The 54,771-nt window shown below is 43.5% G+C and overlaps 3 protein-coding genes across 12 annotated transcripts; 1 reads left to right on the forward strand and 2 right to left on the reverse strand.

The window, feature by feature from the left end:
* Positions 1–4,036: 4,036 nt before the first annotated feature.
* rab3ip (RAB3A interacting protein (rabin3)) lies at positions 4,037–15,285 on the reverse strand. Of its 6 annotated transcripts, none has more exons than XM_034673475.1 (14): positions 15,166–15,285; positions 10,478–10,594; positions 10,208–10,324; positions 9,936–10,102; positions 9,535–9,706; positions 9,060–9,155; positions 8,554–8,631; positions 7,638–7,844; positions 7,422–7,550; positions 7,189–7,301; positions 7,058–7,081; positions 6,624–6,723; positions 6,444–6,513; positions 4,037–5,980 (listed from the first exon to the last, which is right to left on the reverse strand). In XM_034673475.1, the coding sequence occupies exons 3-14, from the start codon at positions 10,295–10,297 to the stop codon at positions 5,898–5,900; spliced, it is 1,329 nt and encodes a 442-aa protein (XP_034529366.1). In that variant the 5' UTR covers positions 10,298–10,324; positions 10,478–10,594; positions 15,166–15,285; the 3' UTR covers positions 4,037–5,897. The 6 variants fall into 6 exon arrangements, with proteins under 6 accessions (XP_034529366.1, XP_034529367.1, XP_034529365.1 ...); XM_034673476.1 differs by having other exon boundaries at positions 10,478–10,589; positions 15,161–15,285; XM_034673474.1 differs by having other exon boundaries at positions 15,161–15,285.
* Positions 15,286–17,171: 1,886 nt separating this feature from the next.
* LOC117805200 (proline and serine-rich protein 2) lies at positions 17,172–25,151 on the forward strand. The gene is made up of 4 exons (XM_034673858.1): positions 17,172–17,293; positions 18,604–18,799; positions 22,617–22,920; positions 23,009–25,151. Exons 2-4 carry the CDS (start codon positions 18,722–18,724, stop codon positions 24,508–24,510), a joined length of 1,884 nt encoding a protein of 627 aa, XP_034529749.1. The 5' UTR covers positions 17,172–17,293; positions 18,604–18,721; the 3' UTR covers positions 24,511–25,151.
* Positions 25,152–28,707: 3,556 nt separating this feature from the next.
* On the reverse strand, positions 28,708–52,920 carry upf2 (UPF2 regulator of nonsense mediated mRNA decay). 5 transcript variants are annotated; one of them, XM_034673367.1, is made up of 22 exons: positions 52,827–52,920; positions 50,306–50,692; positions 49,374–50,153; positions 49,109–49,269; positions 48,830–49,021; positions 48,601–48,744; positions 48,384–48,487; positions 48,157–48,242; positions 47,910–48,018; positions 47,716–47,829; positions 47,523–47,639; positions 46,983–47,372; positions 45,053–45,328; positions 43,913–44,096; positions 40,877–41,031; positions 39,948–40,052; positions 39,765–39,863; positions 39,436–39,615; positions 38,332–38,473; positions 37,246–37,366; positions 37,020–37,106; positions 35,180–36,974 (listed from the first exon to the last, which is right to left on the reverse strand). In XM_034673367.1, exons 1-22 carry the CDS (start codon positions 52,856–52,858, stop codon positions 36,971–36,973), a joined length of 3,969 nt encoding a protein of 1,322 aa, XP_034529258.1. In that variant the 5' UTR covers positions 52,859–52,920; the 3' UTR covers positions 35,180–36,970. The 5 variants fall into 5 exon arrangements, 4 of the variants coding, with proteins under 4 accessions (XP_034529260.1, XP_034529259.1, XP_034529258.1 ...); XR_004629289.1 differs by lacking the exons at positions 35,180–36,974; positions 37,020–37,106 and adding an exon at positions 28,708–30,988 and having other exon boundaries at positions 37,191–37,366; XM_034673369.1 differs by lacking the exons at positions 35,180–36,974; positions 37,020–37,106 and adding an exon at positions 28,708–30,985.
* Positions 52,921–54,771: the final 1,851 nt, after the last annotated feature.

Genomic DNA, 54,771 nt, shown 5'->3' on the forward strand with positions numbered 1-54,771 from the left:
GTGATTAGGGTTAGGGTTAGGGTTAGGGTTAGGGTTAGGGTTGTGATTAGGGTTAGGGTTAGGGTTGTGATTAGGGTTAGGGTTGTGATTAGGGTTAGGGTTAGGGTTAGGGTTAGGGTTAGGGTTGTGATTAGGGTTAGGGTTAGGGTTGAGATTAGGGTTAGGGTTGTGATTAGGGTTAGGGTTGTGATTAGGGTTAGGGTTGAGATTAGGGTTAGGGTTAGGGTTGAGATTAGGGTTAGGGTTGTGATTAGGGTTAGGGTTGTGATTAGGGTTAGGGTTGTGATTAGGGTTAGGGTTGAGATTAGGGTTAGGGTTAGGGTTAGGGTTGAGATTAGGGTTAGGGTTAGGGTTGTGATTAGGGTTAGGGTTAGGGTTGTGATTAGGGTTGTGATTAGGGTTAGGGTTAGGGTTGTGATTAGGGTTAGGGTTAGGGTTGTGATTAGGGTTAGGGTTAGGGTTGTGATTAGGGTTAGGGTTGTGATTAGGGTTAGGGTTGTGATTAGGGTTAGGGTTAGGGTTGTGATTAGGGTTAGGGTTGTGATTAGGGTTAGGGTTGAGATTAGGGTTAGGGTTAGGGTTAGGGTTGTGATTAGGGTTAGGGTTGAGATTAGGGTTAGGGTTAGGGTTAGGGTTAGGGTTGAGATTAGGGTTAGGGTTGTGATTAGGGTTAGGGTTGTGATTAGGGTTAGGGTTAGGGTTAGGGTTAGGGTTGAGATTAGGGTTAGGGTTGTGATTAGGGTTAGGGTTGTGATTAGGGTTAGGGTTGAGATTAGGGTTAGGGTTAGGGTTAGGGTTGAGATTAGGGTTAGGGTTAGGGTTAGGGTTGAGATTAGGGTTAGGGTTAGGGTTAGGGTTGAGATTAGGGTTAGGGTTGAGATTAGGGTTAGGGTTATGGTTAGGGTTAGGGTTAGGGTTGAGATTAGGGTTAGGGTTGAGATTAGGGTTAGGGTTAGGGTTAGGGTTAGCGTTGTGATTAGGGTTAGGGTTGAGATTAGGGTTAGGGTTAGGGTTAGGGTTGTGATTAGGGTTAGGGTTGTGATTAGGGTTAGGGTTAGGGTTAGGGTTGAGATTAGGGTTAGGGTTGAGATTAGGGTTAGGGTTAGGGTTAGAGTTGTGATTAGGGTTAGGGTTAGGGTTAGGGTTAGCGTTGTGATTAGGGTTAGGGTTGAGATTAGGGTTAGGGTTAGGGTTAGGGTTGTGATTAGGGTTAGGGTTGAGATTAGGGTTAGGGTTAGGGTTAGGGTTGAGATTAGGGTTAGGGTTAGGGTTAGGGTTAGGGTTGAGATTAGGGTTAGGGTTAGGGTTAGGGTTGAGATTAGGGTTAGGGTTAGGGTTAGGGTTGAGATTAGGGTTAGGGTTAGGGTTAGGGTTAGGGTTGAGATTAGGGTTAGGGTTAGGGTTAGGGTTAGGGTTAGCGTTGTGATTAGGGTTAGGGTTGAGATTAGGGTTAGGGTTAGGGTTAGGGTTGAGATTAGGGTTAGGGTTAGGGTTAGGGTTGAGATTAGGGTTAGGGTTGAGATTAGGGTTAGGGTTAGGGTTAGGGTTGAGATTAGGGTTAGGGTTGAGATTAGGGTTAGGGTTAGGGTTAGGGTTGAGATTAGGGTTAGGGTTAGGGTTAGGGTTGAGATTAGGGTTAGGGTTGAGATTAGGGTTAGGGTTAGGGTTAGGGTTGAGATTAGGGTTAGGGTTGAGATTAGGGTTAGGGTTAGGATTAGGGTTGAGATTAGGGTTAGGGTTGAGATTAGGGTTAGGGTTGAGATTAGGGTTGAGATTAGGGTTAGGGTTGAGATTAGGGTTAGGGTTGAGATTAGGGTTAGGGTTGAGATTAGGGTTAGGGTTAGGGTTAGGGTTGTGATTAGGGTTAGGGTTAGGGTTAGGGTTGAGATTAGGGTTAGGGTTAGGGTTAGGGTTGAGATTAGGGTTAGGGTTAGGGTTAGGGTTAGGGTTGTGATTAGGGTTAGGGTTAGGGTTGTGATTAGGGTTAGGGTTAGGGTTGTGATTAGGGTTAGGGTTAGGGTTGTGATTAGGGTTAGGGTTGTGATTAGGGTTAGGGTTAGGGTTAGGGTTGTGATTAGGGTTAGGGTTGTGATTAGGGTTAGGGTTAGGGTTGTGATTAGGGTTAGGGTTGTGATTAGGGTTAGGGTTAGGGTTGTGATTAGGGTTAGGGTTGTGATAAGGGTTAGGGTTAGGGTTGTGATTAGGGTTAGGGTTAGGGTTGTGATTAGGGTTAGGGTTGTGATTAGGGTTAGGGTTAGGGTTAGGGTTGTGATTAGGGTTAGGGTTGTGATTAGGGTTAGGGTTAGGGTTGTGATTAGGGTTAGGGTTGTGATTAGGGTTAGGGTTGTGATTAGGGTTAGGGTTGTGATTAGGGTTAGGGTTAGGGTTGTGATTAGGGTTAGGTTTAGGGTTAGGGTTAGGGTTAGGGTTGTGATTAGGGTTAGGGTTGTGATTAGGGTTAGGGTTAGGGTTGTGATTAGGGTTAGGGTTGTGATTAGGGTTAGGGTTAGGGTTGTGATTAGGGTTAGGGTTGTGATTAGGGTTAGGGTTAGGGTTAGGGTTGTGATTAGGGTTAGGGTTAGGGTTAGGGTTGTGATTAGGGTTAGGTTTAGGGTTGTGATTAGGGTTAGGGTTGTGATTAAGGTTAGGGTTGTGATAACCCTAACCCTAATCACAACCCTAACCCTAACAGCTGCGGGATCGGGCCACCACCAGTGCAGAGCTTGCTCAGGAAAGGCAGCAGGCAGGAGTGAGTGCATCTGCACGCACAGTGAGGCGAAGACTTTTGGAGGAAGGCCTGGTGTCATTTTCTCTGATAAATCCCCTTTCCTATTGTTTGGGGCATCTGGAGGGAGGCCCTAAATGGATTGGCACCATCCTACTTGGCTGATCTTCTCCATGCTCACAACCCAACCCGAGCACTGAGTTCAACAAACCAGCTGCTCCTGGATGTGCCTAAAAGTCGCCTTAAAACCCGGGGAGACCGAGCCTTTGCAGCAGCGGCCCCCAAGCTCTGGAATGACTTGCCACTCCAATTAAGATCGGCCCCAACTGTTGAATGTTTTAAATCTTTGTTGAAGACCCATCTCTTCTCTTTGGCCTTCTACTCGTGAAGAGGACATTAATATCCTGTTATGTTGTGTTGTTTATTGTTGTCTTCATGTAATTTTTACCTTGTAAAGCACTTTGGCCAACACTGGTTGTTTTAAATGTGCTGTGGAAATAAAGTTGACTTGACTTGTTTGGAGAAGACGAGGTGAGCGCTACCATCAGTCCTGTCTCTTGCCAACAGTGAAGCATCCTGAGACCATTCATGTGTGGGGTTGCTTTTCGGTCAAGGGAGTGGGCTCTCTCACAACCTTGCCTAAAAACACAGCCATGAATAAAGAATGGTACCAGAACGTCCTCCGAGAGCAACTTCTCCCAACCATCCAAGGGCAGTTTGGTGATGAAGAATGCCTTTTCCAGCATGATGGAGCACCTTGCCATAAAGCAAAAGTCAGAACAAAATGGCTCGGGGAACAAAACATTAAGATTTTGGGCCCTTGGCCAGGAAACTCCCCAGATCTTAATCCCATTGAGAACTTGTGGTCAATCCTCAAGAGGCGGGTGGACAATCAAAAACCCACAAATTCTGACAAACTCCAAGCATTGATTATGCAAGAATGGACTGCCATCAGTCAGGATTTGGTCCAGAAGTTGATTGACAGCATGCCAGGGATAATTGCAGAGGTCTTGAAAAAGAAGGGTCAACACTGCAAATATTGACTTATTGCATGAATTCTGTGTAATTCTCAATAAAAGCTTTTGATACTTATGAAATGCTTCTAATTGTATTTCATTATACCATAGAAACATCTGACAATAACACCTAAAAACCCTGAAGCAGCAGACTTTGTGAAAATCTAATATTTGTGTCATTCTCAAAACTTTTGGCCATGACATACATACATACATGCATACATACATACATGAAAACATACATATATTCTTAATGTGATGGATGATTTGGTGAACAGACTCCACAGAGGCAGACTCAGAGGTATTCCTGTTTTTATTTCAGAGTGTCTGAGAAAAGGCACTAAACCAAACCGGGAGAGTGACATTGACTTTGAATGGGAGAGAGAGAGAGAGAGAGAGAGAGAGAGAGATTCAGAGGAGCAGAATCAGGTTTAAATTAACATATACAAAGTCTACACAACACCAGGCGCACACACACACACACACACACACACACTTAACATTCACACACACAGCTCACCATCTACACATCCTCTTTGATTAAATACAACAAGCAGGAGAAAACATTTGGAGCTGGTAAAGGACAATTCCCCATAATTTCTTTGCAAATAAAAAAAGCCAGAGTATCACGAAGTGTTCGACAGCAGAAATGTAAATGTAGTGTTCCTTTTGGAAGCTTATGAACATCTGGAATCACCTGACAACAAAACAGAATACAAACTGTGAAGGAAAGTGCACAAACAAACAAGCTTTTTAATCCTGTGATGACGTTTGTGAGCCCCGTTCAGACGGCGTTAGCCTCTGAGGAAACTAGCTTAACTCGTAAATTTTACCGCACAATCATGGGAGAAAATAACCCAGAGGTTGCCTGAGAGGTTTCATATTTAAAGTTGATTAAAGACGTGATATTTGTCTGTACAGCCTTAAATGAAACACTAAATTACTGTACTTTTAGGAGGAGTAGATCCTGTCTGAACGGGGCTTCAGGGGAAATACTCATGATCATCTGATTATCTTTGCATCTAAACTTCCCCAGACTGACTTCATCGTTTCCTACAAACTAAAATTAAATATGAGCTTATAAACATTTGAAGTAAACAGTAATTGATTGTTTGGTCTTCATTTTTGCCTGGTGGGCGTGTCTAATAACTAAAAACAGAGATACAGCACAGCTTCCATAACGAGTACACCATGATGACTTTTTACTGAAGGGTTTTAGCAGCAAGGTCACAGATCCCTGTGAAGTGAGTCACTGTGAGTCAGTTAAAGAGCCACTGTTGGGACAAAGAGAGGATTTAAAGTTTTTAAGAACAAAATTAATACTATGAAATATCAGGAGGGGAAACCCGATCTGTAGACCGTCCTATTTTATGTTTGAGAAAAAACGGATGTGTTCTGAGGTTGAGTCAAGGCGCTATGAGAAACCACTTCATTAAATACTTTTGATAAATTTGAGAAGAAATCACATCAAATTCAATTTCTTGTATTTGCAACTTCCTTGTAAAACTACAAATTCACTTTAAAATGTTACATTTTTGTATAAATGTTGTTTTTTTGTCACTTTTTGTCTTTTTTACGACACGAGACAGAAATGGATTTCCAGTATATGTTCCTGTAAAGCCTTCATAGTGTTCTGTTCCCTAACAGTGGCCCTTAAATCCACCGTCTGTCTGAGAGTTGATCTACCTAACGTTAAATAATCAGAGTTTGGGTGCAGAAAAAGCAAAAAGGTCAAAGCTCCTCAGGTCGGTTTAAATGCCAACATATTTTAAAATCTCCTTCATTTATCGCCCCGCCTGCCTTCATTCATCGGAGTGTTTTAAGTCTTCAGGAAAGTAAATCTCATACTTTGGATTCAAACTCTCAAACCGTCCAGATCTCCTGATCAGTAACGACACAGACGTCACTGCTCTTCAGTCCTTTATGATGATTGAAAACAACCACAGGTTCTCTCACACTCACAAAAACACACTCACACAGAGGAGGAGGAGGAGGAGGGAGGGAGGGGAGAGGGAGCAGAACCAGGAGGAGGACGAGGAGGAGGGATGGAGGGAGGGGAGAGGAGGAGGAGGGGGAGCAGAACCAGGAGGAAGAGGAGGGTGGAGCTTTAGGACAGAGCCTGCTGCGTTCAGAGGGAGGGGCTGTCCGTCAGTCGGTCACAGCTGGTCTTTGTAGAAGCCGAGCTTGGCGACGGACATTTCTCTGCGGAGCGTCATGACCTCCCAGAACATCTGCTCAGCTGGAATCAGAGCGGAGAGGAACACCACGGGTTACAGAGGATCCCACAGTTATCAGGTCGTTTAATTCAGAGTCATATCACGACACTACTTCAGGACTAGTTTGAATAACTCGACTGGAGAGTTTGTATTTTATACTCCATCAAATCTTGAATCCACTAACACTCAGAGAAATCTAGCAGGTTTTTTTCTTCACTTTCATTTACCTTAAAATATCCAGAAGCTGAATGCAGAGGTTCATTTTTATATTTGATTTCAAATTTAAAAAATATATAAAATACAAGAAGATATTAAAGGACACCAAAAAGGTTAGACGCTCAAAGGTTTCCATTAATCCACTGATCTCCTGTTTCTTTGAATGCTCATTATTTTTCTGTCTTTCATGGATTAAAATAAAAATGTTTAAAGCTCCTCATCTCTGGTTTCCTGTTATAAAGGTTAAAGGTGTGCTTGAGTGCGTCTCACCATCCTGCTGTTTGACCAGCCCTTGGTGGATGTAGCGTATGTAGGTGAAGAAGTTACACACTGCTGTGATCTGAGGAGAAGACACAGAAACAAACACAGTCAGGGTGATATCAGACATTTATAATGTGTGTGTGTGTGTGTGTGTGTGCGTGTGTGTGTGTGTGTGTGTGTGATACTCACTCTGTATCTGCAGTAAGGAGACACGTAGTAATAGTTGGACGAATCTCCAAACTTGATTCTGTGCTTACAGGTTTTGGTCTGACCACTCAGGGCACATTTTCTATCAGAGACACAGACAGAGAGGCGTTAACGGGCTTTCTGTTCGGCTGCAACATCAAGAGAAATATGAACAGAACACTGACTAAAGAGGACTAGAACTAGGGTTTAAGAGGGCAGGAAACAAGGGGAGGAGAGAGGGAGGACTGTTAGGCATCTATCAGGGGTGATCTCAGCAGGATCAGAGTTACACACCTGCACAGCGGGGAGGATTCATGATGGGGGGTTAGGGGTTAAAGCAAGGCGTTAGAGAAGGTCAGAGGAGGAGGGGAGATTAAAAGATGCTGATGAAAGCGAAAGAGAGAGAGAAAGAGAGAGAGAGAGAGAGTCAGACTTACGTGATGAGCTCAGCCCTTCGCCCACTAAAGCAGGAAAGTGAGGGAAGATAGAGAGATGATGATGAAAGAGTGAAAGCTGTGATGAAGAGGAGAAAGAGTGTGTGAGCATGTGTGTGTGTGTGTGTTCTCACTTTGGTCCTCCACACTCCACCGCCGAAGCTTTGACCACGGGCAGCGGCTGGAAACCGACCGGCTCCACACTCAGCGTGTTCTGCTCCACCGCTTCCAAGATGGCCGACCCGAGCTGAGGAACGAGAGAGGAGGAGGAGGAGGAGGAGGAGGAGGAGGAAGAGGTGTTTCTAAAAGTCTGGCCTGATCACTGAGCTGTAGATACAATGATTAACGAGCCCGGTGCAGGTCATACCTCGCTCTTGCTGAAGGTGAGGCAGGGGTAAATGTCCTCACGGTAGATTCTCTGCAGGAAGCTGCAGTCTCGCTCCAGCGTTGGCTCCTCCTTCCACGCCTTGAACTCAGTGAACAGCTGACTGTCCACCTGCACGTCCAGAAACACGGTCAGGGTCATATGAGAAGTGTTATCATTGTTACTGTGTATTTTAAATAAAGTTCTGCAGGCTCCTACCTCTCTGCACTCTCGTACGATGGGCTGCGTGGCCGACGGGTCGGGCTGCGTCCCCAGGATAGCCGAGGAGGTGCTCTTGTTCCTGCTGTGACCCTTCCTGAAGGGGGTCTTCACTCCTCCTCCTGAGGGGAGTTCACCTATGGGGGACGTGGGGGAGGAGAGCACGAGCGTTTTCAAAGCCTGGACCTCGGCCTGGAGGACGTCGATCTGGAGGGAAGGAGGATGAAGATAAAATCAGAATATATATTTTTAAATTTAATTTGAATTCTTTAAAAATTACATTTACATTCATATATAAATATATATGAATATTGAGGTGCAGGCTGGGCCTGGTGGTTGAGTTGCACGGCCATGTAGCGCGCAACTTAATGGGTTCGAGTCCCTCATGTCATGCCCCCGCTCTCTCCCAGTTTCCTACACGATCATTAAACTGGATCTATTAGCAGTTAGCCACATTAGCTTCTAGCAGATCCTAGAAACAGGTTCTGAAGTGTTTCAGCTTTCTAAGCAGATTTAAGGAGGTTCCTTTAATGCCATCAGTTAGTAACAGTGCTGAATCTAAAATGTGTCGTTCGTCTGACTGACTCCTGACAGCAGGGGGAGTGTGACTGTTGACTCAAATGCACCTGATGTGGTCTGTGTGTCTGCATGTCTCAGCTCTCTGCAGGTTCATCCTGTTAAAATGAAGCTTAATACTTCCATCAGCTGCACATGAGAAGCAATGACAACACAAGTCAGTCGCCCTCAGTGCCTTCATCCCTCTCTGTCCTAAAGTCAGAGCAGCAGCAGTCCTCGTACAGAGTCCTGCTCTCTCTGAGTGTTTTGACTGGGTGGGTTGAAGCGGAGGATAAAACGGAGTGTGAACCGTGACGGAGCATGAGGTCTGTGTCAGTGCGTCAGTGTGTGGTGTTGTCACCTTGCCAAGGGCTTCTTTCAGCTGCTTCTCAGCATTCGCCTGTTTCACGTTCGCTTCTCTGACCATCTTGTGGGCTTCCTGGAAAACACACACACACACACACACACACACACACACACACACACACACACACACACACACACACACACACACACACACACACACACACACACACACACACTGACTTTTAAGTACATTTTCTCCACTGATGTTATCTGTGTTTGGATTTGGTTTTCATTCTGGTAGTGGAGCAATCAAAGGGACAGTGTGCACATGTTAGGAGGTTTATACAAGTAGAGGATGAAGACACACAGAGTTAGAGCACCTCACGCAGGATGAAGAACAAACACAGAGGAGGAAGAAGAAGAGGAGAAGAACATCATCTGTCTGTCTGTCTGTCTGTCTGTCTGTCTGTCTGTCTGTCTGTCTGTCTGTGACCTCAGGAGGAAGAGAAATAGGAGCAGAGGAGGCGGATGGAGACACACTGAGGGGGGAGACGGACCGACCTGGAAGAGGCTGGCTGTGAGCTCCTCCAGCTCCTGGCCGAGCTGATCTCTGACTTTAGACAACCTCTCACACTCCTCATCCTTCAACAGCAGATCCTTACACACACACACACATATAAACACACACACACACACAAACAAACACAGAAAACAACACAACAGAAAAAAAAAATGGCGGATGAACTCATGGAAGTTAAATCATAGCATGACAACAAAAACAAACTTAAATTTATTTCTGATTTTGAACAATAACTTCAATCTTTCAAAAGAAAAAAATGAAAAATAATAAAATAATAATAATAAATAATATTTAAAATAAAGTGTGATGAGATGTAGTGAAGTCTTACACACCAACACACTCAAACTCTGACGCTACAGTCCTTCAGTTAAAGACCAGACACCCTGCACCTGTGTGTGTGTGTGTGTGTGTGTGTGTGTGTGTGTGTGTGTGTGTGTGTGTGTGTGTGTGTCCTACCCTCTGCGCCTTGGCGAGCTCCTCCTTCAGCCTCTCGTATCCTTTCTCTCTGACCTCCATCACTGACGGGCTGCGTAGCCGCGACAGGCTGTCGCTCAGCGCGCTGCATTCCTCCCCGTCGTCTACGGGCAGGAAGCTCCCGTCCACTGACTCCGCCTCCTGACCCGGGACGCTGAGAGAGGTAACCATAGAAACAAACGGCTCAGGTGTGGATGTGGCGCTCGATTCCTTTATTGGTTAATTTACTTTCTTGTCTAGAAAATTCCACAGACTTCTAAAAAACAACATTAAAGCTCCAGTCAGGAACTTTTGGTATGTGTTGATTTTGGCGCCCCCTGTGGACAAAGTGGTGAAACACAGCTCTCTGCATGATATCATAGTGTGTGTGTGGCGTTCTCTACCTTCCATTGTGGCTGTGCCGAGGCGTTGAGTACACCGGCTGTGTGGGGAGCTGGTCCGCCCGTAGTGAAGTGGGGAGACCAGAAGGGGGCGCTCCGAGAGAGTGTGTGCGATACAGAGAGGTGGGAGGGGTACTGTGACGGACGGGGGGTCGCTGCTCTGCTTGGTTCTGTAGGAAACACACACAGAGAGTGTCAGGGAGAGTTTTCAATAAGATTAGAGTTCATAAACATCCAGATTGAGTCCTCAGACGGGACGGGACGTGTGGACTCACCTGGAGGTCTGGGGTCGTGGGCGAGGCCAAGTTCACCTCATGGAACCCCTCCAGAGTCTCTGCATTGGTCTGACCGCTGCTGCAGGCCATAGCAGCTGCTCTCAGACATCATACACTCTGCAGAACACACACACACACACACACACGCACACGCACACACAAAAACATAAACACACACACGAAGGGAACAGAACGGTTAATGGTTCTAGTAATGTGTTTATTGTGTGTGTGTGTGTGTGTGTGTGTGTGTGTGTGTGTGTGTGTGTGTACCATAGTGCAGCAGTGGATGAAGTGTTTGTTGGTTGGTTGAGTCACAGACGGTCAGAGAGTCGTTGTTCTGAGGAGGGAGGGTCTGCAGGGGAACCAGGACAACAGGTAAACACTGATCTGAGAGAGAGAGAGAGAGAGAGAGAGAGAGAGAGAAAGAGAGAGAGAGAAGGGGAAGGGGAGTGACAGGGGGAGATAGGGAGGAGGTGAGAGAGAAAGGGAGAGGAAGAGATGGAGAGGGAGAGAGAGAGAGAGAAGGGGAATGACAGGGGAGAGAGGGAGGAAGTGAGAGAGGGAGAGGGAGAGAGAGAGAGAGGGAGAGAGGGAGAGACATTAATACGTTCCTTCACATCAGAGCTCCTCAGTCGAGTGTTTCTGATGTTTGAAATACTTGATTCTGATTGGCTGAATCCCCAAAACTACAGTTCTTAACTTTAAACTACAAAAGCATCATCAGAGACGTCCTGATGGATTCAGACGATTCAGACACACTGACTCATCTCTGGATTTAACTCATTCCTCTCCTCACACCTTCATCAAGAGCTTCAATCAGAGGCAGACTGGACTCTAGGTTCTGGGTCAGACTGAGACCGCCTCCTGTTTCTGTCCAGACAAACCCTGAGCATCAAGTTTATCTTCATTCCACAGATTCTTCCTCCATCATCATCATCATCATCATCATCATCATCATTAGATTCTGGTTTTGTTTCTCTCTCCTCGTCATACCTCACTTCTTGTTTTGCTCCGTCAGCTCAGCCGGGTGTGTGTGTGTGTGTGTGTGTGTGTGTGTGAAGTGGGTGTGTTCCCCTCTGACTGAGCATATATACAAAAGCTGAATTCAGCAGCTTCCCTCCTGAAGACAAATAAAGGTGGAGTGAGTCAGGAAACTTTGCGTCACAGCTTCAGGTTATTTAAAGACGCAGCTCAGAGAACGGATCGTTTAAAACGACGAGTCAGAGTTAAAAATGTCTGCAGACGAGTTTATGAAGAGTTTAGAACAATTAACAAAGATTACAAACGTCAGCATGTTCAGAAACAACCCTGAACATGGGAGCATGTGTGAGAGGATGACTCTGAGCTTTGTTTTGGTCTTTACAGGAGGATAGACTAACGGTGCATTCAGGGACAATCTGACATCTGAGGTCTGAGACTCAGTTTGATGATTTTAAGCACTCTGCTAGAGATTTTAATCCTGAAATGCACTGCAAGAATAAATCACAGCACTGCTGATATCTTTTGTAATCAACACTTCATTTATATCTTACTCAAATATTTTTTTTTATCAAAATTTAAGGACTTCCTACATGATGGATGCAGGTGGACACACACACACACACACACACACACACACACACACACACACACACACACACACACACACACACACACACTCACAGATGGCAGCATCACACCTGTCACTCAAACCCAGGTGAAACCCGCCTCGAAGCCAACCGGCCAATCCCTCCCCTCTCCCCTCTCCCCTCTCCCCTCTCCCCTCTCCCCTCTCCCCTCTCCCCTCTCCCCTCTCCTCTCTCCCCTGTCTCCATGGAGACCGGTTCTGGAGGTCCTGGTGTAACCCGACACCCCGGGGGATGCTGGGTAATGGATACGGTTACTCCAGCTGCCCGTTAAAGGCTCACCCCGTCTGTTTACGAGGATCAAACTTGATTTCACACGATCGGAAACACTGAGAGCGAGATACTGGACGTCAGCAGAAGAAGAAGATCAGAGATATTACATCAGCAGATATCAGACTGTCATAGATAAACAGACACTTCCACTGATCTAACACTCAGTCTGAAGTTTTATGAGCTGTCAAAACTTTATTTAACTTTTCTTGTTTCAGATGCATTTTATGAATATTTTGGGATTGTAAACTTGGAGCTACTTTAGCTGTTGCTTTAGTGAAGGCATCATATTCTGCTTTAGATTTTAGGAAGCATTGTTTCACAGTTTCACTGCTAAGCTTGGTCAATAATCATATTGCATATTTTACAACATTGAAGTTGGACTGATTTTGCTTTCTTTTTTTTTTTGAAATTTTCTTTTTATTTCTTTAGTCCACTTGAAATATTTTCATCGTATAATCACTACCTTCCCTGGGAAAGGTGATCGTATATAGTCAGACTGTTTTTTGTATATTTCGTCTTTCCAAGGTTTTTTGTTCTTAAGTCATTCTATTGCAGTAACATATATATATATACTGTGGACTCTTTCAGGTTCCTGGGATCCACTATTTCCCGGGACCTGAGGTGGACCTCCCACATAGACACAATCAGAAAAAAGGCCCAGCAGAGGATGTACTTCCTGCGTCAGCTCAGGAAGTTCAACCTGCCCCAGGAGCTGCTGATCATGTTCTACACCTCCATCATCCAGTCTGTTCTGTGTACCTCCATCACTGTCTGGTTTGGCTCTGCAACCAAACTAGACAAACACAGACTGCAGCGGACTATAAGGACTGCAGAAAAAATCATCGGTGTCGACCTGCCCCCCATCCAGGACTTGTACCGGTCCCGGGCCAGGAAACGGGCAGGGAGCATTACCGCTGACCCCTCACACCCTGGACACAAATTCTTCAAACTCCTCCCCTCCGGCAGGCGCTACAGATCACTGTGCGCCAAAACAACCCGCCATAAGAACAGCTTCTTCCCCAGGCTGTCACTCTGATGAACACTAAACCATAACAGTGTCAGACCTGTCAGATAAATACTCTCTGTAAATATACATGTAGATATACAATGCAACAATTCTCCAAGCAGAATTCCATATTTCTATTTTTTGTATTATTTAACTTCTATTTTATAATGTAAAAACTACCTCTGCAACTCACCACTGCACTTTATCATATTATTTTAGCCTGTACATATTAGTCAAGCCTATTTGTTGTTTCTTTGTATTTATAGCTAAGGTTATTGTTATTATATTTTCATTTTATTTTTTATTGTAGTTCTTATTCTTATTCCTATTCTTATGCCTTGTACAAAGAGAGCACAGTTTACTAAAGTCAAATTCCTTGTGTGTTCAAGCATACCTGGCGAATAAAGCTGATTCTGATTCTGATTCTGATTCTGATAAACAAAATGACTGATTTTGCTTTCTAATTTAAAATATTTCCATCACCCTGACATTTCAGTAAATTCTTTTTTATATTTATTTATTTTTATTCTTATTGCAGAAATAATATTTTAAACCTTCCATGTGGATTGTGGAGTCGGGTGTCTGGGTTCTTCTTATTATTTTTATTTTGTGTATTTTTTAATTTATTCTATTTTATTTATTTTCTTAAATTCACATTTTTATTTTTTTCAACTTTTTATTCATTCTGTTCTTTTTTTGATTCTATTTTGATCATTTTAAATGTTTTCTTTTTTGTGTTTTTAATGTATTCTTTTTGTATTTATTATGTACAGCACTTTGTGTTACACTATCATTGTGTGAAAAAGGCTTTACAAATAAAGACTGATTGATTTCAGCTGTTTGTATTCTGCTGCAGATTGTGTTGAGTTTAGAACAGCTGTAATCAATCAGGATGATTGACTCAAACTGCCAATCAGTTGAAAAATGCTCAGATTGGCTCTTATTCAACAGCTGAGAGTTGAGATTTTTACTCTGCTCATATCCCTACATCTGAAACATCTGTGTACATATCGTGATACTGATTCCTGAATGCATCCAGCCCTGCAGAGAGAGATGAAGCATAGTCTGTATAAATGAAGCTGTTTAGAGAAACTGAAGCTTTGCAGGAAAACTGCAGAGAAAGCAACAAACACACTAAGTGAGTTTACAGACAGACAGACTCTCTGTGTTCACATGATGACCTGCTGAGTGATGCTGTCTGCAGCTAACGAGTTAAAACCAACCTCCACATGATTCACTGACCTGATGAAACACACACAGGCTGCTTTAAACCTCCAAACACGGATCCACCTGTCCACCTGTTCACCTGTTCACCTGTCTCAGGTCTCAGTGACAGCCTGCTGCTGAGGAGAGCCGCTGCTAGCTTGAATGCACTGTAGCAAAGGTGCTAACATGCTAACTGCTGCTAACAGAGGGCAGCAGGCTGATGATCCTTGAGGTGTTATCTGACCCTGCACACATGAAAGCTTCATGAAGCTTCATGTTCTTCGTGTTCTGGTGTCAGATCAGGTTTCAGGTTTCATGTTTCTGTCACATCGAGCTAACACTGAGGATGCTTCAGGTTAGCATGTAGCATCAGGTTCATTCAAAGGAGAAGATATATCATCAGATGTGTTATTATGTATGTTTCTTACTGTATTAAATTATTATTAAATCACAGAAACTCTGAGTTTGTGTCTTAAATTAGAACATGTATCCGTTATTCTGGAGGATTAATGATGATGGGGAAACCCTGCTTCCATTATCGGCCACCGCACACAGCTCAACCACAGATTGCTGTTTTCACTGATTTAACACGATAGAAGGAGATTTATCAAACATTAATAAACCTATATATCTCACAGTGTGTTTGAACACACTCAGTCAGAGTGTGTGTTCAGTGGGTTTAAAGGAAAAGGAGACATAGTGCGACAGACGGCTCAGTGTCCGATAATGGACGCATGTAGCTGAATGCTAACAGCAGCTCGCTCTCTGAGTTTTGAGTTAAATCTCTAAAAATAAAAACATTTAGAATCATTTCTCTGTTTAACATCGAGCCTGAGGACTCACCGGACCTCTGTGCGGGTCTTCCTCCCGGTACTGAACCGACACGAACCGTTAAACCGACAAACGGACTCCCCGGAGCCGTTGATGACGCAGACCGGGACTACAACTGACGGAGAGGCGTTCAGGGACAGCTCGGAAACTAGCATGTTACCTTGTTTTGATGCGTGGCAGGTTTAATAACATGAAGGATTAAATTACTGACAAACAAATTCATTACACCTCACTGTACCACACTGTGTGAAATAAAGACATGTATGAAATGTTTCCTAAAGGCCCTGTGAGGAGTTTTCACTGCTTATAAAACACAATGAAATCATCAGTGATGAGACTTTATGGCTACAAAGATAAACAAGACCATAAACAACAAGACTGAATATGTCATTGTAATTTATAATGCCTGTAAATGCTGTGAGTGATATATTTCACTATCAAGAGACAGCATGATGTCAGAAAACACGACTTACTTTTGCACAGGACAACATCAGCAAAAATACAAGAGTTACTAATTTGTCCACAGGGGGCGCCAAAATCAACACAAACAGAAAATTCCTCACAGGAGCTTTAAAGTGTTTGAGTATAATCAGGAAAATCTACAATGCAGAAAAAACACTCCTTTGACTTCTACACCTTTACATTACTCATTTTAGATATATTCCCCTTCTTTTTTCATTTTAGTATTTGTAAAATAAATTTGAAATATGTTTTGTTTTTGTGTGGGAGCCATACATTTTATTTACTCTGTTGTCCCCTGATAACAAGTTCAGTTGCCATAACCTGTAGAGTCACAAAAGCACAAACACAGACATAGATATGGATGAACTTCCCTCATCAGTGTGGACAACAGCAGCCTGTTATTTTGATTTCATGTGAAACAAGCTTAATTATCCTGAGACAAGGAAATAAATTAATCTGAAATGTAAAAACTAGCATTGCTCTCTAGTGATGACAAGATAAGTCAAGATCTAAAGCTTGTAATCACAGGGAAACAGAGTAAATAAAATGCTCTGAGGCGTGTCCACTAAGGGCTTCTGTAGATATAAACAGGTGTGTCATATAAAATCATCTGATATGTTTTAAACTGAAATGTAAGTAAAAGATTTAGATATGTAAGAGTGTTGAGTTAAAATTACAAATAAATCTATTTTAAAAGGATATATAAGAACAATCGTGAGATTAAAGGTCCATATTTGTAGGACATAGATATCAAGAACACTCCCATGCAGATGAATGAAGAGATAGCATCCATTCATTCTGGATTATGTTTGTCTCCTGTCACTGCTGAGCTCTCTTATCTCAAAATAATAGATTATGTATTAGTTGTTACTCATGGAAGACAAAGGGTAATAACACTGACTATATCTAACGTCTAATAAAAGGACCTCTGGAAACTTTTAGCTGCTGCTGTTTTCAAGGTTAGAGTGGCATTTTATTCTACTTTTTATGCACTTTAAAGCAGATATTTTTACATGAATTAACATATTGTAGTTTTTATACAGTTATATATGAGTGAGTGCCAGGCTGCAGCCAGCAGGGGGCGCACACAGCAAACAAAACAACATAAAAAAAAAGTTAGAGTATCTGAGTAAAGTTTGTTGATTCTGTGCTGTAAAAAGTCTTTCTAAAAGTATATTCTTTAATCTATTAAGAGACCCTATGAATCAAAAACACAGATGTGTAAGTTGCACCTCTAAAATGACTATAATTACTGCATCAGGTTGATAGAAACTCTCATGTCTCTCCAGTCAAACAGGTTGAAGCTTGTGTGTCCCATTGTTCCTGAACTCATCCTAGTGAAACTGTGAGGTGGGTGTGTGAGTGGGATAACTTTCCTCTGTGTCACTCACTACAGACATACATCTCTACACACCTTCAATCACAACACACACACACACACACACACTGACACACACACACACACACACACACACCCCTGAGTGATGTGGGCGTGGCTTCCCCGTGGATTTAACTAGCGCGTAATGCGCCTCCGTGGAGTCATTACGCACAGGGAGTCCAGAGGCGCACGAGGAGAGGTTCTTTTGAAGCTTTTAATTCTCAGAGATAATTTAAATCTTGATCCTGGAGGAGAACCTGCTGAGATGTCTTTAATCCTGCCCTGACTGATGTGAGCAGCTAAAGGTAAGAGGAACACTCTGAGGAGGTTTGTTTGGCACGTTGTTTCCTGACGCACAGCCTGAAAAAAAGATGCTTTATGAAGATCTGAACGTTAAACATTTCTCAAACCTTACCAAAGCGAGTAACATGTTCATATTTTTTGATGTCTATCAGGATAAAACAGAGAATTTTATGAATTTACTAAAAGTTTTGTTGACCTTTCATCCCGGTTTATTAACGTGTGTCAGTACAACTAGACAAAGGAGAGATTAAAATTCAAATTTAGAAAACATGAACTGAAAAAACATCTTTATTCTGCTGCAAACTGCTTCAATTATTAACATAATTCTTCAATCTTTGTCTTCTATTCTTGAATGATTATTCAGAGGCACCAAGAGATCACACAATCAGTGTTTTACAGGAAAATGTAAAGGGTTAATTCAATTTAAAAAATCACAATATCAGTCCCTGAATGAACAGGTGTGTTCTGCAGATTGAATATGACATGTTTTAAAAATTGTAACGCAAACAATTAATTTTTTGGAGTTTTAGGATCAGATTTATTTTTCAAAATGCATCTTTTTTTGTTTTATTATCCTGAAATTAAAACGAAAATGCTTAAATTTGGTCAAATTAACTAAATATCTTTAAATAAATAAATAAAATCCAGCAGAAACAAAAAAAGATAAAAAAAATAAATTCATTTAAAAATCTAGCAAAGATAAAAAAAATTAAAACTCAAGGACCAGGTTGTCTAGTAATCTTGGTGCAATGCTTAAACCTACATTTAGCACTTCATAAAAATTCAGCACAGCTCATTTCTCTCTTGGCTTCAGACCTCAGTGTGGAGTTTAGTTCCCCCTCTCCTCTCTCTCTCTCTCTCTCTCTCTCTGTCTCTCTCTCTCTCTCTCTCTCTCTCTGTCTCTCTCTCTCTCTCTCTCTCTCTCTCTCTCTATGATCAGAGGAGCATTACACAGGAATGTATCTGAGTTAAAGATGGTTTCGGCTGCAGGATCCAGTTCTGCAGCTTCTTCTTCCAGGTGAACCTGTCTGTCAGGTGTCTCTCTCTCTGCAGGGATGCTGAGCTGTAGAGGAACTGAATACCTCTTCTCTCTCTGACAAATTAAAGACAGATTTTGTTTCTTTATCTCCTCTATTAACATAAATCAAGTCTTGATGAGGTTATAAATAAATATGTAAAGGAAAGTCTTCAGTTTAGGTTTTCAGACACGTTCCCTCCTCTACCTCCCGACCCGAGAGGTGTAACTCTGCTGTGATTTAAATAAAGCAAAGTGACCGTACCTGACCTTCTCTCTTCTTCTCTCTGTCCTCAGACTCTCTCTGAGAAGAAGATCCACTGACCCACCAGATCCAGAACGTTCCTGATGTGACTCTCATTTAGACCAAGTGCCGCCTCCATGAGAAGTCCACACGACCTCTGACCCTCGCAGCATGGACCTCCATCTACAGGGAAACCCTCAGCTCCACTACGGGGTCAACGGGGGCGCTGGCCGAAATCCCAGACCAGGAGTAAGTTTTTCAGAATCACAAAAGACTTGAAGTAGGATATTAGATTTTCTTAGATTATTTTAAATTATTATAAATTCCACAAAATACCTAAAGGGGTTAAAAATATAAAAATAATAGAGATACATTATTGGAGTGTTATTCTTTTTTTTATTTAAAATAATTTCAGCTCTTAAACTAGCTCACAAGTTTCAGAGTAATGAGTGGCTTTCCAATGCTTTGTTAAGTCCTGCATCCATTTCATGTTGAAGTGAAATACTATCTTTAAAAAGAGAATTAGCACAGCTGAAGTTTTCTGTTTTTATAGTTCATAACTATTCAAACATTGAGCCAAAATTTGGACGATGCAACATCAACTCAACTCTGCAGAGAAGAACAGGAAGAAGCATTTTCCAGCTCAGACAAACATGAAGTATCCTAACTGTTTCTCATCAAAGCTGACGTTACCATATTTGACATCGCACTGCTTGATCTTACACAGCTTGAATTTACACCAGACTACTTATATTTGAAGTTGCTTGACATTACGTGTCTCAATATCAAAATGAAGATAGATAGATAGATAGATAGATAGATAGATAGATAGATAGATAGATAGATAGATAGATAGATAGGAACTTTATTAATCCTTTAGGAAGGTTCCCTCAGGAAATTCAGATTGCAGCAGCAGGTAACACCAAAGGACAGAAGAAACAGCACGCAGACACAAAAGATAAAAAACCACAGGTTATATAAACACACAGTACAGAACACAGGAGCAGCAATATACAAGTCTAAAAAGGAACACTGGTGCAGGTTTATGATAAAAGAATTAAGGCACTAGACGTGACGTTACCTGATGATACTTTACTTAAGGGTTAGTAACGCTTCATGAAGTTACACAACTTTACTTTACAATACTTAATCTTAACTTACTTGACGTCGGCCTTTAAGCTAAAAAAACAAAGTTTGAAATGTAGTAAAATATGTTTAATTTCTTCTTCTTCTTTTTAAATATATTTTTGGCCTTTATTTGATAGGACAGCTGAAGATAGACAGGAAATGTGGGGAGTAGAGAGAGGGGGAAGACATGCAGGATAAGGTCCTGGGGAATCAAACCTGTGACCTCTGCAATGAGGACTGTAGCCTCTGCATGTGGGGCGCTTAGACCACTAGGCCACCAGCGCCCCTAATTCCTTCTTTGATGAAGTTAAGTAGAGAATCAGGATTTTTAAATAAGAGGCCGAACAACTGAAAAACTATTTCTTCTCTGCAAAATATTCAAATCTTATGGAGTGTTTTTATCTCCTTTATTTTTAACATATAGCATCACTCTTACTAGAAGCCCTCAGGACAGATGTGTTCCTTGTAACATCTGTAAATAAGAGGTTATATCAGGACGAGTGAATGTGTCTTATACACACTTACAGTTATGAGTGTGGTGTCTATGTTCTCCTCTAACTCAGCCTCTAAGCTGTTGTCTTATTTCTCAAGATGTCAAAGTATTCTCATAAGTTCCTTAAAGACAGCCTCAAACAGAAATAAATCATCCTTCCTGTCAGTCAGTGGACTTCAGGTGGAGTCACACGGAGGACACAGGTTTGTGTAATCACCCCGTCCTGAGATAAAGATCCGTTCAGTCCGAAGCCGTCTCGTTCCTTTGTCCTCTCAAACTCAGTAAACGGACGAGGTATCAGATGAACAGCTGATTATTTAGTCCTTCGCCCTGACTGAGGCTCCGCTGTGTTTACACAAAGCAGCCAGTCATCACACACTCTGAGAAATTACACCTGCTCCACGACTCCGTCCCCTCACATGCCTCAGGGATGACAATCCATTATCAACACACAACACAACCAGACCGGTTCAGCTGCAGTTTTCTAGGTCCTGAGCCGCTTCGCCACAAAGGACAGAATTCACAGCCGCTGAAACCAGAACACCGCCATTATATCTGAGAGGCTTCAGCTGGGTGTCGCTTCTGCAGGTGGCTTTGTGTGTGTGTGTGTGTGTGTGTGTGTGTGTGTGTGTGTGTGTGTGTGTGTGTGTGTGTGTGTGTGTGTGTGTGTGTGTGTGTGTGTTTAGCAAAACAACCCTCTGAGCAACCTTGTTGTGGCATTTTTCATAACACTGATGTCAGCAACAAACCTGGAGCTGAAGGTCACCTCCTCCTCCAATCAGCAGCTTCTTCTTCTTCTTCTTCTTCTTCTTCTTCTTCTTCTGTGGTTGTGTCATTAATTTAAACACATCGACTAACTCTATAATAATCATTTAAGAGATAAAATTACACAAACTTATTTCAACTTTATATTTAAAATTGTGAAATTGAAAGACAGAGCTTTGACGTGCTTATGCTAAGCTAACTAAGTTTAGCTAGCCACCGTAGTCTCATACTTACCTTGTAAACATTTGTGTATAATTTATCTTCCATATTAACTACAAACAAAAAGAGTGAAAGGTCAAATCTGAGTTGGAGTCAGGCCATGGTAAGCTTAGCTTAGCATACAGACAGAAGATAAGGACACAGGTTAATGCTAAGCTAACCTAGCAAGCCTTTTTTTTGTGGCTTCATATCTACGTTAACGACATTAAAATGTGTTTGAACTTCTGTTTTAAGTATTTTACAAAGATGGTTAGGTTAGCTTAGCTTAGCATACAAACAGAAGATAAGGACACAAGTAGCCATCTTGGTTTTTAAGATTTCTTTGTGCATAACTAAATGATACATGTCTTTATGGTTAGCTTAGCTTAGCATAAAGACTGGGAGCAGGGAAGGAAACACTAGCCTCAACTACAATAGTGGACTTTAGGTGGGGGGGGGGGGGGGGGGGGGGGGGGACTACTTCTTTACAAACAACAAATCTAATCTCATAAATGGGACATTTTGAGGTAACTTTGAATCTATTATGATGAAATAATCTTGAATGAAAGAGATTTTCTGGAGAGTTTGTTTAAATCAGTAAGTGACATTACAGAGGCGTCTCAGTTACTGTCCCCTCAGTTAAACATAGAGGAGATGATCTGTTCCCTGAGGCCATGTGGGGCGGTTTAAATAAGACCTTAACGTGAAGCAGCTCAATCGACAGCCACCAAGAGCCATCACCGGATCGCTCATTGTGTTTCGTTTCAGTGGCCGCTCTGTTTGAAGCGGGACAGGTAGCCTCAGAGGGGAGGGAGGGAGGGAGAGACGGGGAGGGAGGGAGGGACGGGGAGGGGCTGATTTCTGACTGAAGAGAGAGAGAGAGGGGTGTGTGAGGGGAGTTCAGGGTGGGAGAGGAGTTTGGTATGCAGGAACAGACTGGCCTGTGTTCACTCTGTACACATGAGTACTGTACCAGGAAGTCAGGGTTTAAAACACGGGGTTCAGTGATGGAGAAGAAAGAGATATAAAGTGTTTGTATATAAATATATCAGAGAGAGGGACAAATGTAGGCTCCAAGATACTCCCAGAGACTTCAGTCCAAACACACCTGCATCAAACTCCCAGAAATACCCCAACATTTGGGGGTTGGGCCTGTTTTTTGGGGGGGCAGATTTCTTGCTCGTTCGTGACTGGAACAAAGATGCTTTTTTAAATATAGATAATACACTTAGAGTTGGAATTAAGCCTCATTTCCACCAAGCGGTCTGGTATGGATCAGTACCCCAACACAAGGGTACCAAAAAGTGGGACGGTACGGCTCGTTAAATTGGGGACCTGTCCCGGTTTTAGTCAATGGAAACGCCACAAAATGCGTGCCGTACCGAGACGAACCGAACTGAACTGCTTGGTGGAAACAGGGATTTCGAGTCCCATCTTCAGTGGGCCACATTGACTAACTCCCTCCTGTCTTTACCTCGACAGGCTGACGACACACTGAAGTTCCTGAGCCGGGAGGAACGCGAGTGCCTCCAGTTCTTCGAGAAAACCATCGACTCATTGGAGGACGGTCTGGAAGATACCGATCGCAAGCAAAGGCAGATGAGGCTGGCTTCAGGCTCCAGCGCCCCGGTCTCTGCGGTTGACGGTCCTACAACCAGAAGTCAAAACCCAGGAGTCATGACGTCCTCTTTTCAGAGCCCAAAAGACCAGGATATCATTGACCTGGTTCGCCCCAATCCAGACTTGGTGCAGACGAGAGAGCCGATCTTCAATCCCACCAATCCAGGTAGAGTAAAGGAGTTTGTCTTGTGTGTCATATTTAAGGGACTGGTTCCTGTCTTCAGATTTTCACTCTCTGTTTTTGTTCCTCGCAGACTTTCATAACATGATGCAGACCCCTGGGAGCCACTTCCAGATCAAGCCAAGGCGGGATCACACGGACAGCTTGCCCTCAGAGTACAACCCTCCTTTACCCAGCGGGAGCTACGGGCCGACAGACAGCCACTCCTCCTACCATCCTCCAGGCAGCATCCCCACCCCGGTTCTGATTGCCCAGAAGATTGCAGAGAACCAGGGAGGTGGTCCTGCCAACATAACTCCAGCCTCACTCCTCCGCCGTCTGAGCTTGGAGTCTGAGAAACCAGTGAACTACGGCACCGATCAGACCGGCAGACACGGTCCTCCAACGTCTGCTAAGCCATCTCGCCTCCCTTCAAACATCAGCATGGTTCACAGCGGCAAGGACCACCAGAGCCAGTCTCTACCCAACGTGAACCTCAACGAGAGACGGTCGCAGATGTTGGCGAATCTGGCAGGAACCGCTCATCCTCTCCTGCAGGAGGACTCTCTGCTGACCGTGGAGCAGAAGGAAAGGAACGTCCCCACTCGCAGCATTTCCTTCAAGGATCCCTCACCAGACAAATCCAGGATGGAGGCGCTGTCTAAGCTGGGTCTGAACAGGGACAGAGCCATGTCTGGGGGTACGTCACTCCTTGTCCCTCCTGACAGCACTCGCCCAGATCCTCCCCCTTATGTAGAACCAAGTCCCAAACCCGTGGAAGTCAGTGTCCCCCCAACAGTGGAAACCAGCAACAAAATCCAAGAAGCCTACGCTCCAGCACCTCGTCCACGCCAGATCCAGGTCGACAGTAAACCAGAGGTTCTGCGCAGAGATTCTGTAGACGGCCATGAAGACAGAAACCTGGACCAGTTCCCTCCACCTCCGCCACCCCCAGAGAGCAGCTACTACCCACCTCCTTTGGAAATCAAAGCCCCCCTCCCCCCTCCGGTTGAGGTAACCCAGCCAGAGTTCAACACATACGGAGGGAAGTCTTTCGTGATCAACCCCACTGTGACCCCCAGGAGTGAACCCACAATCTCTCCAACTATCCCTGAACCCAAAAACCTCCCCTCAGCACTGGCGAGTCCCTCTGAGTTCAACGACTATGGAGGAAAGACCAAAGTCATCAACGTTGCTCCTGTAGTCACGCCCAGGAGCAACCTCCCGGACATTCTCAGCTCCCACATCGACAAGAGTCAGATCTTACCGTCCAAACCAGAACTCTCACCCGCCGAGCTCAACAGCTACGGAGGGAAGAGCCGGGTCATCAACCCGTCCGTGGTCGTGAGTCGCCCTTCGGAGAGTCCGGGAAGGAGTTTCAAAGCTCCAGCCCCGACCCCGGCCCCAAAACCACCCCGGCATTCCTACCACGGCGCTGTCACTCCCCAGAAACCAACACACAGCGTCTTGTTGCCGGACCACAGGCGGAGATCCAGCATGTTCAGACCCCAAAGCATCACCGTGCAGTTTTCTGGAAAGGGGGCGATGGACGAGTCCAGGAGGGACGCACTGAGGAAACTGGGACTGCTGAAATAGTCCTGATACACTTTGGGAACTTATCTTTGAGCCTGGAGGTGGTGTACTGGACGTTTCTGCGTCTGTGCCTAAGGATTGGTTGCAGAGGAATGGAGCCTATAGCAGACCTGCACAGACAGTTTTTACTTCCTGGCTGTTAGAAACTTGTTGGACTCGGTGCAGTTTCATCACTGATTGAGAGGCAGAGTTCTGTGCTGCCTCTGATCCAAGACACTGTTTACCTCCTTAAAGACAAACTGAACCAAACTAACGCTGTAAAGAAGAGCATCCACTTTGGTCCCTTTGGAATCAGAGAACAGGAGGTTCCCAGTCTTACCTTTGGAGGGAAATGGAACTTTTATTTGTGAATAGAAAGACTTTCTAAACTTAATGTAAGTGTATCTGTGTTGTTGTAGATTTGATCAAACATTACCCAAAATAGGAGGAAATGTTACATTTGTTGGGGATTATCTTTAGCGATGGATTGACACGCTTATTATTCTAAAGGTGTTCCTAGGATTGGGTCCAAGCTTTGTGCAGTTTAGTAGGAATTACCTCAAATGGAAATAAGAGCAGAAAATCACCTAAATGAGATAAGATAAGAAAGTCCTTCACTCGTCCCACAGAGGGGAAATTCAAGTGTCACAGTAGCAAGAAGACATTAGCCTTTAAAGTAACAATTATTAAAAAGTTATTAGGAATTCAAATTCAAATTCAAATTAAAGAGGTAAAAAATTAGCATATCTACAATAACATATATATATATATGTATTATTGGTTATATAGTCTAACAATGAGGCAAACAAACAAACATTATACATCAGTTAATGCGTGCTAATTTGATTTAAAGCACATTATAAATTATAAACACTATTTTTAAAAAATGTTTTAAAGTAGAATAAAAAGATAAAAAGTATCTGGGGCAGTTTTTAAAAATTGTACAAATTATTTGGCTGATTTAGTTCAGTAGATTTATAAAGGGGGGGGGGGGAGCACACAGCCCTATCTTGCCCTTGGGGCCCTTTAGAGTGTTAATCCGGCCCTGGTGGTAATATAGAAGATGCTTATGTTTGCAGTTTACACATCTTAGATCAAAGTCTGACAAAATGTGGAGACAATTTGAGACAAAGCACAAAGAAGTGCAGTTTTAAAGATCAAATTTGTGCATAAAAATTACATATTTTAAAAGCACGATCAAACTAAATCAGAAAGAAAAGCAAAGATGAATTATAATTGTGTTTATTTATCCAGTTTAAGTTAAATCTATTTGTTTACTGTGTCACTTCCTGCAGCTGTCAGAAAGTGGACTTAATGTTGAATCACAGGCTGTGAAGTCTTAACATGGGATTTGTTTTCACTGGTTCGTTTACTGACTTTGGGCATTTTTACTAAACGGTGTTTTTGTTTTTTTCTGTCAGCACTTTTGGAACAAAGAACAAAGTTAGAGGACTTTCCTCTGGAGCGATTTTATTTATTCTGAAACTTCAAAAACCTTATTGTGAAGTGAGAGCGTTTAAAGAGGCGTGTGTTGTATATAAAGTGAATGAGAGAGGATCAAAGGCTCCCTCCCAGACGGCTTTAAAGTCCAGAGTCTTAATATCTGCTGTCCTGGAATAACTCCTGTGCAGATGTTCGAGTGAAGAGAGCCTCCAGTTTCTTGAAAATCCAACGTCTGAGCCGAGCTGGAGGATATTTTTACTCCACGGACAAACCTCCCACGCCAAGCCACAGACTGTGGAATGGGGGTTTGAGGGCAGGACTCTTTCACGAGGCGAGGGAGAACTTAAAAGCTGCTCTTTAGGGAAGGGCGAGCGCACGGCATTGTAGAAAACACAAGCACTAAAACCACAGAGTCTGAAATACACCCCGAGGTACTTATGTGTTTTTATTCCTGCAGAGCTGTTGTGGAATACTCTTCTGTGTGTGTGTGTGTGTGTGTGTGTGTGTGTTATTTAAATGTGTAGTTAGCATGTGTGTGTGTGTGTAAGTGTGTGTTAGTGTGTGTAACCCAGACTCCGGCCTCTGTAGCTCCCCTACAGACCCTTTTGAAGTACATGTACGTCGTGCAGGTAGAGGATCGTCTCCTGTGTGAATGTTTACAGACTCCGGTTCTCTGTAGCTCATCTACAGTCATTTTGAAGTATATAAAGGTGTATACATATAAATCTAGATTATGTATAAGAACACCAGCTCTATGAGGAAACGTGCAGCAGAGATAGTAAGTGCATCCATGTGTGGTAGATTGGGATTTCAGCGGCGGTGTGCAAAGTGCTGCTCCGGTACGACAGCCTGTTCTCTGATCTTTAAATGTCTCTAAAGTTAACTGTTTAAACTCTTCTTAATATATTAAATGTTCTGTTCTATGTTTGTCATTAAAGAGAGAAATTCAACTTTTGTTCTGAGTGTTTTTATTTCATTTATTCTGGAATCTAAAGAATGATAATGTGTTTAATGATCGAGTCTGTGCAATATTTCACTGAGTTGAAACTTACAGGTTGTCTTAAAGGAACAGTACGCGGTCTGACTTGAGAGCTAGGTGAAAAGATTGATACCCTACAAAGCTGTTCTGCTTAGCTTAGCTTAGCTTAGCTTAGCACAAACAGCCTGACCCTTACATTTTGTATTTATAAGGAATTGAATTTAGCATTTTTGTCTTTGTTGATTAGACAGCTGCAGAGAGGCAGGAAATGTAGGGAGTAGAAAGTCGAATCAGCGTCTCCTGGAGGAGAGAGCAGACATTTACTGCGGACGGGCTGAGCCACAGTCAAGACCTGAGACTAGACTAGACTAGACTAGACTAGGGTTTTAAAGACATGCACTTCCTGAAACACCTGACGTCTAACCTGACGTCTAAACTCATCAGGGTGAGCTGCAGACTGCAGACCGTTATTAAAGCTGAAGAGAGAGAGTGAGAGAGCCGGACTTGAAGAGGACTTATCAGTGTTTCTTTTATTGGGTGATCTCTCTCATCCTTCCATCTGTTCATCCATTTTCTTCTGCTCATCGAGGGTCAGGTTGTGTCAGCAGCTGGCTCAGCAAGTTGACTAAGACAGCCCCCTTCCCAGTAACGTCTTCCAGCTCCTCCTGGGGGATTTGGAGGCATACCCAGGTCTGATAGCAGTGAGCTCAAGGTCTGGTCATCCATCATCAGATGTCTGAAACTTCCTGACTTCCTCCTTTGGATGCAAAGGAGTCCAAGCTCTAGTCTGACCTCCTTCTGGATCTCTGACCTCCTGAGCCAAACACCTTTCGAAGATCTCTATCTTCAGTCTCTGCTCAAAGCTTAAGACCACAGGTGAGGGTTTGAACATGATGTTTATGGACTGGGGGCCGCTCTGTGCAGATGATGAGGATCTGTTGGCTTCTTCAGACCAGGACCTCCAGCAGGCATTGGAGCAGTTCCCTCTGGCTGCAGAGGGAGTCTTCGTACTGGAGTGTTTGTGGTGTAGAGGGAAGGAGGGAGTCTGAAGGCAAAGCTTTCCATCCATGTTCCAACCCTCAGCTACGCTCACAGACTTCAGGTAGTGACCGAAAGAACGAGACCTCGGACACGAGCAGCTGAAAGAAGTTTCCTCTGAAGAGCGGCAGGAGAGAGGACATCTGGAGGATTAGGATGCATCCTAGTGTCCTTTCTTTGGAGGTCCAACCAGGAGGAGAACTCAGAGCTCGCTGGAGGGATCATAAACCGCTTCTGTTATCCCTCAGGAGGAGACGCTGCCAAGACCAGGACCTGGCTGTTGTTTTGAAGATTATTTTGGGCTTTTATTTTGAAAGGACAACTTTACAGAGAAACAGGAAGTGAGGGAAGGGAGACCGGGGATGATTGTGGGTGCAATGAGGAATGCAGACTCTGTACATGGGGCGTCTACTCTCAAACCGGAGACCCAATCATGCCTGTATAACCTTCATGTGTTTATATTCTGTTCTTAAATGTGTGAAGCTGCAAACTGAGACTCTTTAAAGTATCTCTGATAAATGATCTGAAGGTATCAGGGTCCATTTAAGGAGGTAGGGGGGTCGGGAATGTGTGGTCCACAGCTCCTCAGCTCAGGCGTGTTTACAGCGTCGTACCAACGTCGTGTTTAGAGGAGCGACCGGGCAGGAAATGAGGACATACTTGAGTGTCCCGGCGTGTAATTAGACCTCAACAAACAGCCGCGCCCTCTCCAAGCATGCAAACACCACAAACACACCATGAGAGCTTTTTTTTTACAGTGATACGTTTAAATCTTTTATTGTGATCTTCATGAGCCGACACACACAAAGCCGTGAGCTGGTTCCTCCTGGATCTACACACAGAGCAAAGACTGGACGCTTCACTACGACACAGAGCGCTGCAGGAACGGGGTCCATGCAACAGATCACACATCCAATATATCGATCCGTCTGAACAAGCTCGACGGACACATGGAAAAGAATCATTAAAGTCTCTCAGGCACACGGTTATGTTTGTCCAAAAACCACAAACACTTCACCAATCAAATCAAAGAGAATAAAGCCGCTCGACAGACTTCGGATTAAAACAAACACGAGCAGGTAAAAGCTGGAGAAACGTGGATCTATGTACACTCAGGTGTCCTTCAGTGATCAGGCTGCTGGATTAGAAGCTAACAGGATGTGAGACTCTTATTTTGGAGGGGTGTGTAACTCAGAGGTGTCACTTTCTTTTTCAGCAGCAGTTTGATAATCATGGTCCTCGCTGTCATGAAGCTCTGCAGAGTCCTCAAATCCACCAACCTGCACCTCAAACATGTCAACGTTTCACGTGTCAGACGCTGATAAACACTCGCCGAATAACTTTGAAACCTCTTCGTCAAAACACGACACTTCCTCTTAAACAAACAAGAAAGAAAAGGTTTCATCTTTGAACTTAACGAAGCACAAGAGCAGGGATTCAAACCGTTGACGTCCCGGTCTCCATCATAGATTTTACTAGCATATATAAAAAGATGGACAACACGACAGGTCCCTTAAAGTGAAGCCAAAACATCCACAGCTTCCCCCACTACGTGTGTGTTCTGTATTCTAAAGGTAGTAGAGGCGTTGATAGCGCTGATGAGTGTGTTTTAGCTTCCAGGATTGATCTTAGCTAACTCGTTAGAGCAGGTAAAGTTGTTTCCCCTAACGCTAATTCTCTAAGAGGAGCTAACATGATTAGCTAACTGACAAACATTCAGAGGAAAGCAGAAAACATGATATTTTTGTGTCATTTAGTAAATATTTAAAGCCTTAATCGCACAAATCAGCTGTATGAAAACGTGCACGACGTAAAAACTCCCCTCAAAGTGAAGCCAAAGCATTTAGAGCTCCCTCTAGTGGCTGGGTGGCTGCAGTGTAGCTCATAAGCCCCGCCTCCTCCATGTTAACAGATGCGCCTAACTTTAACACTAAATACATGTTTCTTTCGTTAAGTAGCTCTTAGCTAGTAGCTTGGTTTAAATCGGCGATTAGATGCTTTAAAAAAGGGGGCGTGGCATCATGATTGACAGCTCTGTCGACCAATGAGACTCCAGCAGCAGCGTACACTAACACAAGAGTCAGTGAACTCTCTGTAAACCGTGAGAGTCTGCTTCAAACCGACACGAGAACTTGATCTGGTGTGGACCGGACCCACCCGAGGGGTGTGTTCTGGTTAGAGGAAGGGGCGGGGCTTAATTTAGCAGCTCCGCCTCCTTCAGTGCAGAATCTAAATGTGCAAGATTCCAGCCCCCTTTTTTGAGCGTTTATCGAGGTGGAGGTACGTCGTCCATCTTTAAATACAGGCTGGTTTTATGCTAAGCTAACTAGCTGCTACAGGTTGTATTCCTTTGTTTATCCCAGTGACGCCGCTTTGATGCAACACAAGCCTCCAGAACAAGACCATCACATCATCAGACATTCAATCACATCATTCACGTACAGAAACTCTTCCTCTCCTCGCCGTCTTCATCTTCGTCCGATCAAACGTGTTCCCCGTATTTCTCCAAAGAGTCCAAAAAACAAAAAGTATTCCTCTCTAGTCTTGAGTAAGTATCGTCCACTTGCAGGTTTTTCACTCCTAAATATGAGTCAGTGTTTTGGGTGGGCAGGAGGCGCTGCGTGCGTTCGTCCCGCCCCCTCCCGTCTGTCACGCCGTCAGTCGACCTCTCAGGAGTTCAGTCGTCTTTATTGTGAAGTTCGTTCTCTGGTCCAGACAGTTTGTGATCTCTGTCATCGTCTCAGGCAACAGACAAAAAACAGAAAGAGAGCCATGGTGTGTGACCCCTGACCTCTGACCTCCAGCTCCTGGTTCTGCCTCTCCACCTTTGGATTTGGGACCCCTTCAGCCTCGTTAAGAGTGGGCGTTCAGGTCAGCGGGTTTTGGTCTGTGCCGGTTGTCAGCTGGAGTCTGGAGGACTCGTCCCGTTTTGTCGACCGGTGTCCCCTCCGATCTTCTCTTTCTCTCTCTGTTTTTGCTCGATCATTCGCTCTCTTGCTCGCTCGCTCGTTCAGCCTGCGCCCAGACTCCAATCAGCGTCTCCTGGAGGAGAGAGCAGACATTTACTGCAGACGGGCCGAGCCACAGTCAAGACCTGAAACCAGACTAGATTAGACACTGTTTGTAAAAGACAGGCACTTCCTGAAACACCGGATGTCTAAACTCATCAGGCTGAGCTGCAGACTTCTCATCCTGGCTCTGCCTTCCTCTCCTCTTTCCTACATCTCTTCCTGTCCTCTTTCCTACATCTCTTCCTCTCCTCTTTCCTACATCTCTTTCTTTCCTCTTTCCTACATCTCTTCCTGTCCTCTTTCCTACATCTCTTACTTTCCTCTTTCCTACATCTCTTCCTCTCCTCTTTCCTACATCTCTTCCTTTCCTCTTTCCTACATCTCTTCCTTTCCTCTTTCCTACATCTCTTCCTCTCCTATTTCCTACATCTCTTCCTGTCCTCTTTCCTACATCTCTTCCTCTCCTCTTTCCTACATCTCTTCCTCTCCTATTTCCTACATCTCTTCCTTTCCTCTTTCCTACATCTCTTCCTCTCCTCTTTCCTACATCTCTTCCTCTCCTATTTCCTACATCTCTTCCTGTCCTCTTTCCTACATCTCTTCCTTTCCTCTTTCCTACATATCTTCCTCTCCTCTTTCCTACATCTCTTCCTCTCCTCTTTCCTACATCTCTTCCTCTCCTCTTTCCTACATCTCTTCCTCTCCTATTTCCTACATCTCTTCCTGTCCTCTTTCCTACATCTCTTCCTCTCCTCTTTCCTACATCTCTTCCTCTCCTCTTTCCTACATCTCTTCCTCTCCTCTTTCCTACATCTCTTCCTCTCCTCTTTCCTACATCTCTTCCTGTCCTCTTTCCTACATCTCTTCCTGTCCTCTTTACTACATCTCTTCCTGTCCTCTTTCCTACATCTCTTCCTCTCCTCTTTCCTAAATCTCTTCCTTTCCTCTTTACTACATCTCTTCCTCTCCTATTTCCTACATCTCTTCCTGTCCTCTTTCCTACATCTCTTCCTTTCCTCTTTCCTACATCTCTTCCTTTCCTCTTTACTACATCTCTTCCTGTCCTCTTTCCTACATCTCTTCCTTTCCTCTTTCCTACATCTCTTCCTTTTCTCTTTACTACATCTCTTCCTGTCCTCTTTCCTACATCTCTTCCTTTCCTCTTTCCTACATCTCTTCCTGTCCTCTTTCCTACATCTCTTCCTTTCCTCTTTCCTACATCTCTTCCTGTCCTCTTTCCTACATCTCTTCCTGTCCTCTTTCCTACATCTCTTCCTTTCCTCTTTCCTACATCTCTTCCTTTCCTCTTTACTACATCTCTTCCTGTCCTCTTTCCTACATCTCTTCCTTTCCTCTTTACTACATCTCTTCCTGTCCTCTTTACTACATCTCTTCCTTTCCTCTTTCCTACATCTCTTCCTGTCCTCTTTACTACATCTCTTCCTTTCCTCTTTCCTACATCTCTTCCTTTTCTCTTTACTACATCTCTTCCTGTCCTCTTTCCTACATCTCTTCCTGTCCTCTTTCCTACATCTCTTCCTGTCCTCTTTCCTACATCTCTTCCTTTCCTCTTTCCTACATCTCTTCCTCTCCTCTTTCCTACATCTCTTCCTCTCCTCTTTCCTACATCTCTTCCTCTCTTCTTTCCTACATCTCTTCCTCTCCTATTTCCTACATCTCTTCCTCTCTTCTTTCCTACATCTCTTCCTCTCTTCTTTCCTACATCTCTTCCTCTCTTCTTTCCTACATCTCTTCCTCTCCTATTTCCTACATCTCTTCCTCTCCTCTTTCCTACATCTCTTCCTCTCTTCTTTCCTACATCTCTTCCTCTCTTCTTTCCTACATCTCTTCCTCTCCTATTTCCTACATCTCTTCCTCTCCTCTTTCCTACATCTCTTCCTCTCTTCTTTCCTACATCTCTTCCTCTCCTCTTTCCTACATCTCTTCCTTTTCTCTTTACTACATCTCTTCCTGTCCTCTTTCCTACATCTCTTCCTGTCCTCTTTCCTACATCTCTTCCTTTCCTCTTTCCTACATCTCTTCCTCTCCTCTTTCCTACATCTCTTCCTCTCCTCTTTCCTACATCTCTTCCTCTCTTCTTTCCTACATCTCTTCCTCTCCTATTTCCTACATCTCTTCCTCTCTTCTTTCCTACATCTCTTCCTCTCTTCTTTCCTACATCTCTTCCTCTCTTCTTTCCTACATCTCTTCCTCTCCTCTTTCCTACATCTCTTCCCCTCCTCTTTCCTACATCTCTTCCTCTCCTCTTTCCTACATCTCTTCCTCTCCTCTTTCCTACATCTCTTCCTGTCCTCTTTCCTACACCTCTTCCTCTCCTCTTTCCTACATCTCTTCCTCTCCTCTTTCCTACATCTCTTCCTCTCTTTCCTACATCTCTTCCTCTCTTCTTTCCTACATCTCTTCCTCTCCTCTTTCCTACATCTCTTCCTTTCCTCTTTCCTACATCTCTTCCTCTCTTCTTTCCTACATCTCTTCCTCTCTTCTTTCCTACATCTCTTCCTCTCCTCTTTCCTACATCTCTTCCTCTCCTCTTTCCTACATCTCTTCCTCTCTTCTTTCCTACATCTCTTCCTGTCTTCTTTCCTACATCTCTTCCTCTCCTCTTTCCTACATCTCTTCTTCTCTTCTTTCCTACATCTCTTCCTCTCTTCTTTCCTACATCTCTTCCTCTCTTCTTTCCTACATCTCTTCCTCTCCTCTTTCCTACATCTCTTCCTCTCTTCTTTCCTACATCTCTTCCTCTCCTCTTTCCTACATCTCTTCCTCTCCTCTTTCCTACATCTCTTCCTCTCCTCTTTCATCTCTTCCTCTCTTCTTTCCTACATCTCTTCCTCTCTCTCTTTCTTCATGGACCTGATGGAGTTGAGGGAGGTGGAGTCTAACTCTGTCGTTCTGAGTGTTGCTCTCTCTCTGCACATTTATCTCCATCTATTTCACGTCTGGGAGCACAGACACGTCGTTTTTATCTCGATTAAATGCAGAAAACTTTTTAGATTTAAGTCAAATTTTCTTCTTTGTAATATTTGAAGATAGAAAATACTGTTTTTTTTGTCCTGCAGATTAAAAAACTGAATTATTCTGGAAGAAATGTGTCAAATATGAGACAGAATAAAGTTGAATCTTCTTTGAGTTGTGTCTTAAATGTCGCTCTGATGTTTGTTCATTTCAAAGATCATTTGCAAACCAAAGAGTTGCATTTTACCCAAACTATGCTGAGCTAGAACTGGGGTTCCCAAAGTGAGGCTTGGGACCCCCTGGGGGGTCGTGAGTTGTCTTCCAGATTATTATTTTTTTTAAAGTGATCTAAAAATAGTAGATTTTATATATTATATTAAAAAATATCGACACAAACAGTCGCTAAACTTGAAATAAAACCTTGAAAATATAAAGTGTAATGAGTTTTCTGTCTTTCTTTGTTTCCAGATGACTCCTAAGTTTAGAGTCAGTGAACAGTTAATGATCTAAAGCATCAGTAGCAGCAGGTTCATTCAGAACACACAGGAAACACAGACACATGCTCATATAGGGAGGGTGATTTTCTGCAGACCAGCTAAATGAAGACACATTAAATCACTTTGAGGGACAGGGGGAGTCACGAGTCTTTGGGACCTTTATTTTGGGGGTCGGGGCTGAAAAGTTTGGGAACCCCTGGTCTAGAAGACTGAAAGTATGTAGTAACAGACTTATGACATGACTCAGATCATTGTGGACTCAAAGGTTTCTGTCTTTAAAGCACGACAAAATTAATGGAAGAAGCAACTTTAAAAGGTCTTGAATCAGAAATATCAGAAACATCTTTCATTCAGTCTTTCTGATTTTGCAGCTGCTACATCAGCGTGACATCGTCTCTATCTTTGTTCTTTAAAGACTCAGTTATCGCCTCAAACAGCCGCTCCATGCTGAGTTTAATCAAACATAATGTGAGTTTGTCGGGGACTACTTTAAGCGTAACTCTAGAAACATGGATGTGGTCTCTGTGACACCACCTCCTGGTTTCTGCAGAGTCGTTTCAGCCTCATGCATTCCACCTCCCCGTCTGATCAGCTGTTTCCTCAATCATGCAAATGTAAGTCTGACTTTTAGCCTTCATGTTTTCTTGGTTGGTTGTAATACTTCTTTGTTTTTGCAGCTTCAAGCCGACCCTCGAGGAGATGCATCAAACTAAACCTCAAAACTAACATCAAAGAGAAAAACCACAAGCTGCTTTAAAGTCTGACAAAGAAAAACATCAGTTCTCTTTATTTACACACTTCAGAGGTTCTTACAAAAAATAACTTATATTTAATAAACTCCTTCAAAGTGTTATAAAGTGTAACTGAACATAAACTCCTCTTCTAACTCAGCTTCATCTCATCGTCTCTCTACTTGTTGGTCTAACTCTGCTGCAGCTTCATCTCATCATCTCTCTACTCGTTGGTCTAACTCTGCTGCAGCTTCATCTCATCGTCTCTCTACTCGTTGGTCTAACTCTGCTGCAGCTTCATCTCATCGTCTCTCTACTTGTTGGTCTAACTCTGCTGCAGCTTCATCTCATCGTCTCTCTACTCGTTGGTCTAACTCTGCTGCAGCTTCATCTCATCGTCTCTCTACTCGTTGGTCTAACTCTGCTGCAGCTTCATCTTATCATCTCTCTACTCGTTGGTCTAACTCTGCTGCAGCTTCATCTCATCATCTCTCTACTCGTTGGTGTAACTCTGCTGCAGCTTCATCTCATCATCTCTCTACTCGTTGGTCTAACTCTGCTGCAGCTTCATCTCATCGTCTCTCTACTTGTTGGTCTAACTCTGCTGCAGCTTCATCTCATCGTCTCTCTACTTGTTGGTCTAACTCTGCTGCAGCTTCATCTCATCATCTCTCTACTTGTTGGTCTAACTCTGCTGCAGCTTCATCTCATCGTCTCTCTACTCGTTGGTGTAACTCTGCTGCAGCTTCATCTCATCATCTCTCTACTCGTTGGTCTAACTCTGCTGCAGCTTCATCTCATCGTCTCTCTACTTGTTGGTCTAACTCTGCTGCAGCTTCATCTCATCATCTCTCTACTTGTTGGTCTAACTCTGCTGCAGCTTCATCTCATCGTCTCTCTACTCGTTGGTCTAACTCTGCTGCAGCTTCATCTCATCATCTCTCTACTCGTTGGTCTAACTCTGCTGCAGCTTCATCTCATCATCTCTCTACTTGTTGGTCTAACTCTGCTGCAGCTTCATCTCATCGTCTCTCTACTTGTTGGTCTAACTCTGCTGCAGCTTCATCTCATCGTCTCTCTACTCGTTGGTGTAACTCTGCTGCAGCTTCATCTCATCGTCTCTCTACTTGTTGGTCTAACTCTGCTGCAGCTTCATCTCATCGTCTCTCTACTTGTTGGTCTAACTCTGCTGCAGCTTCATCTCATCATCTCTCTACTTGTTGGTCTAACTCTGCTGCAGCTTCATCTCATCGTCTCTCTACTCGTTGGTGTAACTCTGCTGCAGCTTCATCTCATCATCTCTCTACTCGTTGGTCTAACTCTGCTGCAGCTTCATCTCATCATCTCTCTACTCGTTGGTCTAACTCTGCTGCAGCTTCATCTCATCGTCTCTCTACTCGTTGGTCTAACTCTGCTGCAGCTTCATCTCATCGTCTCTCTACTTGTTGGTCTAACTCTGCTGCAGCTTCATCTCATCGTCTCTCTACTTGTTGGTCTAACTCTGCTGCAGCTTCATCTCATCATCTCTCTACTCGTTGGTCTAACTCTGCTGCAGCTTCATCTCATCGTCTCTCTACTCGTTGGTCTAACTCTGCTGCAGCTTCATCTCATCATCTCTCTACTTGTTGGTCTAACTCTGCTGCAGCTTCATCTCATCTCTCTCTACTTGTTCGTCTAACTCTGCTGCAGCTTCATCTCATCATCTCTCTCTACTCGTTGGTCTAACTGCTGCAGCTTCATCTCATCATCTCTCTACTCGTTGGTCTAACTCTGCTGCAGCTTCATCTCATCGTCTCTCTACTTGTTGGTCTAACTCTGCTGCAGCTTCATCTCATCATCTCTCTACTCGTTGGTCTAACTCTTGCTTCTCTCCTGCTTCTCTGTCCTGTCTTGTCTCTCCTGCCTGTCTCTCCTCTCTTGCCTTTCACTCCTGTTTTTTTTCAGGCTGTTCAAAGAGACATCGACGAGGCGGCGTCAGTACACACACACACACACAAACACACACATGACCATCCCCGATAACACATACTGCTCTGTGTGTGTGAGAGAGAGAGCGCGTCAGGGCTTCACGGCTCTTGTCTCACCTTCCTCCGGTCTTGAAGATGAGGTCGGCGTTGGGAGCGCCTTTCGGGTGCTGGTAGCGAGGGCGGCGCTCACGGTTTGTGTTTGCCGGAGCCGGACGCTGAGCCAGCGACTGCATCATCTCTGAAACACAAACACGTGAAGAAGAAGAAAGTTCAACAACAAACCTGTTAATGAACGCTCGTTCAGTTTTTCTACGATGGATCAAAACCGATAAATAACAGTCTTAGTTCTGCTGCTATAGGCTTAGACTGACACACTGGGATCCTGTCTTTCCCTCTCTCTCCTCTCTCTGCCTGTCTCTCACTTTAACTCTTCCTGTCCCATTAAAGTTACTAACCATAGACCTTTCTGGAGTCCCTGAGCTCCCTTGTCTCGTAGGTTCCTCTGGATCTCTGCTGTAGATTCCTTTTTTGGGTCTGTTATTCATCCCTTCTTTCTTTCCTTCTTTCTTTCTTTCTTTCTTTCTTACTCTCTTTGTTCTTTCCATGTTTCTTCATCCTTTATGTCTCCTTTTCTTATCCCGTCCTTTCCTTCACCATTTATTCTCCTCTTTCTTTCTTTCTTCTGGTCTCTCTCTCTCTCTCTCTCTCCCCCTCTCTCTCTCTCCCCCTCTCTCTCTCTCTCCCCCTCTCTCTCTCTCTCTCCCTCTTTCTCTATGTCTCCCCCTCTCTCTATGTCTCCCCTCTCTCTCTCCCCCTCTCTCTCTATGTCTCCCCCTCTCTCTCTCTATGTCTCCCTCTCTCTCCATGTCTCCCCCTCTCTCTCTCTGTCTCCCCCTCTCTCTCTCTATCCCTCTATCCCTCTCTCCAACACGGTCTCAGCAGATGTGTGTCTAACATGAGTCTGGTCCTGCTGGAGGTTTCTGCCTGTTAAAGGAAGTTTGTCCTTGCCACTGTAACTTGCTAAATGCTGCAAAGTGCTCTGCTCATGGTGGATTAAGATGAGATCAGACTGAGTCCTGTCTGGAAGAGGGGACTGGATCTGATCCGGTCTTGATGTTGGGTTTTTGTTGATAATAGAACATAGAGGACGGTCTAGAACGTTGTGATTTGGTGCTGTATAAATAAAGATTGATGGTGTTGTACCCTGATAGTCCTCCTGCTCCTGCCTCTCGTTGATGTCCAGAGTGAGTTTCTTCATCCTCATGCGCTCCTCCTGCTCGGCCTGCTGCTGGTTGAAGTGGTTTGCAGCCAGGTGAGACGACAGCGGCACGTTCAGGATCTTATACTGTTAAAACAGAAACAAGACTTATTAAAGGTCAGGGACTAATAACCAAAAACACTGAAAATTGAAGGACACAATCCGTATATTTTATCTACCACACATTCAAACATGTCCTCCCCCATCAGTGCCTGTTAGCAGTCAGCAGCATGTAGTCAGTGTGTCGGCGTCGTCAGGACAGCCTCACACACACAGGTTGCTTTCATTCACCTGGTGAGGCTGTGTGTGTTTACAGAGGGTGAGAAGTCATTTCCTGAACACGCACCTCTCACACACACCCACAAAGATATTCTGTGTTCACTCCAGAGAAGAGATTTTCATTTCTTATTTATTTTGTTGCCTATGTGTGTGTGTGTGCGTGTTTGGCAGCCGTCCATGAAACACAGTGAGGCCGTGCGGACCGAAGGCTCCATTAAACCTCTAACTGGGAGAAAAAGACGGACACGCCCGGAGCTCCGAGAAACCAGCCTCTGCCCTCAAAACCTCAAACCACACATTCCACACACACTCTTAAACACACACACACACTCTCTCTCTCACACACACACACAGAGCTACAAGTCCAGAGTCAATATTATTCCTGTGCTCAGTCCGACTGAGGCGAGGGTGTGAGGGAGGTTTCTGTACGAGACAGAGAAAGCGTAAAACCAGCTCTCACGTCTGCTCGCTCTCCGCTCCTCGCTCCTTATAAAATCTTAAACTCCCTCTCTCTCATGTGAGGTTTATTTTCTGTAAAGAAGCTGCACTGCTCGACGCTCTGATACTCCAAAATATTCTCAATCTACAAGGAAATTAAGAATCTGACACTCCCTGAGATTAAAGTCACAAATCTACACGAGAAAACTTTCAGACAAACTCCAAAAGTCTTCAGGAGGAAAGAGAGACTTTGTTTTTACTCGGTCACAGGAACATCTGACATGTCATTGGTCTAAGTCTAAGTCGTGTGGGGTCGTCCTTCGTGTCGTTACCTGCTGCTTGTTGCCTTTGCGTGTCAGCATGACAAACTGCATGGTGTCCGAGATGTCGGCGTTGGCGTCTCCCTCCCCGATGCACGGCTGCCCGGAGCCCCCCTTCTTCAGCTGGCTCTTCAGCTGCAGCGGGATCGCCACGTCCAGCTGGTGAACCTTCACCGTCTCGCCGCTGCGCTGCTGCAGAGACGAAAAACACAGAAGAAGAGTTAAAGGTTTGATTCAAGAAGACCAGGAACATTCTGGTATCTCAGACTCTAAGGTCGCCTTTAACTCCTTTGATATCTGAACCACATCCTCTGACGGTGAGCAGCAGAACGTGGTCTTACCTGCAGGTTCTCCAGCATCATCTTGTCCAGAGCTTGAATGAAGTCCTCGTCCTCAGCACAGGCCACGTGCTTCAGTCCTCCCCCTCGGATGGTGACCTCCTGAACATGAAATGAAAGTTAAATCTTAACGCTCACACCTCTCAGGGTTTCAAGGGTCTACGACTGAACGTCTCTCAGACTCACGTTGTTCTCATCATCCGTCTCGTTCTCCTTGTTGGAGTCGGTCAGGTAGTCGGTGTTCTCTTCTTCCTCTTCCTCTCTCTCCAACTCTTCGTTCTCGGATCCTTCCTGTGGAAACAGAACAGTCACAGCTCAGATCCAGAAACATGCGTCAGGGGTTCACGGTTTAAACCGAGGACAGAGTGTTGTGATTGATTCCTCAGTGAAAGACGAGCAGGAGCGTAATCCTGGAGTCTGAGTCATGAAAGTTAAACGACTCTCCTTCAGATAATCCGGCTGATCCCATGAAAACATAAATTACTGCTCCCTCTCTCTGTTCCCAAAACAAACAGTGATGACATGTTGTTGTGAGTTTAGTCTTTGTGTGTGATAACATTCGTGCTGAGGAGAAAACAGCTCAGAGTTATGAAAACATCCTGCATGGAGAGGCGTGGAGAGCTGACACAGCAGACTTTAAGACTTGAAGCTCAACTGTGATCTGTTTACAGTAAACCTCCCCACAAGACTCACAGGTAGGGTCAGGTACCGTTTCAATTTTAGTGGTTCCTGATCCAGATTCCATTATTTTTAAAGAGTACAAAAATATTGTATATTAATATGAATTAATAACAGATCTAATGAATCCACGGATGTTAGGAGAGATGAAGTTGAGTGTATTTTCCTTTCTGTCTGTCTTTGTTTGGAGTTCAGGGTCTAAGAGAGGAGAGAGTTGAATCCATCACAAACCAGTCTCCATGTCAGACTCCACCTTTAAATACCTGAGGCGCTCTGAATCAGTTTCAGAGGCTTGTCCACTCTTTAAGAAACCTCAGGGACGGACTCTGTGATTAAGGTAAACATCAGTTGTGGAGTCGTTGTGCGTGAGCAGTAACCACGTCAGTGTGGAGTGGACAAACAGGATGATGTGATGAAGAGGGAACAAAGCGACTCACGTCTTCCTCCTGCTCGTTCATCTCGCTCTCGTTGCCCGACTGCTCCTCGGTCTCCGCGCCGCCCTCCTCGTCGTCATCGGCGTCGTCGTCCTCCTCGTCCAGACCGTCGCCCTCGCTCATGGCGCTGGAGCGGCCGTCCTTCTCCATGGCGAGGCCTTTGAGAAACACACACACGCATTGAAACTCACATGAAAGAATAATGATTATGTGTGACAGATTAATGATGACATCCATCAGAGCCTGAATTAAAAATAGATCACATTCCTCTGAGGGAGGAATCGTCTCGTTAATGTCTCCAGACCTGTTTGATTGTAATGAGAGCTAATTAAGATCCTCATTGTGTAACTTTTGTGTTCAGGTGAAGAAATGAAGTCGAGCAGGTGGCCGAGGCTGAAGATCCGGTCTTTGTGTGACTGGAGGACTGAGGAATGCTGGATCCGGGTTAAAGTAAGAAAGGTGAAACAATGGCTGCTCTGTTCGTCACTCTCATCAATCACTTTCTCTCTCTGATGAAGACTAATTCTCTCTCTCTCTCTCTCTCCTCTCTCTCTCTCTCTCTCTCTCTCACTCTCGCTCTCGCCCTCGCTCTCTCTCTCTCTCTAGCGCTCTCACTCTCTCTCTCTCTCTCTCTCTCTCTCTCTCCCTCTCTCTCTCTCTCTCTCTCTCTGTCTCTCTCTCTCTCTCTCTCTCTCTCTCTCTCTCTCTCTCTCTCTCTCTCTCTCTCTCTCTCTCTCTCTCTCTCTCTCTCTCTCTCTCTCTCTCTCTCTCTCTCTCTCTCTCTCGGAGGGTGGAGCTGCTGTTTACATTTTTCTGCACATTCCTCGTCGACACCTTGAAACTGTAAAATAAAGCTGATGTTCCTGCTTCTCTGTCGGGCTGCAGCGTGAGATAAACCGGCTGATGCTCATGTTTCCTGCTTCCTCCTCTCTCTCTCTCTCTCTCTCTCTGCACGGTTTCATCCTCACATCCTGACTCTACTCAGCAGCAGAGCTCACACCTGTGTTATTATCAACTCTTGATACGTTTAAGTTCTGAATCAGAAGTGATCTGCATTTTGTGTGGAACTGAATTTGAACACCACACAAGTATTTCAAGCTAAGCTAACATCAGATTGTGTCCCAAAGCGAGCAGATTAACATTTTGGAGAGTGGGAAACTCAAACCTCTCTTTGTTTCTGTTTGTTTCTGTTTGTTTCTGTTTGTTTCTGTTTGTTTCTGTTTGTTTCTGTTTGTTTCTGTTTGTTTCTCTTTGTTTCTCTTTGTTTTTGTTTGTTTCTCTTTGTTTCTGTTTGTTTCGAGTCTTGGAGGAAGTCTTCGTTCCATGACGAGTGACTCGTCAGGTTTTTCTTTTGTTTTGTTCTTTTGTTAATGTGCTGCTCTTTGTGTTCACACATTCCTGCTTATCTATTAATATCTTACATGTGGAACTTCCTTAAAAAAGGACATAAAGGATGTATTACTATATTATCATTTATCATTATTATCATTATTATTTGTTTATCTTATTTATTATTTCATTTGTACTTATTTCATTTCTTACTTTCATACATAACTATTTCTCTTTTTTTGTTTTTATTTTAATATATATATATTTTTTACTTTCCTTACCTCTTTATCTTCTTTCATTTTTATTTATTTATTTATAAGTAAGAGAGAGAGTAAGAGATCCTTCAGTTCTGCTGCTCCTACTGCTTGGAATAAACTCCAGAAGGACTTGAATCTGTCAGGTCTTCTCTCACTGGACACCTTTAGGTCCATCTTAAATGAAGGACAGACCCCAGAACAGTGCCTGTGTTTTTAAATGCTGTTTTGTAATCACAAATTGCATTTTATTTTCAAATAAGTTGCACTTTCAAATTATTGATTGCTTCTACATGCTGTCTGTACATATGCTCCATGCTGTTGAGTTGTGCTACTTAGTTTGACCTCTTGGCCAGGTCGCCCTTGTAAATGAGGTCTTGATCTCAATGGGTCTCATCTGGTTAAATAAAGGTTAAAAAAAATATTTAATCTTTAAATATAAAGAGACATACAGAGACAAAGACAGACACACTCTCACAGCCTGTTAACCTCCTCAACCTTTGTTATTGCAGCACGTTGTTTGTTCCTGCTCGTCTCTGTTTTGTCTCTTAGGTGTGCTCACATGTTGTCCTGTCTCTCACTCGTCTTGTTTCGTTCTGCTACACTTAAATCAGAGATTTTTAATCTCAATGGGTTTTTATTTCCTGGTTAAATAAAGGTCAAATATAAAATTAAATTAAATTAATTCATAATAATCATAAAAAAGACATAAACCCTGACAGAATCAGCCCTCTGAAGCCGTCTCCTCTCTCTAAATCCTGGTTTCAGACCTCGCTGCTGAAGCAGAGCGCCGTTTATGTGAATCATAAATCAAACAGTCGAGATTATTAAGTTCATTTCATGCATTCATTTGATTCCTAAATCAAGACTCAAAGAAAAGAAGTGCTTTACTTTGTTTAAATTGATTTAAAAGTGTTTGAAATGCAAAATAATGACATTTCAAACCTGGGATTAAATATGTGATTAATCTGGATTGAAAATGTTGATCATCTCAACGCGCTTGTTTTTGTAATCCATTTCATAACTTTACATTTTTTACCATAACTCCCAAAACACTGAAGTGTGAGAGGCTGAAGGAGGAAGTGTTTGTTGTCTTCGTATTGAGGAATAATTTACAGCTAAAGATTTAAAAAACAGTCAGTGAAAAATAAAATGTATTTTTAACTCAGAAAAAAACATAAACAACCTTTGTGTCTGAGACTAATCCATCAGTGTTAAAGTGATCATTGACATCATTAATTGAATCCCTAATGACTCTTAAAGCTCTGACGGGCTCTCTGGGTGACTGCTCCTGTCAGGTATGTGTGTGTGTTTCCTCCTACACAGCCGGGAATGCTGCTGAGCCGGGACGACAGAGAGCGGCTCGACCTGTGAGACCGGCTGCCGCACACGCTCACATCTTCACACCTGAAGACGGGCCGGATACAGACGTCACCTTTGGGACGAGCTCTCTCACCTAGTTTGATGAGCACCTCTTTCTCCAGCTCCGTGACCTGCTTGGTGGCCTCGTCCAGGGAGCAGCTGAGCCTCATCTTGGGCCGCAGGAGCTCCAGGGTGTCGCTGATCATGTAGTCGATGTCGATGGGGAACGGGTGGTCTTTGGTCCAGACGTCGATGCTCTTCTTCCACCAGATGTAGCGCTGCAGAAAAAACACAAGAGCAATGATTTATATCTTATGTGAGAGGAACTGACAGCTGAAGGTTGACTACACATTAAAAACTGAATAAAGCATTCATGAGATAATTTACAGAAGACCTGAGGAGCAAAAAGGAGGGTCCAGGGGTTATAATTTAAGAATTAAAAGTCCCACATGTGAAAGAGGCTTTATTTTTAAAGGTTTTTGAAACCTAGGCTCTGATTTTAACACTTCTGGGTTCTAAATAACGTGCAAAAAGTTGGGTAAAGTTTCAGAAGACAGCAGAGATACAGGCGTCAAATCCCTTCACTCACACTCCACCAAATTAGATAACGTCCACTTAAACTTCTTGTTTTTGTCCCCAACAGGCTCAGGTTGTTATTCTAAGTGTCACTCAGCATTTCAGAAACAGGTTCTTAGAGAGACGGACCTTTTCTAAGAGAGTGAGATCATTCAGCAGAAACAGCTCTTACATCACCGTGTCAGAGCCACCGGCCCCCGCTGACAAAAACAGTCACAGGAGTTTTGTGTCTACCGCTGCGTCGATCAGTTCGGATATGTTCTGTTGCACGATGTCGCATCTGATCCGTGCTGACCATTTCTAACCCCACAGTCACACAAACACACGAAATAAAGGCAGCATCTCCTGTGCTCTACAAGAGGCAAAGTCTCTGTTGTGATCAGCAGAGTGTGGAGTCTTTGAGGAGAGCGACTAACGGCTGTGTTTGGATCTTAAAAAGGATCTTAGACACTAACAATCTGAGCCTGAGTGATCAAAACAAGAACTTTAATGTCATGCATTAAACCGTTTCTTGTTTGCACGCTCAGTATTTAAAAAATGTTTACACTAATCGTCATTAAGATCCCAAAATATGTAAGAACATGACGTTAAAGATGGAGATTCTTGCGTTGGACCAAAAGGCATGTATGCAGCATTGAGATGAAGCTCCAGAACCCACCTGGAAGTATATGAGGAAGCAGTCGAGCTTCCTCTTGCTGGAGCCGCGGTCGAAGTACTGCCCGCAGGTGTCCAGCAGGGTGCAGACCAGGCGGATGCGGAACAGGTGCTCCGGAGGGTCCAGCAGACTCGGGGTGCCGTCCTGGTTGATCCCAAAGGAGATGAAGGAGAAGAGGGTGCGGAAGATGACGGCCGACTCCACCATGCGGTAGTTGTAGAGCTCGCCCAGGAATTTGGCGCTGCTGATGCGGCGCTGGTTGAACTTTGGCTGATTGACCTGCGAGGATACAAAACAACATTTAGAGAAGTCAAATAAACTCTCTGTTACACTCTGAGTCTCTTTACTCAGGATATTACATCATCGGATTATTATCTCTGATGCACAGACAAGAAAGTATTTTTATGATGTTGCTGGAGGCGCTTATTCAAACTATTGAACATGCTCATGAGTTATTTTAAAATGCGCAGTGACATCATATTTTATCAGGTAAATTATGTGCATGCCTTTCCCCCGCTCTCTGCTCCTCATGTTTCCTGTCTCTCTTCAGCTGTCCTATCAAAATAAAGGCAAAAATGCTCAAAAATATAACTTAAAAAATCAAATTAAATTAATCCAAAAAGCTGCAAAAATTTAAATCTCTGCAGGTAAATATATTTGAATCACAAAGCCCTGACATTTTACTTATAACTCCCCTTTTCAGTGTAGAACTGAAACTAATCTAAAGAGAAAGTAAATAATCAATAATTTCAGTATTTTTTTAAAGCACAAAATATCAAATTTGAAGCTTTCCTTTGATATTTGTTTTTGTTTTTATTTTAATAAATTCTTATTTTGTGTTTTTTTGTATGTGTTTATTTATGTGGATCCCTATTAGCTACTGCCAAGGTAGCAACTCCTCTTCCTGGTGTCCAACAGTGAGCAGGACCGTGCTAATGTAAAAATATTTTGCAAAGACATGATGGATAATCTGTTTTAAGATGATAAGAATCTGCTCAACACTTAACTGTGCTTCTCTATTTTTAAACACGATGATACTTTCAAACGAGTCAATAATCCAATCCAGACATCAAGGCGTTTTAAGTTTCAGTAATTTTACTGATTTCCTTTATGTAAAGTTTGGGCTCAAATCTTTAAAAGGACTCGCCCCTCAGCCTTTCTGCAGACACAAAAAGAGCCAACAGAGCTGCAGCAGATCCAGCAGAGCAGCTTTAAGTGCTGATTGTTAAGTTTAATTCAGCAGAACAAACAGCTTCCAAATCCTGGAGTCATCAAATCCTGGTTTAACCTGCACAATGTTTGATTTTCTACCTGCTTTGTCACTGCCAATTGTGTTTTATAATATCTTTCTCTACTTGTCATGCCTTTTCTTTTTTATTTGAACTTACTGTTTTAATATCTCACTTTCTCAAAAGCTCTTGTAGCGACGGGAGTTGCAAATTAGCCTCTGCTACAAACACTAAGTCACTTGCTTGGGATGGCTGTCTTCAGTTTGTCTATGTATCTGTGTCAGTCACTAATATATAAAATAATAAACAGGATGGAAAGCTGCTGAATCAGGTGTGACTGGAGCGCCATGATATGTCATGAACTCACAGGAGCTGTAAAATATCCGTGTGACAGATTGTTGGATGAGAGTGAGCGTCTGGATAAAAACAGTAGTTCTGGTTTGAAGCGATTCAATCATGTGGAAGAGGAACAGGTGTGTAAAGACTCGTGTTCATGTCCTGAAGACTGTAACTGTTCTTCACTTCAGTGACAGTAACAACATGTCAGTCAGTCTCCTGTCAGACCCGTCAGAGGAGATGAGCTGCTGCTTTTGTTCCCGTCCTCTCTCTAACCCCTCTCCCTCTCTCTCTCTGAGGCGATGTTACATAAGTGTTGTTAAGACAGCAGAGTTCACATGTAGACCTCTCCCCCCTCCTCCTCTCACCTCCATGCCCAGCCGGATGTCCTCCAGCACCCCGTCCACCACGTGGATGCCCACGTCCTCCTGGTAGGCCACGAGGCCGGCCAGCAGGTTGGCGACGCAGTGGATGCTGTTGTACTTGACGTTCCAGATGTTGACCATGCAGCAGATCAGGTAACCCTTCACCTCGGGGTCCTGCCACGGCAGCTTCCTCATCTGCCTCAGCACCTTCTCCGTGGTCACCTTGGACAGGTCTTTGTAGAGCAGCTTGCGGATGTACTCCTGCAGCGGAGGCCTCTTCTTCTTCACCGTCTTCTCCACGGGCGGAGGGTTGCAATAGTAGTAGGCGTTCTCCACCATGGTGACGTAGCGGGCATCAAGATGCTGCGCCTGCTTCTTACGCATCATTTGCTCCTGAAACACACACGGGACCAAAGATCAGGAAACATTCAAATATCTGCTCCACATGTGTGACGTTTGCCTCCATGTTTACAGTCAAACATTCTCTTTAATCAGCTTCATGTTCCTCATCGTCCTCTCCTGCTGTCGATGATGTTTACTGACCAGTAAGACGCTGGTGCGCAGGTGAGAGTCAGGGGATCTGAAGAGGAAGCGGCCACAGGTCTCCAGCAGAGTGCAGGCCATCTCGATGTGGTGATGTGTGAAATCTGACAGGAGCATCTGTCACGACACAAACACGAGTCAGTAACTGAATCACAACGCTCAGAGGAAACAGAGCCTCAGATCTCTCACACACCTTGAGACAGTGAAGCGTGTCCGTCTTTGTGAACATCTTGAACTTGGCCAACTCCCCGATGAACCTCACGGTCTTATTTTTGGTCTCGATGTTGATCTGGTCCTTCTTACGAATCTGTGACACAAACGGATTATCAAGAAGAATTCAACTTTGCTGTATAAGAATGAGAGAACATTTTAAAACAGGGGACCCACATGAAACCTGAAGTCTCCCTTCAGCATGGAGCAGAGGTCCTCAGCAACGTCAGACATGCAGGGGTGAAGAGTTGCCACCAGGCGAGAGTAGAAGGGCAGCAGATCCAGCCTGCAGGAGGAGAAGGAGGAGAAGGAGGAGAAGGAGGAGAAGGAGGAGAAGGAGGAGAAGGAGGAGAAGGAGTCAGTTATAAGCTGTGCTGGTGGCTCCCCCTGGTGGAGATTGAAGGTATTAGAGAGGCGGTTTTACCTCTGTCTGGGGACGGTGAAGAGGGCTCGGACCAGCTTCCTCCTATTGGACTTGGTGTTCATGTTCATGCAGAAGTCCATGGCAGCCTGAGGAGTCAACACAGAACTTTTAGAAACAAAGACAGAAACGTTTTCACTCATCAGGAACCTGACATTAATTATTGTAATCTCCAGAATCGAGTTATCTCCACACAGAGGCAGATTCTGATTCTGTGTGTTCCTCCTCACCTTGTCTATGAGGTCTCTGTTCACACAGTTTGGGAGCTGCTGGATGAAGGCGTCAACGATGAGCTTCAGGTGAGACCCTGTGTTTGCCTCCTCGTCTTCTTGTTCTAGATACATAAACAAGAAAAGACTTAGCACTCCTAAAACTTCCACAAGCATTAACTGAAGTGCTGCATGAGTCAATGGAGACATGGTCTAAACACAGAGGTGTTATCTTTACCTTGCTCATCCAACAACTTCTTAGCCAGCTCTTCGTTTTCCGCCTCGTCCGGTCCCTCTAGCTCCAGAGGTTCGTCCGTGATGTCCAGAGCCTCCAGCTCCAGCTCCAGCTCCTCAGTGGTGCTGGCTGAGTCCTTCCCCTCCCCTGAACCAGACACACATAAAGTCAGAATAAAGCTCTGTGTGATTCTCCTTCTTCTTCCTCCTTTAGAGGATTTATTAAAACATACCTTTGGCGTCCTCCTTGTCTTTGCCCTGGTTGCTCTTCTCGTTGTCCTTGAAGAGGATGGCGGGGACGAAGGCCTTCAGGTCCACCAGGTTCTCGTAGAAGTTGCGAGCGTCCTCGTCCTCCCAGATGCCTCCCTCCAGGTCGTACTCTCCGGGCTTACCGGGGGTGAATATATCAATCCCGGGACCGTGTTCTTAATAAGAGAGGAGAGGAGAAACAGAATGTTTAAAGACGTATTTAAAAACACAGACTTGAATTCAGAAGATCGAAGGTCACCTACCCTCCTGCACGGTCTTATCCTGAGGCAGATCCGGCATGTTCTCATCCAGCAGATCAGCCAGAGACTGAGTGTTAGCCAGCAGCTTCTGGTAGGAGGTGGCAAACTCTTCATACTGCTTGTGTCGGTCCTCGCTCAGCTCACCTTTGGAATGTAGGATACGCCTGAAGAGGAGAAACACAGATTTAGAGTCAGTGACAAAAGAATCAGTTTAATGGATCGCCTGTATCGATGAAATATCGTCTGATCAAGTCAAACCTGTCCCTACCTGTTCTGCCTCTCGGTGTTCTGCAGCTCTCGGTGGTCTTTCTTCAGGTGTTTGGTGAGGGAGGTGAAGTACTCCCTCAGAAGGTTCTGGAAAGGCTGCTGCTTCTCTGTGCTGATGATCTCGCTCGGAGGAAAGGTGAGGCTGAACTTCTCAGCCGCCAGTTTCACCTTACGAGGAATCAGACCGGCGATGTCGTCGCCGCAGTGCTTACAGAAGCTGATGACCACAGAGACGTGGGTGTGCGTGTCGCGGTCGGTGCTGATGATGTTCTTCAGCTGCTCGTACATAAGAGACAGACCCTCTTTGTCCGTGAAGAGGCCGACGATGGTGAGCTCGGCGATGAAGCGCAGGTCCGTGCGCAGCTTGCTCACGTTGGGCGACTTGTCCTCCTTCCTGGCCTCGAAGTGCTTCTTCCAGGCCTGCAGGAGCAACGGAGCGAACTCGGCGTAGCGCTGGTGGAAGAGGGAGCAGAGGTGAACGGCACAGCCCACGTCAGAGATCTTCAGCTTGGCCTCCACGACGGAGCTCACGGCCTCGCCGATGTACTTGCTGAGGTTCAAGGAGTTGAAGTCGTTGGAGAGCGAGTCTCGCTGCTGCTCGGTGAGCGTGCGCAGCTTCTTGACGAAGGCCGTGTTCTTCTTCAGGCTGGAGTCCAGGCGGCTGAAGAAGGCCTCCTCAGGTCGACCCTCGTGGGCGTTCTGGTTCTTGCTGCGGAGTTCTTTCCTGCAGTGATGGCGCTCCCAGGCCTCCTGGTGCAGCTGGTGCCCCTCCTCCTTTTCTCTGCAGAGATGAAGACAAACAGAAGAGGTGTGTGAGAAAGAGAAAGAAAGAAAGAAAGAAAGAAAGAAAGAAAGAAAGAAAGAAAGAAAGAAAGAAAGAAAGAAAGAGAAGTTTGATTGGCGTGGTTTTATTTTAAGTCCCCCATGACTTACTTCAGGAGCGCCGCCTCCTCCTCCCGCTGTCTTTTCTCCTCCTCCTCTTGTATCCTCTTCTCCTCTTCCTCCTGCTGTTTCTTCTCCTCCTCCTCTTTCTTCTTCAGTTCCTCCTCTGCTTTCAGTTTCTCCTCCTCCTTCTTCCTGCGATCCTTTTCCTCTTTCTTCTTCTTTTCCTCCTCAAGGCGCTTCCTCTTCTCCTCCTTCCCGCTGTCTTTTTTTCCGCTCATCTTGGCCTCATCCTTCACTTTGTCTCGGGCGGATCCCGGCCTCCGGTCCCGGTCCCGGTCCCGGTCCCCGTCTCGTTCTTTGTCCTTGTCCTTGCTGCTGAAGGAGCAAACGTCTTTCTCGTCCATGTTCACTGAGCGCTTGCGTTCAGCAGGCATACTGAGGAGAGACGACAGGAAGCAGACTTTTAAAAACACAGGAAACACATTTCAAGAGGCATTAAAGATGAGATCTTAAAAAACCAATCACTATTTTCAGTTACATGGATTCTGTTATTCTAGTATCACATTAAATACTTAAATCTAAAGAATGGCAGCAGAATAAAACAAATCTTAAATGTAAATAAAGAGTTATTACACATAAAAAATATGCTCTTTTTTATTTTTGAAAACAAAAAAAACAGTCTAAATCGAGGTTAACTAGCTTTCAATCATTAAATTGATTAATGAATGGTTGATTATTTACCAGTAGGTGGGAAATCTGTTGTATTCAAAATATTTTATGATCCTAAAAAGATCACGATAATAAAATGTTAAATCACTCTTTGTTAAATTGGTGTGACCAAATCAGTTTGATTGTTGTAAACTGACTTTTCTTTCTGACCCAAAACATCTCTGAGAATTTATTCAATTTAAAGTTTTATTTTAACGGTTATGTCATACAATTAATTAATTTTAATCATAGAAGTTTTATTTTGGGGCTTTTATACTTCTATTCAGAGAGGAGAGGACAGTGGATAGAGCAGGAGACTGAGAGAGCGCAGGGGGAAGAAGATGAAACAAAATAAACTCTAATCAAATGGACTAATTTGTCAAACTTTAAGATAGATAAGATAAGATAGGATACTTCTTTATTCGTCCCACAACGGGGAAATTCATGGAGTTCCAGCAGCAAACAAGAAGGTGTACAGAACAAGAATTTAACAAGAATATATATAGGAAAGAAATGTCCATCAAAGACGACAGCTTGGCCATAATCCTCCTGTCAGTAACTTTTACAGCCTTTCAAGCTTTTGCTCATCCACCACAATATTTACGGTTTCTGACGAGCACTTTCACTTTGTTAAGGAGTCACACAAATAACTCTCTGAGGTCATCATGTCTCATACACTGCAACAGAAAATAGGACTCAATTACCACTTCACCCAAATCAAGCAATTAAGTCAGTTTTTACATGTTTGAATTAAACAAAAAATTATAGAAGTTATTATTTTTTTTAAGGTGAAATGTTATTTTGTTAATTATGAGATTGAAGTCAAAATTCTGCCTTTAATTTGTGAATTGTGAAAAGTATATATCACACCATAAAATATATTTCTATATATTTAATTAATATATCTAAATATTTAATTATTGTCTTCAGTGGGGTTAATCCTCTTCACATAGATAATACAATCCCTTAATTATCATTTTTGTGCATAATATTATTTTTTATATATATAAAAAAATTGCTTAAAATGTCAGATTTTTTTTGTCAAGTCTCTGTTTTCATGTGTTATTATTTTTTATTAATCATTATATTTTTTATTTTTACAGTAACAGAGTGACTTCTTGACTTTGAAACTGAAACTTAAGTTTTGTGTAACTTTAATGAGTTTCTGTGCCACATAAAAGCCTTTAAAGTCAAAGATTAAAGCATTAAAATGAAGCATTTTATTATGGTACAATTTAAATTATTGATTTTATATTACTATTGATTTCATTTCCATGTTTCTGTCCTGAGTTGTTGTTCATGCATGCACCTGTGCCTGCAGTGTACATTAAAGGTTTTAACCCTTTGTTGTTTGTAGATGCATTTATAAACATTAAGGAGAATAAATATATATGTATGCATGTTTGGAGGAAATATTAAACACAAAAAGGCTGAAAGTTAAATTCTAAGGAAGTATTTCATCGTTTAGAGTCTGACAACACACCCACGCAGCAGCTCCCGTTAGCCTGCTAGCCCTTAAAGCTAAGCTACTTAGGTTAGCTTTATCACCAAATATATCTCCCTAGTTTAATATATAAATGTTTTTTAGTTTTATTTTAGTATTAAAGGAAACAGTCAGTTATTTTTAACAGTAACGGCTCCAACGTTTAACGCTCATCATAAAAACAGAGTTAGCATCTACAGCTAGCGCGGCTAGCCAGGCCAGTTATTTTCGCTCACTGACTCTGATATAAACTCATGTTTTAAACGCGTTAGGTCGCATAAAGTCGTCCTAATATAAGTTAAATGTCAAGAAGACTTCAAATCATTTCCCAAAAGTTGTCTTTGTCGTGTAAAAAGGAAGTAATTAGAAAGGTTTTACCTGCTACTTGTAGCATAACAAACATCGGTCATTAGCTCTGGTTTCCGTGTGAGCAGTAATAGGACCCCTGCTCGCAGGTGTCGTACAACATGCCTTTCAGGAAATAAAAACACTTGTTTACTTTATTTATTTTAAAATGATATTTTTGTAATTTCAAGACCATACCTTTACCAGTAATTTTAAATAATGATTCTCATAATCGAATAAGGAAATCCATAATTATTTTTGTACGTTACAAATGTGTCACATCGACAGGCAGTATTTATGGCCGCTAATTATCAAACGTTTGAATTCAAGTTGAAATGAAGTTAAAGAAAAGGGAACAAGTTCATGATCTCAACAAGTTAAAGATCATAACTTCCTATATTTCAAACACAAGATGATAACTTGTTCCCACAAGTTTTCACTGTGCGCACCAAATACTAACTTATGTGTACAAGATAACTTGTTGCTAAAAGAAATTATATTGTGTGCAAAAGATATTAACTTGTGCACACAAGGTAACTAGTTTCCAAAAGATAATTATGTTGTACCCACAGGTTATTTTCATGTCTTGTGCACACAAAATAAAATGTTGCTCCCTAGGACTTAATGGGTTCAGCACTGTGGAGTTTATGTCATGCACACAAGTGAACTTATTACACAAGAGAACTGAATGATGCACACAAGATAATAAACTGTGCTTACAATATATTTACTTGTGCCCTCAACATAACTTGTTGGCCCAAAATATATTATACAAAGAAGACAATAACTTGTGCCCACTAGATTACAGTATAAAGTTGTTGCCCGCACAAGATAATTCAATTGTGTGCACAAAATAATAACTTCCAGCAAGATAATTAAATTGTGCACTCAATGTAATGACTAATTTGCAAAAGATAACAATATTCTGCACATATGCATATATCAGCCCAGTGATGGACTGGTAACCTGTCTAGGGTTTGCTCTGCCTGTGGCTCAATGGCAGCTGGTAGAGGCTCCAGCCCTGCCGCAACTCTGAACGGGATAAAGATAATGGATGGATGTCAATATCATGTGAGCCCAAAAGTAAAAGAAAAAATCTTTTGGAACATCAGGGAGTTGAAATTATCTTGTACACTCATTTTATTATTATCTTTAAAGCAAAGTATAATTATCTCGTGCACATAAACTATCCTGAATTTCCCCCTGGGGGATGAATGAAGTACATTCTATTCTATTCTGTTATATTCTATTGTATCCTCATTATAATAAAATTGTGCACACAAGATAACCTGTGTGCATGAGATCAGTGTATTGTGGACACCAGATAAGATCTTGCCTGCACAAGATCAAAATGATTCCCTTATTTCAGGGTTTTGTAAACATGTTTACCAAAACTAGAGTCTGTTAAGATCTGTGGATAGAAGCTTGTTTTTGCATCATATATGCTGACATAATTTAGATGTCTTAACACATTGATGCAGCATTAGTCTGGCATCCAGCACCTCGGCTAGGAATCTAGGAGTCCTATTTGATCAAGATTTATCCTTCAAGTCCCAAATTCAGCAAATCTCAAGGTCAGCCTATTTTCACTTGCGCAATATTTCTAAAATTAGACACTTCCTATCTCAGAGCGACGCAGAAAAACTAGTCCATGCATTTGTTACCTCCAGGTTAGATTACTGTAACTCCCTCTTATCAGGCTGCCCCAATAAGTCTCTAAAGATTCTTCAGCTAGTTCAAAACGCTGCAGCTCGAGTATTGACTAGAACTAGGAAGAGGGAGCACATTTCTCCAGTGTTAGCTTCTCTACACTGACTCCCAATAAAATGTAGAATAGAATTAAAAATCCTTCTTTTAACCTACAAAGCCCTTAAAAATCAGACACCCTCGTATCTTAAAGAGCTCATAGTGCCCTATAACCCCTCTAGAACTCTACGCTCCCAACATGCAGGCTTGCTAGTTGTACCTAAAATCTCTA

The sequence above is a fragment of the Notolabrus celidotus genome, chromosome 21 (genome assembly GCF_009762535.1).
Source record: "Notolabrus celidotus isolate fNotCel1 chromosome 21, fNotCel1.pri, whole genome shotgun sequence".
Taxonomy (NCBI): Eukaryota; Metazoa; Chordata; class Actinopteri; order Labriformes; family Labridae; genus Notolabrus; species Notolabrus celidotus.

Bases quoted from the DNA above. Each gene is read 5' to 3' on its own strand.
- upf2 (XM_034673367.1), bottom strand. From the start codon at position 52,858: ATGACCGATGTTTGTTATGCTACAAGTAGCAG. The intron at 44,097-45,052 runs GTGGGTTCTGGA...TTTTTTCTGCAG, and splicing joins GCTTCCTCATATACTTCCAG to CGCTACATCTGGTGGAAGAA. The intron at 40,053-40,876 runs GTGAGTCGCTTT...CTGTTTCCACAG, and splicing joins TGAACGAGCAGGAGGAAGAC to GAAGGATCCGAGAACGAAGA.
- rab3ip (XM_034673475.1), bottom strand. From the start codon at position 10,297: ATGGCCTGCAGCAGCGGTCAGACCAATGCAGAGACTCTGGAGGGGTTC. The intron at 10,103-10,207 runs GTGAGTCCACAC...TGTTTCCTACAG, and splicing joins CCACGACCCCAGACCTCCAG to AACCAAGCAGAGCAGCGACC. The intron at 5,981-6,443 runs GTGAGACGCACT...CTCTGATTCCAG, and splicing joins GCTGGTCAAACAGCAGGATG to CTGAGCAGATGTTCTGGGAG.
- LOC117805200 (XM_034673858.1), top strand. From the start codon at position 18,722: ATGGACCTCCATCTACAGGGAAACCCTCAGCTCCACTACGGGGTCAAC. The intron at 18,800-22,616 runs GTAAGTTTTTCA...TTACCTCGACAG, and splicing joins GCCGAAATCCCAGACCAGGA to GCTGACGACACACTGAAGTT. The intron at 22,921-23,008 runs GTAGAGTAAAGG...TGTTCCTCGCAG, and splicing joins CTTCAATCCCACCAATCCAG to ACTTTCATAACATGATGCAG.